This window comes from Passer domesticus, chromosome 9 (assembly GCF_036417665.1).
Source record: "Passer domesticus isolate bPasDom1 chromosome 9, bPasDom1.hap1, whole genome shotgun sequence".
In the NCBI taxonomy this organism is placed as follows: Eukaryota; Metazoa; Chordata; class Aves; order Passeriformes; family Passeridae; genus Passer; species Passer domesticus.
Window position 1 is genome coordinate 11,083,285 of NC_087482.1, and position 68,365 is coordinate 11,151,649.

Below are 68,365 nucleotides of genomic sequence, written 5' to 3' on the forward strand. Positions count from 1 at the left end.
GCTCCTAGTGCTGCTGTGCAACCACGGGGCTCTGGCGCCTCTGTGATCTCAGAGCCTTCTGTGACCTCAAGGCCAGGGTGGAATTGTTTTTGGAGCTGGATCTGCCTTCTTCGGAAGGGAGCTCATCCTGCCCAGCTGCTCTGCCCAAGGGCTGTGACACAGTCCCAGCTCAGCTGATCTCACTGGTTGGGGCATGAAGAGATGCAGAGCAGCCCTGCCGAGAAGGACTTGGTGTTGCAGCCAGATGAGAGGCTGGACATGAGCCAGCCATGTGCATCCAAAGGAGAGTGCCCAGCAGGTTGAAGGAGGTGATTCCCCACCTCTGCTCAGGTAAGACCCTACTGGGAGTACTCTGGAAGGGGTTTTATAGTGATTTCTGTGAGCCATCAAGAAGTTTGATAACAAGATCCATGTTTACCCCTGAAAGAATTTCCTACCAATGTTTTTGACATGAAAACCAAGAAAGAAAGATAAATAAGAGAAACCTGCAATGGCCTATTCCATTGAGCATTTTGCTTGTCTCTCGTGACCAATGAATAAAGTGTAAACATAAGAGCTTTTTAAGAATGCAGAAAAAGCATGCAGGCTAGAATAAAAACAGGGTTTGAAGCCTTTTGGAAATTGAGTGTGTTGCTTTGTAGTGTCTCGGTCTCTACCACGACAGAGTACTGCATCCTGCTCTGGGTCCCCAAGGCAGGAAGGACATGGACATGTTGGATCTAGTCCAGAGGAGGGACAAAATGCTCTGAGGGCTGGAGCCCTTCTGCTTTGGAGACAGGCTGGGAGAGCTGACAGTGTTCAGCCTGGAAGAGAGAAGACTCCAGGGACACCTGATTGCTGCCTTTCAGTGTCTTCTGGGGGCTTGTAAACAGATGGGACAGAATTTTTAGTAGAGTCTTTTGTGACCAAACCGAGGGGGAATGGTTTTAATCTAAAAGATGGTAAATTCAGACTAGATGAAAGAAACACATTTTTTACACTGTTTGTTATGAAAACCTGGCACAGGTTGCCCAGAGAGCTGGACATCCATCCCTGCAGACATTCAAGCTCCTGCTCTGAGCAACCTGACCTAGTTCAAGCTGTCCCTGCTCACTGCAGGCCATTGGGACTAGATGGCCTTTAAATGTCCCTTCCAACCCAAGCCATTCTGTGCTCCTGTGCACCATCAAAGCAGTGCTGCATTAGTGCTGGGCTGATTATGCTGGCACCTGTATTTTGGTACTTGTGCCATTTAGCAATTGGCCACGAGAGGATTGATGGGCTGGGCAGTGAAGTCTGCAAATAACACTCAGTGTGCTCAAGGAGAAACAGGAGAGCAACACGGCTTCCAGTTCAGATAAATGCCAGCATTTTGCTGCCCATTCCTGGTTAGAGAAATAAAGGAATGTCCTGAAGATCCCTTTATGTGGGTGCATTATTGGCCATATCAGTACTTGTGTTCTGTAAAACAGGTAAGTTGTTACAGCTTCTTGCCACATTTATCCCTGAATAAAACCCAAATACTGCATTGCTCCTTGTCTACTTTCTTCCAAGTCAGGGCAAATTTTGTTCATTACTGAGTGGGTCATATTCATCTGTTCACAAGCAAATTCCTCTTGCCACTCTCACAATGGCAAGACTGCTTTGTTGATTTGCTCTAATCGGACTGTAATTAAGGCCTACCTCTCACTAGAATTAAAGCTGATGCATTCAAAGGCAAAGTGTTGAGTCATTTCTCTTGGAATCTGGCACTGTAGAGAGTTGTTCTGTAAGTAAATGACATCTGAAGACAGGTGTAGTCTACCATACTTCTGGCATACTAGAAGTGAGAAAAAACCCTTTGAATCAGGATTTTATCCTTTCTTCCTCCACCTCCTCCTCCCAGGAATTTTAATCTCTGAGGTCTAAGCTCATCAGCTGCCTCACAAACATTCTTTTAATTCAGACAGTCATCCATGCAGTGAGCCACAAATCAGGACCGTGGTGTGAACCTTGAAGCAATGTAGGTTTATAGCACTGAAAATAATAATCCAATACCCAGGTTAAGCCAAGCCTATTGGTTATTTCCCAAATAACTCTATCTATACTCAGTGATGTTTCAAAAACGATCATTGTGAAAGCTAGGAGCGGGGAGAGAGAATGTTATCAAAATTAAAAATAGAGCTTTCTCAGATTTTTATATTCCTTTAAAAAGAGAGTCCAAACTGTTAATCTATGGAACATTAAGTAAGAAGTGAACAAAAGACTGTCAAAATAATTGCTTGGGGAACAAAAATAACCATAAATAAAAACAAGTTTAAATGTAGATAATAAGTAAACCATCATGCTGAGAAAAAAAAAAAAACCTGCCAAAACTAAAACCAATAAGGCTGTTTCATCTGTCTCAATTAAAAAAAAAAAAAAAATGAAAAGAAAACCTGAAAATAATTAGAGATTCTCAAGGGCATTACTATAGATAGAAACTTCCTGGTATTGGGAAAAACATGAAGGAAAGTGTAGCATGCAATTCACAGATGTAACCTAGAATTTGTTAGGGAGGGCCAGGGCTGGCAGTGGCTGCTCAGGGATGGCTTTGGCCCATGTCCCTGGCAGCAGCCACTTCCCAAGCAGCTGCGCTGCCCCCGGGCTCTCCTCCCGACCTGCTGGGCTTTGTTGGCTGGCACAGCCTGTGCCAAGGGCCGGCAAGGTGCCCTGCAGGCCCCAGCTCTGGGGGAAACAGAGAACGTCCTGCCCGTATCCACCATGCTGCCAGCTCAGCAGTGCAGCACAGCACGGGCTCACACTCCCCATCGCTCCCACAGATGCAGCCGACCCCACAACACGTGTTTCCCATTCCCAGAAGAGCCTCAGAATGGGTTGTTGTTGGGGAACCCTCTGTTTGCATGTGATAAGTGTGATGGACAATTCTATAAGTTAAGGCCATTGAAAGTGTTACTGTTAAACATGAAGTTTCAATAAGTTAAGTGTGTTAATTATGTTGTTGTTAAAATGTAAAACCTCTAATGTTACTGTTGATTTGAAGCTGTAATAAGCAAACTTGTTGTTACAAAGTTGAACCTGTTAGTTACCTTCACTGTTAATCCCCGCAGTTCACACCCGCCCTTGTTACCTCCGTCAAGTGCTGCCTCCACTGCTCTCTAAAATGACGCCAAGGAAACCTCCCTGGGAAGTATGCAAATCAAGAGGAAGTCAAGGGAATCTAACTAAAGACCCTGAAACCGACAAACTAAACCACAATTTAGGAAACTAAGTGAATGGTTCTGCTGGCAAAAGGTACTCCTATTCAATTAGTGAGGTTTCAGAACTCACTGTAATTTCAACAGAACAGAGTTGAAGTGAGGACCCTAGACTTCGAGCCAGACAGTCGACTTCCTAGGCACGCTCGTGAGGACGGAAGCCCCAGTTCTGCTGTGCAGCAAAACTGCGTCACCTCCTCCTCTGCGTCGCTACCGGGAGCAGTGGCGGTGTGCGCGACCCCTCGGGCCCCCACCCAGCGCTGATCCTTTAATAAAGGCATTAAAAGGAGAAAGATCTCCTGCCCGATTTATATCAGTTGGGGACTTGCCCGGGATAGCCACGCCTGAAGAGGACACCAGGAACGGGACGGCCGCCCGCCCTGGACCTCCAGGACAGCTGGCTACTCGGACTCAAGAGATCAGCCTGGGACCAGCGACGTCAAGGAGCGCCGGAGGAGTAAGTAATCCCGGCGGCAGGCGTAGGAGGCGTGCGATTGGTGTGTGAGTGAGACGAGGGCCAGCAGCCCGGACCCTCGAAGCGAGTGAGGACCCCCTAGTACCGCGGTTCCGGACTCCTGCGAGGGGGCCGGCCGGGAACGGGGGGAAGCGAGAGGTACTGTTGAGTGAGGCATCTCCTGGGGATAGTGTGGGCCCCCTCCTGGGCGTGCAGGAGATAGCCAGGTGTGAGTGGCATGCATCAGGGCCTGGTCTCCCTTGGTAAGACCATTGCAGTCTAGGTAGGTCCGGGCGTGTGGAGTGCCTAGATATTGAGTGAATCACACGCATCACAGGGTGCCCTCAGGCACTGCCATACCAGGTGCCCACAAGGGTCCTTGCTTCCCTGGACCGGGCCGGACGTACTGTAGGTGGTGCGATGCCGTGATTTCAGGGAGGAAATCGTGAACCCACGGCCCAAGAGCACTGGGGTGGGGAGACTTTAGGTTAAGGCAAGGACAGGCACCACACATTCTTGCACGCATCCCTTTCGCCTAGGCTATTCTGCTGGGGAGGGAGAGCCAAGCCAGATGGTGGACGGCAAAGGGGTCAGGCCCCGCTTGGGTTGATCCCAGATTCTGGGAAGGGATACCCCCGGGTAACCCCACGGAGTCTCCTGGAACCTTCCTACCTCCGTTCAAAAAAGTGAGGAAGGCAGATACGGTATTAGAACAGGACAGTCTAGTCCGGGGTTAGGACTTGAGGTCCAGCTTGGCAGGTGGCTAGACAAGGGAAGGTCCTGGGTCCCAGGGAGGGGATTCTAATACTAGGGACCCTGGCTGCGTCGAAAAGGGTGCTCAAGAGTCTCTAGGGTAGAGGCGAGGCGCGGGGGTACATTTAGGTGGTGTGAATGCAGTTAGTTTAGCCGGGTAAAAAGAGAGAGAGAGAGAGTGAGAGGGAGAGTGATTGAGAAAGGGTATAAGTTATAAAAAGGGGGGAAGAAAGGCTTAAGTTAAAGTTATTTATTCAGTTGAAAAAAAGACGAAAAATACATGATTTACTTGTAGATTTGTGTTGCCCGTCAGTAAATTTCCGTTTGGGTAGGGGCACATTTGGGATCTTAGTTTATTTATTTAAGGATGGGTCAGTGTGTTAGTAAAACAGGGATCCCTTTCAAAGGAAAAAAGAAGATAAAGAGTATTCCATTAGATAGTCCACTTGGACAGTTATTAGACCATTGGGATTCTTAAGAAGCCACTAAAACCCTTGACCAAGTTAGAATGATTTATTATTGTACAGAGATTTGGCCAAAGCTGAAATTACAAGGAAGGTGGCCATGGTATGGAACTCATGATCCATGGATGTGTTCCCAACTGAACCAGTTTTTGCGAACTCAGGAGAATCCCGATATAGAACAGCTAACATATGCTGCCTGTTGGCAGGGTGGGGTTGTGAGTGAAGGGAGCGTGAAGATCTGTAAATTAAAGAAAAAAGAAGAAGATAAGGAGGAAAGTGAAGGGGAACAAAGAGTCACTAAGACCTGGGATCCCCTAGATCACCTACCACCTCCTCCTCCAATTTACCCAGTCCTAAACCCCAATTCCATACCTGCTCCCCCAACAGTGATTCCACTGCCACCTTCTCCTAATGCCCCTATGCAGGACCCCCTACCTGCTCCTCCAACGGTAATTCCACTGCCACCTCCTCCTAACGCTTCTAGGCCAGACTCCAATCTGGTACCTACTCTTCCAGTAATTAACCCAATTCCTCCCTCAATCTCTCCCTCTGCTCTAACCTCTTTGTCGGGCACCTCAGCAGCAAACTTAGTCCCTCCTACAATCTATCCCTCATCCTCAAATGCTCCTTTAACTTCACCTCCTTCCAACATTCCTAACCCTAGACCTGAGCCTTGGTCTGTCCCTATGGTTACTCTTTCATCCTCCCCCAGTCGTGATACATGTATGCCACCCTCTGTACATCCTCCATTATTATCCCCAAATATTGCTCCTGACATTAATACCATGAATTTACCTCCTTCCCCCTCACCCATATCTATTCCTTCACCACCCGCCAATTGGAAACTGAGTTCATCCCCTTTGTCCAGTAACAAACAAGACTCCATTTCCCAGGCGACCACCCAAACTGACCATAGTATTGAAGGCCCTTGGTGTAACACTAGGTCAAAGACATCGAAACCTGAAAAAATGATGCCTCTCAGGGAAGTCCCAATGGGTGGGATGATAGGAGGGGTAGGATTTGTAAATGCACCACTCACAGCTTCGGAAGTCCGAGGTTTCAAGAAAGAGTTAGGAAATTTAGTAGAAGACCCAGTGGGCATTTCAAACCAAGTGGACCAGTTCCTTGGACCAAATATTTACACCTGGGGAGAACTCAATTCTATACTCAATATCTTGTTTTGTCCTGAGGAGGTCAGGATGATCAGAGCAGCGGGAATAAGGATTTGGGAGAAGGAGAATAGAGTTGGACTCTCTGGAGACCTTAAGATGCCATTAGTAGATCCAGGATGGGATCCAAATCGAGAGGAGGGCAGGAGGAATATGAGAGATTACAGGTCTCTGATAATTAAAGGTATAAAGGAGTCTGTCCCTCGTAGTAGTAACACCAAATTGCCTTTTGAGGGTACTCAAGAGAAAGATGAGACTCCAGCAAGTTGGCTTACTAGACTGAGGAGGAATTTTCAGCTATACTCTAATATAGATCCCGATAGTCCAGAAGGACAAGTACTTTTAAAAGTGCAGTTCGTTACCAAATCTTGGCCCCACATTAGAAGAAAGTTGGAAAAAATTGAGGATTGGCAAGACAAATGTATAAATGACTTACTAAAAGAGGCTCTGAAGGATTACTTAAGGAGGGAAGAGGAAAAGGCCAAGTCAAAAGCTAAAATAATGGTAGCTGTGGCTCGGGAAAGCGTCGGGGCGGATAGTAATCCACCGGTACGGTCCCCGGGAATAGACCAAAACAAGCCACTTCCCTCGGTGGGATGATATTGGGAAAAGCCAGGATTTAGAAAGGATGGGGAAAGACCAAGGAAGATAGAAGGAGTACCCAGTGATAGGACATGCTATTATTGCGGGGAGGTTGGACACTTTAGGAGATATTGCAAGAAATTGCGACTAGATGAAGCAATTGCGCAAGAACAGGAAGCATTAGAACGGGTTTTGAGGGGTGATGACTAGGGGTGTCAGGGGCTTTATCTATTAGGGGATCCAATAAGACACCAAGAAGAGCCCCTGGTCAATTTTAATGTGGGTCCCCAAGATGAAGACTTTGAATTCCTTGTGGATACAGGAGCTGATAGATCAAGTATTAATAAGCTGCCAATGGGGATGACTCCTGGAAATAAGATCTGTGAAATATTAGGAGCAGAAGGGAGACCGTTTTCAGCACCAGTTGTTGAAAATGTAGAAATAAAAGGAAATTTGAGACAATGTATAGTGGATATTATCTATTTGCCAAGACTAGAAACCAATTTGTTGGGAAGAGATTTACAACTCCTGTTGGGAATGGGGATTGTACCAGATAACGGAAAGATGGTCGTTAGACTCATGAGGTTAACTCAAAAGGACTTACAGGAGATTCACCCCAAGGTGTGGGCTGAAGAGGGAAAAAAAAATATGGATATTTAAACATTCCACCGATAAAGGCAGAAATGCAAAAAGACATTCCTCCCATACGGGTAAAGCAATACCCTATATCATCAGAAGAAGGAAGGGACTGGCACCCGTGGTTGAACACCTATTAAAGGAAGGCATCCTCGAACCCTGCATGTCCCCTCATAATACCCCCATACTAGCCATTAAAAAGACCGAAGGAAACTATAGGTTAGTCCAAGATCTGAGAGAGGTAAATAAGAAGACTATTGCAAGATACCCAGTAGTGCCTAATCCTTACACGTTGCTAAGTCAAATCCCGAGAGAACATGCTTGGTTTGCTATCATAGACCTAAAGGATGCTTTTTGGTCTTGTCCCTTGGCAGAGAATTGCCGGGATTGGTTTGCATTTAAGTGGGAACATCCAGATAGAAACTGGAAAATGCAGTTAAGGTGGACGCGCTTACCACAGGGATTTACTGAGTCCCCTAACCTGTTTGGGCAGGCACTAGAAGAACTATTAAATCAATTCCATCCTAACAGAGAAATAAAATTGTTGCAATATGTAGATGATCTATTAATCTCTGGGGAACAGAAAAGCGAAGTCAGAACTGCCAGTATACAACTATTAAATTTTCTAGGGGAAAAGGGGCTGAAGGTATCGAGAGATAAGTTGCAATTTGTAGAATCGGAAGTCACCTATTTAGGACATGTGATTGGAAGGGGGTATAAGAAATTAAGTTCTGAAATAATTACAGGAATTCTTTCTATCCCAGCTCCAAAAACTAAGAGGGATGTGAGAAAACTCCTGGGATGATTTGGGTATTGTAAATTGTGGATAGATAATTACAGGCAGAGAGTAAAATTTTTGTATAATAAATTGGTAGATCAAGAACCAATCAAATGGACAATAGATGATGACCGGCAATTACAAGACCTAAAGAATAAATTATCTTCAGCCCCTGTACTAAGTTTGCCCGATCTTAGTAAGGAATTTGATCTCTTGTAAGTGCAGAAGAAGGAATCGCCTATGGGGTACTTACCCAAGAATGGGGAGGATCACGAAAACCTGTAGCATTTCTGTCCAAATTACTAGATCCTGTAGCCCGGGGGTGGCCAACTTGCCTGCAAGCGATTGCAGCTGCAGCAGTCTTGATTGAAGAGGCCCAGAAATTAACATTACAAGGAAAAATTAAAGTGCATACACCGCATGATATCAGAACTGTTCTTAGCCAAAGGGCCCAACAGTGGCTCACGGATTCTAGGATTTGAAAATATGAGATCATCCTGACAGATACTAAGAATCTGGACCTTGCTACCTCTAAGTGCCTTAATCCTGCCCAATTTCTTTTGGGAGAACCCGTGGACAATTTAGAGCATGATTGCCTAGAGTTAATACACATGCAAACAAAGGTGAGAGAAGATCTTGGGGATGTACCCTTACCTCATGGGAGAGTCTTGTTCACAGATGGATCCTCTAGAGTAGTCTCTGGGAAAAGAGCTTCTGAGTATGCGATAATAGATGGTCAAAATATGGAAGCTGTAGAAAAGGGGAAGCTGTCTTCGAATTGGTCAGCACAGTGCTGCGAAGTATTTGCATTAAAAAGAGGACTAGATCTGTTAGAAAAAGATAGCGGCACTATATATAATGACTCGCAATATGCATTTGGCATCGTACACACATTGGGCAAAATCTAGGAAGAGCGTGGATATTTAAATTCTAAAGGGAAAAATCTAGTACGTACAGAACTAATAAAGTTAGTATTAAAATCTTTACAAAAGCCAACAGAAATAGCAATAGTGCACATCAAAGGACACCAGAAAGGAGATAATTTTGAAATCAAAGGAAACAAACTTGCTGACCAAAAGGCTAAGGAGGCAGCCTTAGAAATAGGAGAACCAATTAAGATCTTCAAGCTAGAAAGGAAAGCCAGACAACAAGAAGACGAAGTAAGGCCAATCTTTAGTGAGAAGGAACGAAAGGCGATAGAGGAATTGAAATTACACCAAGGGGAACGTGGTGAATGGTTAACTCAAGATGGGAGGAGGTTTCTAAACCAGGCATTAGCACGGAAGGCATTAACAGAAATCCATGAAGTAACACATTGGGGAACCCAGGGACTATGCGACCACTTCTTGAGAGAAAACATATGCATCGGAGTGTATGAATTAGCTAGGACAATAACCAAAGGGTGTGTAATCTGTCAAAAAGTTAATCAAAAAGTAATGAGAAGAATAGAACCTGGGGGAAGAGAATTGGCTTTAAGACCATTCCAAAACATACAGATAGATTTCACTGAAATGCCCTTAGCACAGGGATATAAGCATCTATTGGTAATAGTAGATCACCTCACCCATTGGGTGGAAGCTTTCCCCACCAAAAAGGAAACTGCAGAAGTGGTTGCAAAGATAATCCTGGAAGAAATCATTCCCCGGTATGGTTTAGTAAACACGATTGATTCTGATAGAGGGCCTCACTTTGCTGCTCAGGCCTTACAACGAATAATTGAAGCCTTGGGGATGAAATGGAGACTACATACTCCATGGCATCCCCAGAGCTCGGGCAGAGTTGAAAAGATGAATAAAACACTGAAAAATGTGTTGACGAAGTTAATATCTGAGACCAAATTAAATTGGCTAAAGTGCTTGCCCTTAGCCTTATTACGTATTAGAACAAGACCCCGAGCAGACATAGGGGTCTCCCCCTATGAGATGATGTTTGGGCTTCCCTTCTTATTGTCCCCCTACAGTACTGGAAATTATCTAGATGGAGAAGAAGCTACACGGAACTATTTAGGAGCAATTGGGAAAACGTTAGAAGCCCTCAGAATAAAGGGATATATACCTCAAACCTCTCCTCATGATACAAATGTTCATGATATTCATCCTGGGGATTGGGTACTAATTAAATCATGGAACAATACGCCTCTAATGCCTAAGTTTGAAGGTCCCTTTCAGGTGTTGCTGACCACTCACACGGCCATACTGACTCAAGAAAAGGGTTGGACACATATTACTAGAGAGAATATTATCAAAATTAGAAATACAGCTTTCTGAGATCTTTTTATTCCTATAAAAAGAGAGTCCAAACTATTCATCTATGGATCATTAACTAAGAAGTGAACAAAAGACTGTCAAAATAATTGCTTGGGGAACAAAAAACCCATAAATAAAAACAAGTTTAAATGTAGATAATAAGTAAACCATCATGCTGAGAAAAAAAACAGACCTGCCAAAACTAAAACCAATCAGGCTGTTTCATCTGTCTCAATTTAAAAAAAAAAAAAAAAGAAAATAAAACCTGAAAATAATCAGTGATTCTCAAGGGCATTACTATATATAGAAACTTCCTGGTATTGGGAAAAACATGAAGGAAAGTGTAGCATGCAATTCACAGATGTAACCTAGAATTTGTTAGGGAGGGCCAGGGGTAGCAGTGACTGCTCAGGGATGGCTTTGGCCCGTGTCCCTGGCAGCAGCCACTGCCCAAGCAGCTGCGCTGCCCCCGGGCTCTCCTCCCGACCTGCTGGGCTTTGTTGGCTGGCACAGCCTGTGCCAAGGGCCGGCAAGGTGCCTGCAGGCCCCAGCTCTGGGGGAAACAGAGAATGTCCTGCCCGTATTCACCGTGCTGCCAGCTCAGCAGTGCAGCACAGCACGGGCTCACACTCCCCATTGCTCCCACAGATGCGGCCGGCACCAAAACACGTGTTTCCCATTCCCAGAAGAGCCTCAGAATGGGTTGCTGTTGGGGAACCCTCTGTTTGCATGTGATAAGGGCAAGTCTGGCTATCTGTTTCTGCCAGGAAATTATTTGGAAGTGCTCAACTGAACCTCAACTCAGAGCTTCGGCACTGCAGTTCACGTCTTTGATTGTAATTCGGTCCTAGCAGTCAGTTTTATACCCCTCCCCTTATTTTCTATTGTTATAGCATATTTTATTACCAAGGGCTTGCTCCTTTACCCCATGTGTTGGTTTTGCCCCACTTGTCCATCTCTCCAAAGACCTGCCCTTTTGTTCACTGTTCCTCCTCCCATTGCATGTCAGTCCCTCTCCAAGCCTGCCCCTTGCTCTAGAAACTTCCCTATCAATTTTGTATCCTTCGGAACCCCATTGGTTTGTTTAAGTTCTTCCCCTCCCCTGTAATCCCCAATTGGTTTAAACCTTGTATTCCCCGCCTGGTGTTCCACCCTCAGTTTCTCCCAATTGGCTAAAGATTGGATCCTCCCCTGGGAGTCTCCCAAGTTTGTAAGTTGGTGTGTGCCTTTAAGGCAGTGTTGGCCTGCCCCTGATGGTCTGTAGAATAATCACCTTTGGAAAACATAGGGCAGACCTCACCCCGTTCCTTGTCCCTACCCTCAGGGCAGTCCTACCCCCAAGGCAGTCCACCTGTGCTGTAGAGCAGCTGTGCCCTGCAGCCACAGCCCAGATTCAACAGTTTTCTGGGGGTGGCCCAGTGCCACTGTGGGTGTGGGCAGCTAGTGGGGCTGAAGACATGGGGCAGCACAGCACTTCCCAAATCAGCTCTTCTGCTGCAATAAAGAGATGCAGTTGTCACGCGAGTGCCTGGGAGGTAGCACCAGCAAAGCCCACCTGGCAGCAGCACTGCCTGAGCTCCATGTCCAGGAACAGCCGTGGAGGCCAGGACTGGGCCCAGCTGTGCACGAGGGTCCCTGTGTGCCACTGGCAGCTGGGGCCTCAGCCACCTCTTCTCTTCACAGGTGCTCCTCTCCATCTCCAGAAGAGCAGCCTAACAACGCAGGCAGCGAGAATTTGAGCCATGACCTCAGCTCTCCACTTCTGCCCCTATCTGCCCTGCCATGGCTGCAGCAGTGTCACGAGGCCATCCCAAAACCCACCGCTCCTCAACGAGAACCTCTGCCCCTGAGCCCCCTGGTCCTGTTCCCCGGTCAGGACTGAAGGTGGGCAGCCCTTGCCTGGCAGGGCAGGGCTTGGCCCACATTTTATATTCAAATAAAGAGTTGGAGTTTTCACAGTTATGTCGGGTGGTAGCACCAGCAAAGCCCACCCGGCACCAGCAGTGGCTGAGCTCCGTGCCCAGGAGCAGCCGTGGATGGCCACGGTGTGGGCAGGCAGGAGCCAGGCAGGGGCTGCTGTGCCCAGCGGCGGGGCCCCGAGGGGATGGGGGAGCCCATGCTGAGCGTCCCTGGGCTGAGGGCACATTTCCTTCTGTGGCATCATCTGAGCCTGGACCTGAAGAGGCACACTGGGATATTTTGGGTTGCCTGATGAGGGTTCCAGGAGTCCCGCATGTTTTAAGTGAATTAGCTTTTTTTGATTAATAAGGAGAATTTATTCCATAATTAAAATTCAGTCGTAGAAAATCTAGAAGCAAATATCAGATTGGCCCTGAAGCAGGCTAACAGCGTCAGGTGAGACAGGTGGGGCATTTCTCTCCCCTGTGCATCACGAAGGGACAGCTCTCTCAAAGTCTTTTTTGTCCATTTCCAAGCTCCAAGCAGTGTGGAGGGCAGGAGTTTTTCTGCTTTCTTATGGTTGTTTTTATCCTTTTTGCATATTCATGTATTTTTTCCTTTCTTGCTGCAGCTCTTGCTGAGAGTTTCCCCAAAACTGGTAAAAAATGCACTTTGTTAGAGGAAAATCTCCTGCAATATGCATTCTAGGAGGCACACATTTATCTTATAGATGATGCAAATCGAATGCACATTGCTGAGGTTTGGTCAGACAAATAATCTTCTGGAATCAGCATTTCTGGGGACGAATATTCAGGCTAGGATTTTGGTGCATGTTGATTGCCCTGAACCCTCCTTTGTTATGCTAGGATTTTCATTAGGCGAGATTACTGTAGTCTCAGCATGAATTTGTGCATACAATCTATCAGAATCCTTCCCTTTCTCTATTAATTTGTTAAATTTGTATTTTTAGGGTACACTTTGACAAAGCTTACTTATTTTCTAATTTTATGTTTAGTATTTATAAAACTTAACAACTACACTTTCATACTACTAGTCCGGGTATAAAATTAACAGCTCTCCTCATAAAGTAGATTATTCCAAATCTTTAATTTCTTTTCTTTGGATTGTCAATTATATTTTTTTATATCAATGCATGTGCTTATTGTACTTTAGATATATTTTGACTCCATAGTCGTTTAAGGCTGGTAATATTTGTAAAATAAGTTTTTCATGTTTTCTTATGTTGCCTGCTAAAATGTGTCTTTATAACTGTCTCATGTTCTTGTTTTCTAATTCTTGAGCAATTTGCTTTATTCTACTCTCAGGATTTATTTCTTCTCTAGCTCTTCCAGAACAAAAAGTTTTAATATATTGCTTACAAATTTTGCCATTTTATTCTTTTTGCTATATTTCACATTTTCTTTATTCCAGTGTCTTTTACTACTCATAGTGCACCTTCTGAATTTGTTAACATTATAGCGTACTGCACTAACTTGGGAGTGTGCATATGCCTCATTCTTTTTGGGCTTGGATGACTAATACAGTGACAATAATCCTTTGCAGTTTTAACTCTCTAGCTCTCTCAAAGCCCCTTTGGGTTGCAGCCAAAGGGCCAAGATGTGTATCTTCTTGGTAGCAGAGCTTACACCTTGGGATCTAGTCACTGATGTCATTCGTCTCATTCTCAGTATTTACTTCATAAGATTTATAAGAGCCTTTTTAATTGTTTTTTAAAAGGATTTAGGATAGCAACTGCTTATTTCTAATTGTTATAGTTTAATTTCTTTGACATTTTAGCTGTAAAGTTGTAATTAGTCTGTACACTTCTCTTTCTTTCAGCTATACTTGGCAGTTTTCCTTTACTTTAATTTGATCCTTATTAAATATCTAATGGCTTTTGTTATATCCTATCTGATTTAATGTTACTTTTAGTGTTTGTTGGAACTTAAATCCGGTTTGTATCTTATATACTTATTTTTTTTCCGATTTTTCACGAATCATATTATTGTTCTAATATATTCTTTACAGTGTTTCATTAGCTTTTACTTCTATTTCTTTTGTCTGTTATAACAAAAGCACTAAAATACTTTATTTTTTGAAATAAATTTGCATATCACACCTTAAATATTCAGTTCACTTAAAACAACCTCATGAATAATACAGTTTAAAATAAATTATTTTACTTCTCATAACAATGGGTTTTACAGCTTACAAGCTTAGGTATTAACATACATCAGTCTATTTTACTTCAAGGAGTAGTGGTGACTTTTTAGTGAGGTTTGGCTGGTGTTTCTGTTGGTGGATTTACAGGTCTTCTGTCCTGTCTTTCTTTGCAGCTGAACCTGCTGGTGAAGGTGGTGCAGCTTCCCAAGCCACGTCCAGGACTGAGGCTCTGGGAGATGCTGAGGGTAGGTCAAGGCCTTTCCCCTGGGAGAGCTGCCAGCTCAGAGCCCAAAGCTGGGCCAGGGGGGCATCGCTGCAGGTGCCAGCACAGAACCATGCACGTGTGTGCCCTCGCCCTGTGTGATTCCCTCACCCCTCCTGTGGCTCAGTGGTGCCCGTGCAGATCAGCAAAGATGGCAGAAGCTTCTGTGGCTGTTGAGTTACAGGTGTGTCTACAGGGAGGACTTCTCCGGCTCCTTTGCTGATTCCTACACAGAAGCCTGGCAACCATCGCAGAGGTGAGTAGTGTGTCCCTGCTGACCCCACAGGCTGAGCCCTGCTTTTGTGGGATCCACTGCTGGGAAATGGAACTACTTTCTCTTAAGGTCCTCCACCAGAAGAGATCAAAGACATGGCAGACAAGAAATTCCAGAATCCATTAGAAATTATGTGGCAAATGCTGAAGGAAGTGCTGCAGGGAGGACAAGGTGGGTGCATTTGCCTCATGCTTCCCCTGGGACTCAGCAGCCGGGGCCTTTGGCTGCACATCTGGACACGCCGTGCCCGGCACTTCGGGAAGGGATCCATGGCAGCCTCGCTGCCCTGCTACTGCTTCCACGCCCTGCAGGGCTGTTTCCCAGCCTGGCCTGGCTGCAGCTTCTGCCCAGCCTCTGCAGGAAGGCATTTGGCATCAGCTGACAGGCAGGCCTAATTGCACCACAGTCCATGCCCACCCTCAGATCCCCTGCAAATTCCTTCTGTCCAGGCAGATCAGATGTTGGGGCTGTTTGGGGAAGGAAGCAGCCTTGGGTTGTCCCAAAATCCTGGTTGTTTTCTGATCCTCATCCATTCCTTTCACAAGTGATGCCTCCTGAAATTGTCACCTTCCCCATTCCCAGTGAGGAATGTTTCCATCTGATCCAGCTGTCTCTTTTCCATTCTCCAGAAATGAAAGGAGAGCCTGTGGAGAAAGAAGCATTTCCCGGAGGAAGCAGTGGTTGCATGCCAGCCTCTGCTGCAGGAAGGGAGGCCATGCCAGGCACAGGCACAGGAGGTAATTGCTGTGCCTCTGGGCCTGAGCCCTGCTGAGGCTTGAGCTGCCCTCTCTGCTGCTTGGCAGTGCGGGCACAGCCTGGACTAGAGCAGCACAGCCCAGGGGAATTATCCCGAGCAGGCTCAGGCCACTCGGGTAACTGAGCAGTCCTGCTGGGGTCGCTCTGTGGGAGACATGTCCTGAAACCTGGCAGTGACTCCACGGGGTGCCCACGGTGGGGAAAGGACAGAGGGGGAGAGCAAGGCTGCAGTGTGTCCTGAGAGGGCCTGGCTGTTTGCCCTTGGGATCTGGGGGGTGTCCCAGCAGAAGGAGAGCAGGAGGGACTATAGGAGGGAGGGATGGATAGCTGTGTCACTGCCTGCTGCAGTTTTCCCGAGGGCTTTAGGGAGGATTTTCTGTGAGTTTGAGGGAGAGAACCCCGGGGCCCTGGGCTACTCCAGCCACCCCTCCCAGGGATGTTGCTGAGGGCAGGGAAAGGGAGTGGAGAGTGATCAGGAGCCAGCCCAGAGCTCCCCAGGCCCCTGGGCAGCTTTGGCCATGTCCATTCCCATCTGGGTCCCATAGCCTTACCCGACCCCCTTGCAGTGCCCTTTTGCCTGTAGCATTAGGGGTTCCCAGCATGCCACAGATATGGTTCTGATCTCTGCTCCCTTTTAGACTGGAATCGTGACATGGGTTTTCAGGAAGTCCTGATGAAGGATGGTTTGAAGTTCCTGGAGGATGCTGGAGGCAAGTTTTCATTCTGCCTTTCCTGAGTGAATAATCAGGATCAATGCAACAAAAGCTCATTTATAAATCATTTCCCTTAACATTATGTAAGGGCTGAAGGATTCTGAGAATCTTTCCCTGCTCCCTTCTGCATCCCTGAGGGCTCCCACAGGATCGCTGTCAAGTGGGAGGAAGGAGCATTGATCTTTCAGTCCTCCTCCCGTGTGCTGTGCCAGTGTGTCCTTCCGTGTGCTCTGTGCAGTCAAAGAGAAGAGCAGAGAGGGAAGGGGCCGGGCCCAGGGCTGTGCCCCGGGGCTGAGCCTTGTAGGCAGCCTGAGGATCTCCTGCAGTGCCACAGCAGCTCTTCTGTCCTGCCTTTCTTTGCAGCTGAACCTGCCGGTGAAGGTCCCACATCCAGGACTGAGCCTCTGGGAGATGCTGAGGGTAGGTCAAGGCCTTTCCCCTGGGAGAGCTGCCAGCTCAGAGCCCAAAGCTGGCCCAGGGAGGCAGCGCTGGTCCTGTGGCTCAGTGGTGTCCGTGCAGATCAGCAGAGATGGCAGAAGCTTCTGTGGCTGTTGAGTTACAGGTGTGTCTGCAGGGAGGACTTCTCAAGCTCCAGGGCTGGATGCTTGGCCCCAACCCAGCTCCCATGGCAGGGGCGAGTAGTGTGTCCCTGCTGACACCACAGGCTGAGCCCCGCTTTTGTGGGATCCATTCCTGGGAAATGGAACTACTTTCTCTTAAGGTCCTCCAAAAGTAAAGACCCAAGATACTGCAGCCAAAACGTCTCATGACTCAGATGAATTCTGGAGACAAACACAGAAGGAAGCACCTGGAGGACAAGGTGGGTGCGTTTCCCTCATGCTTCCCCTGGGACTCAGCAGCCAGGGGCTTTGGCTGCACATCTGGACACGCCGTGCCCGGCACAGCAGGAAGGGATCCATGGCAGCCTCGCTGCCTCGCTGCTGCTTTCACGCCCTGCAGGGCTGTTTCCCAGCCTGGCCTGGCTGCAATTCCTCCCCAGCCTCTGCAGGATGGAATTTGGCATTAGCTGATAGGGTGCCCCAACTGTACTCTGGGCCTGAGATCCCCTGCCATTTGCCAGTCTCTGAGAAGATCAGGAGGTGCAGCTGTTTGCATAAGGGAGTGCACTGGCCCAGCCCCAATTACCTGGGCTTTTTCCTGATCTTTACCTGTGACTTAGACAAGCATTGCCTCCTGAAGGTGCCACCTCCCCAGTGGGGAATATTTCCATTTGATCCAGTTGTCCCTTTTTTCCTTTTTCAAGTGATGGACCAAAAGGCTGTTCAGGAGGAGGAACACTCAGGGAGAAGCAGTGGCTCATTGGCAGCCCTAGCTGCAGGAAGGAAGGCGATGGCAGACACGGGCACAGGCACAGCAGGTAATTGCTGTGCCGGGCTCAGCCCTGGCCGGGGCTGTGTGGCAGCAGCTCTTCCCCCAGGGCCTGCCCTTGCCCGGCCCGGCAGCAGCCAAAGCTGGAGGCGCCTCGGCTTCCAGGCCTCTGGAGCTGGTTCAGAGCCCCGGGGAAACGGGACTGCTGCAGCAACGTCCCTGGCGCTGCAGCTGCTGCGGAGCTGGCCCTGAGTGCCCAGAGGCCCAAGGCACAGGAGCAGCCCCGAGCGGGAGCCCTGCCGCCAGCCCAGGGCCAGAGCCAGCCCTGGCTCCCCGACTGGGCAGGGGCTGCGCTGGGTCCTGACAGGGCCTGAGCCTGTCCCCTGGGGCTGGGGGAGCTGTCACGGGGCAGGGAGGGCCAGGGGTGGCAGTGGCTGCTCAGGGATGGCTTTGGCCCGTGTCCCTGGCAGCAGCCACTGCCCAAGAAGCTGCGCTGGCCCCGGGCTCTCCTCCCAACCTGCTGGGCTTTGTTGGCTGGCGCAGCCTGTGCCAAGGGCCGGCAAGGTGCCTGCAGGCCCCAGCTCTGGGGGAAACAGAGAACGTCCTGCCCGTATCCACCGTGCTGCCAGCTCAGCAGTGCAGCACAGCATGGTCTCACGGTCCCCATTGCTCCCACAGATGCAGCCGGCACCACAAGACCTGTTCCCAATGCCCAGGATGGCCTCGGAAGGGGTTTCTGTCAGGGAACCGGCTGCTGGCTAGGGTGTCTGGCAGGCATGCTTTATTTGGAGCTTGTCTTCATGTTGTTCTGCATTGGAATCTGGTATTCCTGGAACAGAAAACAGTGAGTGTTTTATTGCCTGCCCCCTCCAACAGCTTCTTTTCAAAGTCCAGCGTGGACAGGGAACATTCCCATTGAGGCTGCAGTGGAGTTGTGGCCAGTCCATGATTGTCCAAATAACTCTGCTGAGGGTTCTGCTGCTGCCCAGTGCTTCCAGTGGCCTCTCAATTGCTGGGCCTTGTCCTGGGGGCCCCGCTGGGGCTGCAGCCAGTGCTGGCTCCCACTGAGGCTGCCTGGCCAAGAGCAGCCCCAGGGGCACAGGGCAGAGGCAGAGGGAGGTGGGGAGGAGAAAGAGCAGGGCCGAGGTTGCCCTTGAAAGGCAGAGGTGCTCTGGGGCCCGCTCCTGGCCAGGGACCCTGCCCAGAGCCGTGCCCTGCTGGCCGGGGCCTTGAGGGGCAGCTGTCCAGCTGGGCCCAGCTGTGCCAGCAGCTCCAGCTGTGCTGGGGAGCCTTGCCAGCTCTGGACCGTGCTGTGCAGGAGGGTCCCTGTGTGCCACTGGCAGCTGGGGCCTCAGCCACCTCCTCTCTGCACAGGAGCACCTCGGGACAGGAGTTGGAAGACGGTGGCTGCACCTCACACCCAGAGAGCGTGAGCAGCTCCTCCAGCAGCAGGAACGGCCTGGACAGCCCTCTCAAGTCTTCTGTGAAGAGGACCCCAGAACAACCGTCGACAAGGAAGCCTCTTATTGCCCCGTAGATCCCACTGCCACCTGCTCTCCGCATGGGCCTCCCCAAGCTTCCTTTATTCCTTTTTTTCTCTCCGTCTGTCCCATCCCAGCCAACCCGAGTTCCGCTAGGGACCCCAGGACCAGCCCAGCACCTTCCAGCACCTCCTGAGACCAACACATCCCTTCCTCTGCCCCTGAGCCCCCTGGCCTTGCCCTCTAGGCAACACTGAAGGTGACACCCCACCCCACCCTCCCCGCCCCTCCAACTCCCCCTTGCAGGGTAGGCAATGGCCCATTCCTGTGTTCAAATAAAGAGATGGATTTGTGTCCTAGTTTGAAAGCAAAACCAGTGTGAGGCTCTCTTGTTTAAACTGCGACCCTTTGGACGAGGACACGAGGCTTGACTCCATTTTCATCAGAAGGCTGATTTATTATGTTATATATTATACTAAAATACTACATTACAACTATACGAAAAGGACAGAGAGAAGAAGATCAGAAAGCTACCAAGACAAGAATAGAATAGGAATCAATAACAAAAACCTGTGACTGCTCACAGCCTTGGCACAGGTGGCTGTGATTGGTCACTGGTTGAAAACAATCTACACGAACTAATGGAAGATGCACCCGTGGCATTCCACAGCAGCAGATAGCCATTGTTTACATTTCTTTCCTGAGGCTCTCAGCTCCTCAGGACAGGAAAAATCCTAGCAGAGGCTTTTTCACTAAAATATCATGGCAACATCTCACCCTTTTAAATTTATTAAATTAAATAGAAAAAGAAATGTTTGCAATCTCTTCTACTGGGGCCTTGCAGAAGAGAGAACAACACCTCTTGAGGTTCATCTGTTGCCAATCAAAATCTCAATCATTTGCTGATGTGGAATGGTCAGGGAAATTCTTCACCTGTGGAACATTCAGGGAAATTCTTCACTTATCAAACATCTAATTATATCATATCACTAAAACAATCTTAAAAAATAAGAAAATGCAAAAACTCATGCAAGGAAGGTTCATTGTTTCAAGTCCAAGCAGCTGAATTTCAGGACAGAGTCCATGGACTGAAGATGTTCTTTTTTGACATCTCTGGAAGTCCCCTTTGGTCCTGAAACAGGCTTGCAGAATTCTGAAACAAAGAACTGCTAAAGAAAACAAGAATTAGCAAACAATTCATTGACAGTCATGAAACAATTCAGAGAAAATTTCTGGAATGCCCTGGCCACAGCCCTTCATTGAACCACTTGGGCTGAGGCTAATTTTTGGCTTTTCAATGCTTTTGAGCTGCTAGCTCTTTCCACTTTTCTTTATTATTATTATTTTTTTTTTTTCATTAGAAGAAGAGTAGCAGCAGCAGAGTGTCTCTAGGACCCTTGGGTGGCTCTGGTCCTGGTGGGCGGACCAGAGAACTCAGACTTGGCTCACAGAATGGTGGCCTAGGTTCTTGTGGGGAAAGCAAAGTTTTTGAACTCAGCACTGGACGGGGCGATGGCCCCGGCCCAGGGAAATGAGTTAAACGGCTTAGAACTAGCTTGTGAGGCGGGCTCTGCACGCTCAGAACTTGGTAGGACTATGCTGCTAGTGTTTTGAGAGTAGAAATGACGAAATGTTTTTTTTTTTAGAAGCACTGGTGCACACTGGCAGCTGGAGAAGAGAAGTTTTCTCAGGAATTGTTATTTTAGATTTGAGGGTTTCTTGTCTCCAGAGCAAGCGAGCAGTGCTTGCTTTGCTCTGTGTCTCTTGTTTTTGTAAGGTAAATGTTATTTTTTCTGCTTTTTGCTTTTTGGCACTACTTTTATCTCTACTGGGTTGGGAACTAGAGGTAGATGTTACAGGAGCCAACTCCCCCACGCCGCAGGGGCGCTCGGGGGAAGGCAGGCACTTTAACTTCTAGGGAGAAGCTCTCGACTATACGCGAAGTGATTTAAAAACTATATTGATTTTGAACACAGCCAGCCGAACTGCTCCTGCAGTCAGCTGGAGGGTTATGCTTTTTTTACGGAAGGACAGGCTTTTCGCAGGGTTTGATGTGAATGATGGAGTTTCGGAAACCTGCGGGACAACTGGGGTGGGTGGTGCAGGCAGCACGGGCGCTGGTGTCGACTTTTGAGGCGGTCTCGTGGGCTCAGCACCATTCTCAGCAAGCTCTTGCACTGCAATTGGATCGGCAGGGAGCGGCGGGACAGGCGGGGGCGGCGGGCTCGGAGCGGGGTCGGCCCGCGCAGGCGCCGCCTGCACCGTTGCGAATTCAGTTGCCGGCTGGGATGCAGAGAAAGAAGACACGGAGGCAGCTCCTGCAGCTCCCGGGAGCAGCAGCACAGCCGGGGAATCACTGTTGTTGATCGCGCTGCCTGGCAACACGGGCGGATCGGCGGGAGGCGGTTCCGGGTGCCGCGGCGCAGGCGCAGTCATCAGAGCCGGCGGAGCTGGCCCGGGCGGCTGCGGGGCCGCGGGCGGAGCCGGCTGAGGCGGAGCCGCGGGGTCCGGCGCCTCCCGCGGGGCTGGCTGAGGCGGAGCCGCGGGGTCCGGCGCCTCCCGCGGGGCTGGCTGAGGCGGAGCCGCGGGGTCCGGCGCCTCCCGCGGGGCTGGCTGAGGCGGAGCCGGATCCGCCCCCTCCCGGGGTGGGGAAGGCGGAAAGATCCGCGGCGAAGCGGGCGGGGCCGGCCCGGAAAGCGGCGGGCTCGGCTCCCCATCCCCCCCAAGAGAAGGAGAGGGGAGGGAAGGCAGCTCTGTCTGCTCCGAAGGAACAGAGAAAAACTTTTGCTCAGCTGTGGGCAGTGCGGGGGGGCTGGAAACCCGCGGTTCGTCTTTTTGGAGAGGCTTCTCTCGTGCCGAACCTGGCGGGTACGGAGCGCGGCCGCGCCACCGAGCCATGACGTCCCCCCCAGCCTTTTTTACTGTCAAAACCCAGGATAAGATGTCTTGGGATATTGAATATATCAACGGGCGTTTAACACCCTGGTGCTCTGTCCACTCAACAGCAGCCTTCATGAACTCCCAAACATCTAAATCGAGGGAGTATATCACATTTGTAAAAAAATCTATGAAATTTTGCCTATCTGAAAACGTCATAATAATCTTCCTTCCAAAAAATCAAATCGTGTCCCCATTTGCACCAGAGTTTAATAACTTTCTCCTCTGACGCAGTAAACGGAACCTGAGCTTCCGAAGGTACATTTTCCCAACTTTCCTCCCACCTTTTGCGAATGGCAGGATCTTCAGGAAGGGAAAAAATAACAGTACCTTTAGACAGTGTCCTTGTGGATCCAGCTGTGCAGCTCTGCTGCTCTGCAGTCTCTGGACACAATCTCCAGGAAAGTCCAACAGGTTCTCCTGTTTGCCTTGGCTGTGAACTCTGCCCATCTTCAGGGTCTCATTTCTTCAGCTCCAGGCTAGATTCCATGGTCACTCTTGGGGTGACCATCAGTTTCACACGTCCAGGGGTCACCAATTCTTGCTTTGACTGCAACCCCTGGTGCGAGGACACGAGGCTTGACTCCACTTTCATCAGAAGGCTGATTTATTATGATATATATTATACTAAAATGCTACATTACAACTATACTAAAAGAACAGAGAGAGAAAGATCAGAAGGCTACAAAGACAAGAATAGAACAGGAATCAATAACAAAAATCCTGTGACTGCTCACAGCCTTGGCACAGGTGGCTGTGATTGGTCACTGATTGAAAACAATCCACATGAACCAATGGAAGATTCACCTGTGGCACTCCACAGGAGCAGATAGTTATTGTTTACATTTCTTTCCTGAGGCCCTCAGCTCCTCAGGACAGGAAAAATCCTAGCAGAGGCTTTTTCACTAAAAATCCTGGCAACACCATATTTTGCCCATCTATGGTGATCCAGCAGAATGTCAAACCCAAGAGCAATGCCCCAAGAGCAGAGGTGGTGCTGGGGAAAGGGAGGCAGGGCTTCAAAGTGTCTCAGGATGGGTCCCCAGCTGGACTTGGCTGTTATTTCAGCCAGAGCTTGCCCAGTTCTGTGTGATTCCAGCAACTGAAAGCTTAAGGACAATGACTCATCTTTGAGATTATGTTTTGCAATTCCTCCTTCATCACAGGGACCATGCTTAGAAGGTTTGCCTGCTTGCATGGTACATCCATTCCCTCCCTTCTCTTTCTAGCTCCTCATATGTTCCTTTGTCCTCCATTTTCTCCAGGCCAAGACCCAGCACCAGAAGCCAAGAGAAGAGCCCGGAGTATGCAGGTAGGCACAGGGCTCCAGTGTACTGTTCACCTCACTCTTCGCATCTCCTGTGGTGATTTGGCACAGTCAGCTGTCCCACGTATTTAGGTGAACTTTTCTGTATTCCACATTTTGTCCGAAAGTGGCCTTTCTAGTCTTCACACTGAGTTGACATTTGGAAATCTTGGTTAACACCCATTCATTTAAAGGTATCTTTAAATGTATTTCAATTTCCTAATGGGCTCAGAGGACTCTCCCAGAGCCCAGTCCCTAGGAGTGTTCTCTGGTGGTGCAGTGAAAATTCCTCCAGTGTTAATTTTTGAGTGGAAGGAGCTGGAGGGGTACCTTGGGCTCTTGGATAAGCTGGGCAGGAAACGGATACATTCCTCTCCATCCTGCACATCCCTTTTACCTCCTTGCAGCCTTTCTAGTGCCAAATGGGGAATGGAAAAATAAGCCAATTAGCATGAAATGAGAAATGTTTCCACTCCTTCCGACTGCCCTTGAAGGAGAAAACCATTCCTTGGGGTAGTTTCTGATCTGAATCCCTTGAGAGTTGAAGGAGATTCCTGTATATTGCCTGGTTTTGCACTGGGAGGAATAGGGAAACCTCCTATGATGGAAAGTCCTTTTGAATTTTCCAGTGAAGGAGAAGGAGACTTCCAAATGGCTGCAGCCTAGGCAGGGTGTGAGTTTGTCATCCTCTGACAGCACAAGCCCAAAGCCACCTGTGGCAGGTTCCCAATGACAAATCTCTTCCCCAGCTGTCTCTGCCTGTGTCAGTGCTGCAGGCTGAGGCTGGGGAGGAGATGCCTCCTGCCTTGTCCCTGTCCCTGCCTTGCCTGATCCCTGACAAGTGGAATTGTGCCAGGCAAAATGCAGTCTCTGGCACCTCTGGGTCATCCACTGCTTTCAAGCTGTAAGCTTCAATGACACTGTTGTAGTTCCTTTGACATCTCTGGTTGTGTAATGATAGGAGAGATGAGACTTGGAGAAGTAATTCTGCTGATGCAGAAAAAGGGATCAGATCCCCTGGTCCCTTTGCTCAGGGTTAGTTCTGCCAAATGCTGGGTATGGCACCTTTGGAATGACTCCTTCATTGCTGGAATGCATCTGCAATGCTGAATGCAGCAAGGGAGTAGTATCACTCATCAATGTCGTTGCCAATTTTGCTGTATGAATTCTGGACTAGGAATGAACCATCTCATTAATCCATCACTGTCTCTCTTTTGTTACTGACCGGGATGTTTTATAGCAGGAAACAAATCCAGTTTTAAGAGAGCGGTATTCCTCACTAATGGCCTGTATACCACATGGTTTTATTCTTGGTGAAACTATGTAAAAACTTAGTTCTCTTACTTCCAACAGTTCAGTTGGAGAATATATCAGAATGACCTGCCCTGTACTATTTCCACTGAGAAAAATTTGAATTGATAGTATTAGCCAAGATCAGAAATGTTTTGAGGCAGATCATGTTTATGTAGGTTTTGGGTTTTATGATGGTAGTTTGTTGACTGCATGAAAGAAATCAGGAAGAAAAACCCATGGAGCAATGAAGCACAGCAAAAGTGGCAATTTCCAATTGAATGGCCAGTTTATGCCCTGCAAATGCAGACTCCTTGAGTACTGGGGACATGTAACCTGGATTGCAAAGCTTCTTCCAACATGAGGTGCCATTGTTCATGTGCCAGCACTTCCTCTGTTGTGAAGAGAAAGAAAAGTAATGAAGCAATAAAACCCAACCTAGAACTGAGTGGGAGTTACTGAAACAAAGGCCATGAACACTAACTTGGAAAGCAATTACTTCTGAGTTGTAATTGTCAAATTCTGTTGACCACTGTGGGTTGCCCACAGTTTAGAAGGAAAGGGATTTCAAAGTAGTGGATGGGTAATGAACAACACATAAGCAAAGTTGTAGAAGCTTTCTCTCCTGGTTTGCCAGCTCCATACATTTCAAAGGAATTCTAGTGATGGTAGTTGCATGAAAAGAAAAAGCAGAGGGATCTTCTGAATAATGAAAACACCCCTTGCATGCCTCACCCATTAGATGGATTGATTGTAAAGGTGGGAATTCACCGAACTCACTTCTTCCCTTGTGAGCGTGGCTCAGCCTCACACAGAGGTGAGGTGGGAGCTGGGCCGCTCTCTGTTGGGAGGAAGGGTCTTGTGGCAGCCCAGAGAGGCTGTGCACATTGGCAGGGAACAGCTGTGCCCTGCATGTGCCCCTGCAATGAGCTGTGCTGCTGGCAGTGCCCCGTGGAGCTGTAGGGCTGCTCAGCTGTGGGGCAGGGAGAGGAGCAGCAGGGTGCATGTGCAGCTGAGCCATGGCTGGAGAGCACAGGGCTCTGGGCTCCCTGCTGTCCCAGGGCAGCCCAGAGGCCAGGCTGTTCCTGTGGCAGCTCTGTGGAAGTGGGGCAGGGTTTTCCCCCTGGCCTGCTTCAAGCTGCTGGTGGCAGGAGCATGTTTCCCTGTGCAGCTATTTAGAAGCTTCCAAGGAATCTGTCCCATGAAATACGGAGCTTCAGATGATTTAGATTTACTTTGTGGACTCTCTTATATTTTATGTCTCCACTTTGCAGATCTGACTGGCTATCCTCTTGCCAAGAGGTTTTCCCTGGCAAGTCCCTCGATGCTCCTTCCCTCCAAGCCGTTGCCTCCCATCCAGAGGAGCTCTCCTTCTGCCACGCCAAGCAAGATGTGCAGCAGAGAGCAGGAGACTGGGAATGCTGGCAACGGCTGGGATGAGGAGAGTAGAAAAAGCCAGGAGCTCAGAGCAGAGGGAAAAGGAAGAGAGGTAAGGAGACCAAGCTAAGTCCTTTGTGCTAAATTTTCATATCATGTGCTGTCAGCAGAGCTCTGAGACCTCTTCCCTGACAGGAACTGACCCTTTCACTGAATTTTGAACAGGTCCTGGCTTGGCTCTCTAGCGGGGCCAGAAATGATGGGATACTAAGCATGGGTGTGCATCTGCCCCTGCTGCCTCCACCCCCATTCCTGGCCATGGCATGGGGGCTCTGGAGCAAGTTGGGCAGGCAGAGACCTTGCAGAGAGCAGCAGGGCAGGGAGCTCTGCTGAACTCCCTAAATGGCAGTGAGGCTGAGATGATGGATGTGTGGGAGCTGGAGAGCAGCGAGCATCCCGAGAGCTCAGCAGCAGCATCTGGGCTCCAAGGCTGCTGGGGAAGTGTAGGAGGGAAGGGCAGCAGCAGAAGGAATGAGGGACTTGAGACAAGCAGGTTTGGACATGCTGCAGAATGGCTTTGTGGGGATTTGGCTGGAGATCAGCACTGGCTGTGAGACACGTTAGGGGCAGGGAGAGAACAGTGATCTAAACCCACTGCCATGGCATCCAAAAGGCCAGGGGAGGCAGTGGCACCCCAGAACACCTTGATGTCAAACATGTGGATGCCAGCTGGGAATGTAGTCACATTTCCAGGGAAGTGAGAAGGTGGAGAGAGCTCAGAAATGTGGGACATGGTCTCTCCCAGTTCCCTTTGCATTCTCAATCCACAGCCAAGCTGCTGCATCAGTTTGACTTTTCCTACCAGGTCCCAGTTAAGAGCATTGATAAAATTCTTGAGGCATCAAAGGGGGCAAGTGTGGATGATTGATCTGAGCACTGTGTTCTACTCTTTCCAGACCTCCTTGCTGTGCTCCACTGGCGGGGAAATGAAGAAGAGACAATTGGGAAAATCTTTAATCCCCCGTCTACGCAAGGCAGGAATTCCCCCTGTGGGCAGTGCTGCTGGGTCTGTGCACAGCTCTCCAAAGATGGAATTGCAGGAGTCCCAGGAGATGAGGTAAGCCAAGGTGTCTGCTGCTCCACTGTGCTCTTCACCTCACTCTTCCCATCTCCTGTGGTGATTTGGCACAGTCTCCCATGTATTTAGGCAAATCTCTGAATATTCCGCATTTTGCCTATCCAATGTCAAACCCAAGAGCAACGCCCCAAGAGCAGAGGTGGTGCTGGGGAAGAGGAGGCAGGGCTTCAAAGTGTCTCAGGATGGGTCCCCAGCTGGACTTGGCTGTTATTTCAGCCAGAGCTTGGCCAGTTCTGTGTGATTCCAGCAACTGAAAGCTTAAGGACAATAAATCATATTTGGGTTTATGTGTTACAATTCCTCCTTCATCACAGTGACCATGCTAAGAAGGTTTGCCTCCTTGCATGGTACACCCATTCTCTCCCTTCTCCTTCTAGCTCCTCATATGTTCTTTTGTCCTCCATTTTCTCCAGCGCAAGACCCAGCAGCAGAAGCCAAGAGAAGACCCCAGAGTATGCAGGTATGTACAGGGATGTCTGTCCGAAAGTGGCCTTTCTAGTCTTGACATGGAAGTGACATTTGGAAAGCTTGGTTAAGCCCATTTATGTAAAGATATCTTTACATTTATTTCAATTTCCTAATGGGCTCAGTGGACTCTCCCAGAGCCCAGTCCCTAGGAGTGTTCTCTGGTGGTGCAGTGAAAATTCCTCCAGTGTTAATTTTTGAGTGGAAGGAGCTGAAGGGGTACCTTGGGCTCCTGGATGTGCTGTGCAGGAAGAGGAAACATTCCTCTCCTTCTTGGTCATGCCTTTTATCTCCCTGCAGCCTTTCTAGTTCCAAACTCAGAATGGAAAAATAAGCCAATTAGCATGAAATGAGAAATGTTCCCACTCCTTCCGACTGCCCTTGAAGGAGAAAATCATTCCTTGGGGTAATTTCTGATCTGAACCGTGTGAGATTTGCTGGAGATTCATGGATATTGCCTAATTTTGCACTGGGAGGAATAGGGAAACCTCCTATGATGGAAAGTCCTTTTGAATTTTCCAGTGAAGGAGAAGGAGACTTCCAAATGGCTGCAGCCTAGGCAGGGTGTGAGTTTGTCATCCTCTGATAGCACAAGCCCAAAGCCACCTGTGGCAGGTTCCCAATGACAAATCTCTTCCCCGGCTGTCTCTGCCTGTGTCAGTGCTGCAGGCTGAGGCTGGGGAGGAGGTGCCTCCTGCCTTGTCCCTGTCCCTGCCTTGCCTGATCCCTGACAAGTGGAATTGTGCCAGGCAAAATGCAGTCTCTGGCACCTCTGGGTCATCCACTGCTTTCAAGCTGTAAGCTTCAATGACACTGTTGTAGTTCCTTTGACATCTCTGGTTGTGTAATGATAGGAGAGATGAGACTTGGAGAAGTAATTCTGCTGATGCAGAAAAAGGGATCAGATCCCCTGGTCCCTTTGCTCAGGGTTTGTTCTGCCACATCCTGAGTATGGCACCTTTGAAATAACTCCTTAATTGTGTATATGCAACTGCAATGCTTACTGCAGCTAGGCAGCGGTCGTCCTCAGTAAGTAAATGACATTTTTTCTGGATTAATTCTGGACTATAAATCACTTCTGTCATTCATCCTTTCCGGTCTTTCTTTTGTTACTGACCCAATCATTTAGCAGGGTGATAGAATCCAGTTTTAAGACAGGTATACCTCTCATAGTGCTTGACTGCTACATGATTTTATCCTCTGTGAAACCATGTGAAGAATTAGTTCTCCTAGTTCTACCAGCTCTGTTGGGAAGTGTTTCAGAATGACCGGCCATCAGCTATTTCTATTAAGGACATTTTGAATTGTCAATATCAGCCAAGATCAAAATTATTTTGAGATAGGTCATGTTTATTTGGGTTTGGATGTCTCTGCTGAAGAGAAAGCAGAGAAGAAACCCCTGGAACAAGGAAGGAGAGCAAAAGTGGAACTTTTGGATGAACACTTTGTTCCCTGCAAATACAGGATTGCAGAATGCTGGGCACATCTAATGAGGAAAGCAAAGCTTCTTTTGCTTCCAACACGTGGTGCCAGAGATTTACAGGAACCTTTGCTTCCATTCCCAGGCCTCTCACTGAGTCAGGCCAAGGAGACAGATCATCCCAGCAGTCCTGGTCTTAGGAGTGACAAGGAGCGGAGGGACATCTTTGGAAAGGTAAGGGATAAGAACAGGGATGAGCAGACTTCCTTTCCAGTGGCTGTTTAGTGCTTGGCCCAAAATGCCACTGAAAATCATAATCTTCCACTCCTTGGGGGATGGGGATTCTCTTGGGAATGTATTTGACAGCTACAGAGCAATTGCTTGGCTATTTCCAGTAGTGCCAAGGTGACTGGTTTGGAGATGGTGCTAAGGTCACGCCAGAAGCATTCTGTATGTGCAAAGGCTGGTTTAGAGAAGTTCTGAATGGCAGATCATGCTAGACATCAGTGAATGTGGGAGAAGTGCATCCTTGGATGCAGAGAAGCAAAGACTCTAATGTTGAGTGTAAGCAAGGCTGCAAACTAAAATGGGAGAGTTTGCTTTTTCCTGGTTACCTTTGTGGCTGTATCTCACAGCCCTCTCATTCTCAAGTTTTCTGCTCATTAACATCAGCATTTGTGCAACTTGTTTTCACAAGACTCCTCCTTTTGGTCTGCTGGCCTCAGAGACCAAGTCCTTCAGAGCTGAGTCCTTCAGAAGCCAGGAAGTGAGAAACAGCTGCAATTCCTGGCCATGAGTGTTAAGCAACAGTCATTCCCCCTCCTTGCTGGGTATTGCACACGGTTTTCGTTCTTCTGCCATGGCCTGTAGGAACTGCACTGCCTGCTCACTGTCATGTGAGCTCTTCATCTGTCTTGGAGCACTCCTATGACTTTCATGCTTCAAGCAGGGCTTCCTGACATAGGTTGCAGTTGCAGCAGTGTGAGGTTGTGGCAGTGAAGTGTTCCACCTCACTGTGTGTAATTGCCAAGGCGAGCATGGGAGACATTCCTCTGAAACTATTGGAATGGATATGGAGCTGCATGGAAGACTGTGGCACTCTGTGCACTCTGTGCTCCTGATGAGGTGTTGTGTCTGCTTGGTGTGTCTCTGCTTACAGTCTGTGATGTGTTTCCATTGCACCTAGACCCGCGCTGAATTGTGCAGGTTGGCTAAAGAGAACTTAGAGCAGAAGAAAATGGAGATTTTGATGGAAGAGATGAAGAGGAGACAAAATGAGAAATCATTGCAGCTTCCTCCAGAGACATTTGAGCCTGGAGATGCAGCTGAAGCAAGTAAGTGGTGGCAACACTTGTAGTGGTCCTTTTTGACCACTTGCTTGCCCTTTGCACAATGTTGCAATCAGACTGGGGGGGCTGTTCTGCTTGCATCTGAGTAAGAAGCTTGCATTAGGATTTAATTCTGTTTCCCAAAGAAAAATAGAGAGACATGAAGTGTCTTGCCCATGGCCTCATTGAGTCAGTAACAGAATATTAGCTTCCCACCTCCACTTGTAAAGTCTTTCAGAGTAGAAAATTCTGTCTTGCAAAGTACACTGGGGCTTCAGACTCTCTCCTGGAGAGCAGCCTCCAGGGAAGGTGAGGCCAAAAGGATGCTTTTCAACCAGGCTGCAACCTGGAAGGAACTAAATTCCATTCCTTCTGATGAAAACACCAGAGATCCTTCTCCTGCCGCTCCCTGCTGAGGAGCTGGCGCTGTAGAGCTGTGCTGAAGCCCCAGGCAGTGCTTGTGTTTTCGTCCCAGGAGCAAGCAGCGTTCCCAACTGAATCCTGGCTGAGGGGCTCAGCCTGCAGGGCTGTGAGTGCTGCCCGAGGGCGGCAGCGGGGCCCTCAGGGGCAGCACTCAGCCCGAGGGCATCACACCAGGCTATCTGCACTTTGGTAACTTCCCTGCCTGCCTCTGGAACAGAAGAACAAAAGCAAAGCAATACTCTGGGTTTTCTTTGTTTCTTAGGAGAAGCGTCACTGCAGTTTGCTTTTAAACTAGAAGAGGGAAGATTTACATTAGATATTAAGGAGATTTTTTTTTTTAAATGAAGGGGATGAAAAGCTGGCAGGATTTGCCAAGGGAAGCTGTTGTTGGTCTATCCTTGAAGGTGTTCAAGGCCAGTTTACGTAGGGCTCTGAGAAACCTGATCTAGACAACGTCCCTGCTCACAGGGGTTGGACTAGATGGTGGTTAAAGGTGCCTTCCAGCCCAAACTCCTCTGGGATTCTGTGATCACTGTCCCATGTTAGTGTGCCATTGTTATACTTGTAGTTCTTTGGGACAACAAAGAATGTTACCCAGCTCTAGCAACTTCTCTGGCCTTTTCCATCATCACCCCGTCCAGCACTCTCCACTTACAGGCTCCTCTTTGGTGCCTGCAGGCTTCAGCCTACCACCTATCAATGGCACAGCTCCCAGTGTACAGAGAAAAGACCCTGGTAGCGCCATGAAGAAAACGGTCGTGAGAAAGCAGGACACGGTGCCCTTACAGCCCAGTACGCCCACCCTCCATGGAGATGGCAGCTTCCCACGCAGCTCCTCGGGTAAGCCTGCTCCATGGCAGCATTTTCCTGCAGGGGTTTGTCCTTGCAAAAGGAGCACAAACTGCCTCCTGCCTCAGCCAGCACAGCCGGGATCTTGGGTTCATAGTGTGTCCTGAGAATGAACAGCAAATCTACTTTGGAGTTACTCCAGCTTGGTAGTCTAGAATATTTGCAGTCAATGGAAACAGAGGCACTGTCAGGTGTGAAGGGTCAGGTGTGGCTGTTCCCTGGTTGTTGCTCCCTGGGGACTGAGCTGGGCCCAGCAGGGCTGGGTTCTTCAGGCTTGGCTTGGTGCTGTCACGAGGCAGCTGCAGGTCTCTCCTCAGGGACTTGCCGAGAGCCCCTGTCCTCAGGGCTGTGGGAAATCAGGGTGCTGAGACAAGAGGGGCACCTGAGGGGTTCCCTCCTGGGCTGGCCAGTCCTGCTGTTGGCACTGCCTGGCAGGGAGCGGGAGCTCTGCGGCCTCAGGAACCTGCCGCTGGCTGTGGCACCTGTGGCACTTGGAGCTGGGGCTGTGGGGCAATTGTCAGGTTTAGCCTGGAGCTGTGCTCAGCTGGGGAGGCTGAGAGAAAGCAGGGAGCCCCAGGATCCAGAGAGCAGGGAAGTCCTTGCAGTGACCTCGCAGACAGCCACTGGTGCCCTGCGCCGAGAGGAGCCGCTCCGTGGGCTCAGGCAGAAGGACAGAGCCTTTTCGGACCCACAGCAGGCCTTGCAGGAGGCACTGTCCTTGCTGGGCAGTGATGACTGGTAAGAAAGGCCCCATCACTCTGTGTCCCTCTTGGCGTTAAGGTTGGTCAGAAGCGAGTCTTGCTGGTGCCTCTGAGCCCCGAGAGCCCAGAGGGCCAAAGGGCACTGCTGAAACCACTGTGGAGCTGTGAGAGGATAAAGAGTGGAGAGCAGCCTTTTCTTGGCCTTGCTCTGCAGCACTGCTCCAACTGCAGCAGGTCCATGCTGTTTCCTGGCTTTGGCTGCTGCTCCATGGAGCTGCAAAGGAAATGCTGAGGGAAGAGAGAAAACTGTGGGACGAGATGCTTTGCTGGCTGAAGGCAGAAGCAGGATGGCAGCAGTTTTGAGTGTAGAGATTTGGGTGCCTTGGGCCACTGGCCCAGTGGGACTGAGTAAGATTCCTCTCTGCTCCCACTGCTGACAGCAATGGCAGGGACTCCTGCATGTGAGTCCCAGAAGCTGCTCCAGGCAGCTCCTCTTTTTGAGAAATGGACTGAGTTGTGCCTTCAAGTCCTTTTGCCTACCATTACTCCTGAAGGGCTCATGGCAGAAGAGAAGGAAAGAGAAATAAAATCCTCTGGGAATCTTGCACTTTTGCAATTCAACTTTTCCTTCTCAAGGAATCATACGGGCTTGAGATGTTTTGTCAATACTCACAATGTGTCCCAAAACTCTACACAGACAGAAGGAGGCCCAGAGGTGATACCCTTCCAAATGTTAGGTGATATTGGTTGTCTTTTTGATGTCTGGGTTAGCATCCACTCACTGGTGGATGCTTCATTCTCACAGGGAATGAAAAATTTCACAGCATGAAAAATTAGCCACGTTGCATCTCCTTGTGCAGTCTTCTTTGCTTTGCCCTTTCTCTTCTGCTTTCTCTTCCCCATTTCTCTTTGATGCCCTGGGAGGTGCAGAGAGCTTCTGCAGGTGTGGGGGTCCTGATGACACTCAGGGGTGCCCATGGGATCAGTTGCCAGCCCTGGCTGCAGCCCTGATGCCTCACACACCTTCCTGTAGCTGAGGGCCTGCACAAAGCAAGTGCTGAGAGATGGAGTTGTTTGCACCTTTTCAATAACACTTTGCTGTTGTGGGCATTGTTTTAGGTCGGAGTGTTCTGGGAAAAGCCAGAGTTTTAACAGTTCTTGCCCAGCGGTGGAATCTTAATCTTCTGGGACATCCTGCTGCTTTTTTGGGGAACGTGTGAGGTGGAGTGGGTGACACACAGTCCTCGATTGTAGAGTGGAAACTCAGCTCCAGAGTGCCAGTGCAGACTCTCAGTGCTGAACTGCCTGCTGGGGCTGCCAAAGAAGGAAAATGTCCCAGTAACAGCCCAATGGGACTGTGTCTCAGGGACAGGTACAGGGAGGTGACAAGAACCAGCAGCATGGCCTGGCCTCACAGCTTCTAGGAAGCAGTGATGACAGAGGGACTTAATAGCAGAGATTTTCAGAAAGGTCACAAACGAAGACTCTGAAAGCCCTCTCTTTGCCTCTTGGATTTGTGTATGCTTTTGACAGCCACAGCATCCTGTGGCAATGTGTTCCACGATTTCATTAAGTACTCCTTGAAAAGCACCTGCCATGCTTTGACTGAGCTGCCAGCCTGGTGATTTGAAAGGGTGCTGCCAAGTGCTTGGGTAGAGAGAAAAATCAATCTTTTTTGTACTTGCCTTTCAGGGAACGGAAGAAGAAGGGACTCTTGAACATCACACTGCTGGCTGAGTCCCATTCAGAAGTCCTGCTCTGTCGGCTTCGTGAGATTTGCTTGGCAGTTACCAGAGAGGTGAGAACATTGCTCTGAATTGTCCCCCATACTCGATACACGGCTTGTAGAGTAGAATATGTGCTTGTTCATCTCCATGTGTGCTCAGGGACTGCCTTCATTCTGGTTTTAGACCTTCTATTTCTAGTGTCTGTCAGCTATCTGTAGGATCTGTGTGTACATGTAGCTGTATTTACTGTCAGGTCGGGTATCTGACACTTGTCTGTGAGTGAGGTACCATTATAATGCAAGGCAGAAAAGAGACACTAATAACATGATATGCCAGATTCCCAATCTCTGCCCAAGCTGTAATTGAACACTGCAAATGAGTCTGTAGACCTGAGCCTGTGTTTTCTGTTTTCTGCCTGGGTGCTTCAACTACAGGTGTTGCTTTTTTGAACAGGAGCATCTGACTGTTTTATCTTTATGCCTTGTGCCTTTATGGTTTGAAAGCAGCCCTTTCTTTATTTTGCTTCTATGTTTTTCAAATAAAAGGGCCTAAAATCAAAGCAGTAGACATTATAGAAGGTTTAAGTGGAACACTTTAGTGAAGCCTATTTTTCATGCCTGCAGTAAGAAGGTGTGTGGGCAGAAACTGGTGCCAGAGTAAGTGTCTTTCATGCTTGGGCTCTTCTGCTCCTACTGTGCTTTTATACACAGTGGGACGTGTTGTGATTTCCTGGGAGTCTTGTCTAAGGAAACTGGTTTTCTTTGCAAGGTGATGCTTATGTTTCCCCTCATGACTTCCCCAGGTGACCAACCTCCGGTCCAATGTGTCCTGCTCTGCAGTTGTCACTCTGGGAGAGCTCTTTGCGATCTTGGGGAAGGACATGGACTCCGAGGTGGATCAGATTGCTACAGTCCTTCTCCACATGTTGCGGAACTCCCCAGAGTTTATTCAGAAGGCAGCCTGTCAGAGCCTGGGCATGATGGTAGAGAACGTGATTCCTACACGAGCAATGACTGCTCTCATGGACAATGGAGTCAAGTAGGTTCTTCTTCTTTCTGTGATATTCTTGACCTTCTAGTGTGTGGGTGAGGGAAGGGATGACAGAGAGAACAGGAATGGTGGAAGGGAAGGGCCCTGTATCCTGCATCTCCTGTGGACTCAGTGACTTGATTCTCTGATCAACCTCATTTCTCCTTTCTGAGAAATAAGGAGGGTACTTGCTGGGGCATGGAGCACATCAGGGAGAATGTGCTGGGTGTGGCACAGCCTGCACAGCAGATGCAGCTCCTGCCAAAAGGAGTCTTGTGTGACTGTCCTGGCCTTAGAGCTGTGTTTTCTATTCAAACTGATGTTTCATGTTAGCCCTGAGATGATGAAGCACTTTCCAGGCACCCTCACTGGCTGAGTGCCATGTGACAGCTGAAGCAAATGCTGCCTGAAGTGTTGGTGCTGGGCCTGATAGTTCCCAAGAGACAGTCTCTAGAATAGGACAAGCTGTCTGAACTGACTGCCACCCTTTCCTCAGCTTTGGAATATGGTAAAGCACTCAGACGTATCCCTTGCCAAGCTTTACAAAAGAAACAGGCTGCATTGCTGGGTGTTCCTCAACTTCACGGCCCACGGCGTGTTTTCTCTGCATTTGTGTTTTCCCAGGGGTCTGCAGATTTGGGGATGAATGGGTGGAAAGAGCCTCATCCTGCTGCAGCTCTGGGTAGTGGGTGCCCTCTGATGGGTCAGCACGAATTGTCCTTAATTTCTAAATAATTCATATGTAACCTATTACTTTAATCTTTCTCCGAGTAAACTTTGGGAAAGAAATTGAGCATCCAATAGTGCAGGGAGACTGAATGCTTCCCTTTTCCATGCAGACAGCCCATCTGTACAATGCTAACTTTGTGTTTATCTGAGGACAGAACCTTCTACATGTGTCTGCAGCTGCAGGGAGAAGCCAGGCTCCTTCCCCCAGCAAGGACAGGGAGCAGGCTGTGGCCAAGGCCTGTGCTGCTGCTGCTCCTTCTCCCTGTGTCCCAGGGTTTGCTCTCTCCTTCCCAGGAGCCGCTACGTCCCGGCACGGAAGTGTACGGCCGAACTCCTCCTGTCCTTGATGGAGAAAATGGGAGTCACGAAGCTGGCAGGCACACCCAGGGCTGAGAGGCTGGCACAGGTGGCAGGGACACTCGCTCAGGACAGTCACAAGGACACGAGGTAATGATCTTCTTTCACCTCCTAAAACAGGAAAACCATTTTGTGTTTGGCTTTAAACTAAAACCAGAAAGAGTGGAAACTCAAGGCAATAATAAGTGACCTCACAGTGTGGCTAAGGGGCATAGAATCATGGAATATGCAGAGTTGGAGGGGAGCCATGTAGATCATCCAGTCCAGCTCCCGGCCATGTGCAGGACAGCCCAAGAGTCACTCCACGTGCCTGAGAGCATTGTCCAAACGCTTCTTGAGCTCTGTCAGGCTTGGTGCTGTGACCACTGCTCTGGGTTGTCTGGGGAAATGACTGTACTGGGTAACCTGAGGTTGGCAGCAAGGAGCATTGCCAGCTCCCTGTGACTTGCGAGATTCTTTACTGAGATTACAAGAGCTCTGATTAGCCAGTCCAACAGTTTTGTTTAGCCTTAGGCGCACAAGAGAAAGCCAAGTGTAGGCTAATGTTCATCACTGAAGGATCCCAAACATCTGTTTCTCATTAACTTAAGACTTCCCTAGAAATATTTTAGAGGTCTTTAGCCAATGTATTCAGTCTTTCTAAACCTCTTCTGCAGATTTCTAGAGTGCTATTATCTGTGGCTCAGTGACCTCCAAATTTCTTCTTGAAGAAAATTGTGGTTTCCTAGTGGCAAAATCACCCCAAGCCACCAAAATCCCCTTCCTTTGATGATGAAATTCCCATTAATAGCTGCCAAGAACACCAGAGCAACTGGCTGCCCATGTGTATACAGATAGTATAGAATAATCAAAAGCAAGGATGAGGTGTTTTGTCCTGGCTTCCCTGCCAGTTAAAGGAAGGAAAATGTATGTGCAAGGGCAGCAGAACACTGCTAATAGGCTCTGACAACAAAGCAGATGTGTTTCCCTTGTTGCCTGGGGTCCTTTGATCCCACAGAAGCACACCCTCAGTTTCAGAGAGAAATGATATTTTTCTGTTGGCCCACATTCTCCTCTTGCCTCTTGTGTTCAGCTGACAGCACTGTGCAGTGTCAAGTGAGGTAAATCTCCCTCTTTGCTGAGTCTAGGTAACGCCTTCTCATGCAAACATTGCACCAGATGAGTTTAAGGCATCAGCCTCTTCTGTTAACACTCTTCCTTTGTTCACTTTTCTTTTGTTTCCTTCCTTCCTTCCTTAGGCATTATGGACAGGAGATGGTGAAGATGTTGCTTAGTAATCAAAAATTTAAAAAGCTTTTGGAACAATCTCTTTCCACGCATGACCTGGAAGATATCCTGAAGAGAATTAAGAAGAAAGTAAGTGCTTGGCAGTACAAATGTCTCCTTTGTGCAAGTATTGCCACTGCTAATAGGAGATCAAATATACCCAATGTGTCTGTATCTCATTCCTCTTTTGCTGAATCATTTTATTCCTGAAAATGAGCTGTTAATCCTCAGCCTGTTCTTCTGCAGACCACACAGGAACTGTATTCTTAGGGGAAAAGTAGGGTTTTGAATACTTTGAATATGGGTCACAAAGAGGAAAGGGAGAGAGGAGAAAATGGGTTTACATTCATGTTTAAGCCCCCACAGCACTCTCCCTACCCTGCCCTCAGTAAAGCAATTAAGTGACAATAGTGCTTCTGAACATAACAGAGTCTTTGCAAAAGAGACTCTAAGTCTCTTAGTACTACCAAGAAAATTTCCAAATATACAAAAGATGTCCAAGTCAATCCTAAATACTACAATTATTTTAGGACTACTGCCCTGCTGTCAAGCCCTGTGGAGCTGGAAGAAGCTTGGTAAATTCAGCAGCATCCAGTGGAAAATCATTTTTTTGATTGGGAGGGATTTTATTCTTTTTATCTACATTACAGAAGGGAGTTTTTCTTTGTGCAGGGGCAGGGAGAGTAAGTGTTGAACCAAATCAACTTCCAACACAATGGGCCAACCCCCAAAGAGTCCAATTTTTTCTGCTGCTTCCTTTAAGACCACTCATTGCCTACCAGTTTGCATAATTCCCATTTATGGTCAAAACTCATAAATTTGGGATTTTAGACAGCAGCTCAGTCTGGTAGCACCCATAACCTGCCTTGGGCTACCAAAAACAAAGAGCTGGCATCACTGAATCTCTGGTCTGTTTATTTCTGTAAGTTAGGAAATGTTTCCCTAGGCCTTGGTAGCAGTGATCCTGGTTCTAACTGGTGTTTTAAAGAGGGAATTTCCTAGTTCTATTCTAAAGATTGATGGGGTTTCTCTGTGTCTCTGTAGGGGATGGAAAACCAGAAGGCTGAACGCCCACCTGTGCAGGAGCCGGTGAAGAAGAGGAATGAAGGCTCCAAGGAGCCCCAGGCCACATCACCTCCTAGCAAACGGTACTGAGCACTTTTGCCAGATGTGACAAAGCCCATGACATGCTTCACATGCCTCTTCCTCAGGCACATCTTTCTGATGGAGATGACCAGTGTCAAAGATTGTTTCCTTTCCCTACAAATGCTCTAGGATAAAAAATATCTATTTCTGCATTGTGTTGAACACAGCTTCTCTGGAGGGCTTTCCACAAATACTGGGCGACAAAAAGTCACCCATTGCTTGCAGTTCAGATGATCCAGTGCAGTGGCAAGGGCAGGGCTGTGGAGGCTAGGAGAGGGCCAAGTCTGTGCTGCCTGACTTGAGACAAGTAAATTCAACCAGGGTTTTTTTCATCCAAGTGGAGTCCTTTTTAGATGGGTGTTTTAATGAGAAGTCCCAGTCTAGAGGCAGGATGCCATTCCTCAAACAAGCAGTTCCCTTCCATGAGGTTTGGTCTAGCTGATTGTTGGTTTTGTTACCCTCAAACAGCAGTACCAAGTTTGAGTAGTAAGGAGCAAGACAATTCCTAAGCCATTTTGGTCAACAGGTATCTCAAGGTGGACTTTTTGTCTTGTGATTCCTGCCCTTCCTACAGTTTGCTTGATGGACAGCGTGTTTGGTTTATTTCCCCCTGTGCTGCAATCAGCATTTAAGACAGGAATTTGGTCCTTGCTGTCTCGTCATGCCAGTGGCAGAGCTACTTGTACTGTTTTCCTCTGACAACAGAGGGGGATTTATTTAGCTCTGTCATGCTCAGCAGTGGCAAGAAAGTGACCACATGCCTCAGTAGCATAGCTAGCATCTTCCCATTCTCATGGAAGAGGCAGGTTGATCCAAGAGGATTATTCCCAGTGGGTTTGTTACGCTGTGCATCTAGTTTCTAGGGAAGCAAATGAAATGTGAGCGTAGTTCTGGGATGTCTGATTTCTGTTTTTCTCTCTGTTACTGATTTTCTGGATCATTTAGCTATGCCCCTGTTCATCTGTTCAGATGCATCTGAGCTACTTTTGCAGATTGTCATGCCTGGTTGTAGAGACACTTCTCCAGAGTGATGAGTTTCCTTATTGTAAGACACACACATCCCGTATGAGGAGTCATTTAAACTTGGAAGCAGTGTCTCTCTTTCCCCACAAAGTAACGTGGCCTGTGTGTCTTAGAAGCCATCTGAAGATAGAGCAGATGCATCTCATCCTTGGTTTTCCTGCGTGAGCACTGGAAGAATGTGACTTGCAGATTGTTTCCCATAATGATTGTCATGAGATCCATGTTGTTCTTCACTTCAGAGCCTCATGATTTTCTAGCTTGAAATCACATCATTAGGAAAGCTCCCCAAGATGTTTGGCTCACAATTAACTGAAGGGATTATCAGAAACAGATCCTAATTTGACTTTGTTTTCCAGGGCAAAGTCTGCCACTGGTGGACGCCGCCTACACCGTGCAAGAGCCCAGGTCACATTACCTGCATCTGTGGAAGAAAGGGAGCTGCTCCAGAAGCTTTACCATCTCCTGGAAGCCAAGGCGTTCCAGACACGGATGGAAGGAGTGGCACTCCTCCTAGACCTGTCCAAAACCAGACCCCAGCTGATCTCCACTAACATTGTCAAAGTATCTTCATTGCTCCTTTCATTTAGCTCCTTTCCCAAGCCTGCAGAAGTAAAGTTAATTCAGTGTGTCTTGGCACTATATCCTGGCTGTTTGGGACAGACTGGCCCTTCTTATCCAGACAAATTAATTGAGCTCCAGGCTTCAGGACAAGTTATTTCAGTCCAGCTGTATTTTTCTGGCAGGTGCCTATTGCTGCTGTTCATCAGATGATGGCAGAATTTTCTGCTGGTGTAACCTCTGCTGTCTCCTACTCCCAGTTGGGTTAAGTGGAGGGAATTGAGCCATTGAAGACATGGCAATTATTTTCTAGAGAAAAAATGGGTTTGCATGGGGAAGAGAAGTATCAGGCTGGGTTGGTTTAAACAAAATGTTTTTAAAATGATACTTCTGTGAACTCCATCTTGTCTTGCACAGGTAAAACTCATTTCCATCCTCGTCCCTATTCCTCTTGGTAAAGATGGTGCTCACCCTTCTTGGGGGGCCTTCTTTTCTCTTTGGAAAGGAAGAAAACAAATAAGGACAGATCCATCCCTTCTCCTCCCTGTAGCTGCTTTTCCCCTTTTTCCAGAAAAGTGTGCCTGATAATGTGGCTGTCAAGGGACTGAACCTGCTGGAATGAGAGCTGTACAGCACATTATATTTCACAAGTCCACCTGTTAGTCAGAGCAATGGTCTGGATCCTGGAAGAGTTCATCTGAGCCCTGCCCTTCTCCAGACACAGGTTCTGAGACAGAGAAAATAAAACTTAGATCTCCTCCAGCCATAGTTTAGGCAATATCATAGCTGCCCTCAATACTTGAGGCAACTGTATAAAAAACTGGGCATTGTAAACATCTGCTTCCATACTTGTAAAGCAAAGGTAGTCTTTTGAATTAATAAATGGAATTGATTCAATGATTTATAGGATGAGAGAAACACCATAGGAATTTTTCTGTCCCCACCCAAACCTCTTAAAAACAGATGAAAATCTTTCAAGCAGCATGAGGTTGTGCAACCATTCCAGTGAGTGGCCCACAGGAAAACAGTGAAATTGTGCAAGCAAGGGCTGACCTGAGAGAAAGGATCACTTTCATCTTTTAGATTCCTGAGTGCTCATTTCTACATCGCTTCTTCAAAAAAGGTCATTTTAATCAAGCTTTCATGTTGTTTGTTCTCTTCACAGATTTTTGATTATTTTGGCCTGAGAATCTGTGACACACATAAGAAAGTGAAGCAGAAGGCGCTGGAGGCGCTGGCAGAAATCATAGGACTCCTGCAGGATGCCATGAACCCATTGATGATCCGTTTGGTTGAAGGCATAACAAAGAACCTAAACTCAAAGGATCCCGGGGTTCATGCTGCAGCTATGACGGCTCTGGACCAATCTGTTGTGCATTTAGGTAAGGCTGAGCCCTGGCATGGACTCTCCTCACCTGTGTCTCTGTCTCTCCGACACAAGAGAACGCTGAGTGCCTTGGTAGCTGTTGCTGTCTGTGGAATGCTCCAGCTGACACCCACCAGAAGCTGTGCAGGTGCAGTCCTTATGCACCGTCCCCAGCTGGCTGGAATGTGCAGCAGCATTTCCCAAGAGTCCCAGGAGCCCTTGGCTCTGTGCTGCTGGTCTGAAGAGCAAGTCCTGGACTAGAGCTTTGCTGCAATTCAGAGGCAAAGGGGTTTTGGAGTTTGCTTGGGCCCCGTCTGACTTGCCAAATGAACAGCTTTGCTGTAGGCATGAAGGGACACCGGCCCATCAGAGCTTCTGCACAGCAGCCACCTGGAAGGCTCTACATTATAGGCAGTAGCTGCCTGTTTTCCACCTTTCTTCTTTGTCTTCTTTTTTCAAAGGGGAGCATAGAATTCATCAAGTTAATTTCTTTATAACACATGGGTCAAAATCCATCTGTCAATGATGCCTTGTTCCACACGTTGTTTTGCATGGGACAAGAAGGAAATGGCAAATACCTATAGAGGCAAGGGCAGCTGTAAATTTTTCTGCCACACAGATTGATGTCAGGTCTGAAAATGTCACACTGGGGGAATATGGCTGAACAATGGAGTGTTGAAGAGGCAGGTCTTCAAGGGGAGTTTCCACTTTCTCCACCTCAGCTGCTCTGCGAAGTCATGGACTGCCTGACTCAGTGCCTTTCTGTGTCCCAAGTATGGGCTTCTTCCTTTTGGCTCTGGGATGCAGAACCTTTTCATTGCTTCCATGTGACTGAACTCTCAAGGACCCTGATGTGAAATGTTTTAACATAGCTCCTGATAGAGCAGACAACTTTGGATTTACAAATGTGAAAGGAGAGCTTTTCTTTTGGCATTTTAAACACTGACAAGTAGGCTGGAAGGAAAGAAGAAAAGGATTCAAAAATCAGCAGAAATGGACTTTATTGTATAAAATGGGGTTGCCCCTGCCCTTTCCCTCACCACTGTTCTCTCTCCTATGCCCTCAGAAGAGTGAACAGAAACGTGTGTTTCACTTGTAGATGAAGTATCACTGATGAAAGAGCTCTGCCACCAATGGAGACAACTGAGTGGCCAAGCTCTGCTGGATGTCACGGAGCGTATCACAGGTACGGCCTCCCCTTCTAAGCCAAGAGGTCTCCGAGGGAGTATTTACAGGGAATGCCAGTGAACAGACAGTAGAGTAGCTCCTCCACATCAGGAGGTGCTGAGCTCTCACTGGGGCCCTTCTCAAGTCCCATAGTGGCCAGTGTCTTTAATTGCATTTAAACTCAAATGAAGTCCCATTTTTGAATGGGTACCATAACCCTTTTCCTGCTTAGCCAAATTGGTTTTGGGTACTTTCAGGAGCTCTTTCAATGTTGATGACTGCTGGTGGATTAACAGCATAGAGGAAATGAAGTTTCTTCCACCACAGAATAGTAAATGGCTACTACATAACAGTTTGCCTGATCAGGAAACAAGACTGGTCTCCTGAGCATTTCAGGTTTTGATCTTTCAGCCAAATCTGCCATGCAAGGAGCCTGTTGGTAGTCACTTTTTGTCTGTGTTTGATATAGTTCAGTTCAGAAAATGAGCAGAGAGCAGATTCCAGAGGCAATCTGAGAAAATCCTTGTGTTTTGGCTAAATTTCAGTCCCCTATGTAGCCTTTTTCTCTCTCTATGCCCCTATTTCAGTGCACATTTTAAGAAGAAATGCTATTAAAATAGCATTTTAATATTGGAATTGGAAGGAGGGGAAATGTCATTAAAATGTGGAGATGCTCAAGTGACAGGGCAAATGCCAGGGCAATGGGTCTGGGTAATTCTCCAAGACACCCTGAGGTTTGAAACAGCTCTTTGTTGGAAGCCACAAAAGCATTCTGCCAAAGACACCAGCTAGTCTCTGGTGGTTCTCATCCAGCTGTCAAGTAGCAGCCATCTCTGGTGGGCTGGAGTTTTGGAGTGTGTTCTAATACTGCCCTTTGCTGTGGGCCATGGAGCAAAGGGGAGAGCCAGATTAGACTTTTGGCCCTTGACATCAAAGTTACAAAAATGGAATAATTGCTTTTATTAGAAATCTCTCAATTGTCTCTCTAGGGTGCATTTCCAAATCTTCTACGTGGGTTTAGACAACTTGTAAATGGAAATAGTAGGCAATTTGACGTTTCATTCATTGTTCATGCAGAAAGAAATTGTGCAATAATTGAGTAAAGGTACAAAGTCTGCCACAGGTACAAGGCTCTGGTTGGAGATATTAGTCCCGAGGGGTTGGTGGTTGTGTTTCAAGGATGATCAGCGGCTTTGCCCATTTCTGGGTTGTGGGGCTGTGTGTGCTGTTTCACTGATCTTGGCCCGAGAGGCTTCCAAGAGGCAAGAGCAGAGGTAGATCCCTGTTTGCATGGAGGCTGGTGGGTAAGCAGCTGTGTCGCTCTCCCGGCAGTGCTTGTGGAATGGGCTCATGCCAGGAGCCCTGAAGCGGTCGAGCGCTACGCCCTGCCCGTGCTCTGGTCCTGCCTGGAGAACAAGGCGCTGCCTGTGCGAAGCGCCAACGTCTGCGCTGTGGTCACCAAGCTGGCCTGTGCCCTCTGCGAGGCACTGGGCAGCCAGATCATTAAGTTTGCTGACAGCACACCTCCACACGTGCAGGAAAACCTCAACAGCCTTCTGGGCTGGTGAAGGTTTGATGTTCTCCAGAAAGCGGACAAATTTCTGAGCTGGACACCACCGGACGTGACTTTTCAGCTGTGCCAGAAATGACAAAATACTAAGGAAGGGTGTGCATCTGCCCCCGCTCTGTTATCAGCATTGCCCTTCCTAGTCATGACATGGGGGGCCTGAAGCAACAGCAGACTGATGACGAGGTAAAGATGAAGTATGGATCAGCCTCAAGTGAACCCAGACTGAGGAAAAGGTGAAGACTAAGCATGGATCAGCCTGAAGCAACTGCAGACTGAGGACAAGGTGAAGACCAAGCATGGATCAGTCTCACACAGAGGTGTGGTGGGAGCTGGGCCGCTCTCTGTTGGGAGGAAGGGTCTTGTGGCAGCCCAGAGAGGCTGTGCACATTGGCAGGGAACATTGGCTTGAATTACACAATGGCTGTACACATTGTGCCCTGCATGTGCCCTGCAATGAGCTGTGCTGCTGGCAGTGCCCCGTGGAGCTGTAGGGCTGCTCAGCTGTGGGGCAGGGAGAGCAGCAGCAGGGTGCATGTGCAGCTGAGCCATGGCTGGAGAGCACAGGGCTCTGGGCTCCCTGCTGTCCCAGGGCAGCCCAGAGGCCAGGCTGTTCCTGTGGCAGCTCTGTGGAAGTGGGGCAGGGTTTTCCTCTGGTCTGCTTCAAGTTGCAGCCAGCAGGAGCATGTTTCCCTGTGCAGCTCTTTAGAAATTTCCAAGGAATCTGTCCCATTAAATACGGAGCTTCAGATGCTTTAGGTTTGCATTCCAGGCTCTGTTAAACTTTGTGTCTCCACAGATACGACTGGCTACAGTCTTTCCAAGAAGTTTTCTCTGGACATTTCTGATACTCCCTTACCAAGAAAGTCCTTGCCTCCAGTCCAGAAATGCTCTTTCCTCCAAGATCAGGAAGAAGCTGCCAACTGTCCAAAGAATGTTTCAAGAATAGGATTTAGGCTTTAGGATTATCAAGAATAGGATTCATTAAGAATAGGATTCATCAAGAAAAGTATTCATCAACAATAGGATTCATCAAGAATAGGATTCATCAACTATAGGATTCATCAACAATAGGATTTAGGATTTTGGAATAGGTTTAAGCTTCATAGTTGCAGATGTATCTATGTTCTGATAGTTTTGAATAAATGTGTTTGATTGTATATTTAAATTTTGATGACATATTTTAATTGTATATATTTTATTTTGATGATTTAAAAAAACTTAAATGAATCAATTAAATTTAAATAAACCAAAAGAAGAATGTGACACCAGGATCTCCTGGAGATTATGGGAGTGCAGTGTCTCACCACATCCTTTCTTCACGGGGCCTCTCTTCTTCCTCTTTTGCCATGTTTTCTTTGTGTCACTTGTGCTGCTGTTTTCAACTTGTCATGACAACAGGGCCACACATTGACATGTTTGGGGGACAATGGATCCAAAAGATCCTGTATGGTCAAAAGTTTTCTACCTAGATGAGTTCTGTGCTCACCAAAGGCCTGAGCAAAGAAACAAAGAGAAGTGTGCCCAAATGCCAAAGCTTTGCTCCTTTGCCATCTCACACAGAGCTGGCTCACAGGTGTCTTCAATCACAATTTCATAGGTAAGAAGAGGTCGTGTATTTCACTGGGAAACGATGCACTGCTTTGGAAAAGTCATCTGTATATAGATTTACCCAGGCCAGCAGTCCAACTTTGTTGTTTGCAACTTGTTTGCAGAAGGATGAGTGGACTGGGAGGCCAATAACGGGTGACAAGGTTTCCTCAAACCTAAAGTGCAGCCTGTGTGCCATTCAGCCCAGAGCTGAGGGATCATTTGTTCCCATGGACCACTGCCTGCCAGGGTAATGAATTCCTGCATAGCTGGAACAAGCAATTCAGGATTCTGCTCCAGAATTGCTTGGTGGGCTGCATAATCATTGACAATACTCCCTATCCAGAAATTCTTTTGCAGTTTCCTTTCATAGTCTTTTGAAGCTTTTAAAGTTCACATTTCAATTTGCTTTGCCTTAAGGGAAAACACTTCCTGGGCCCAATGCATACTGCAAGCTCTTGACAGCAAAGTCCTCATGGTTGCCAGCTTGTGATGTTACAGAAGAAACTGCGTGTGAATGTGTTAATTAGGTTTTCTGATGGAAAAACTCTATGTCACGTGGCTGCATGTGTTTGCTTAGCTATGAGTCTAGTCCTGGCCTAGTAAAGCCCAGGCAGGGTGGCATGTTGCAGGGAAAACAAGTCCGTGTGCTTATGGGGTTGCCATCAGCAGCAGAGTGAACGTGTGCTTTGGGGCTTTCTCTGGAGACACAATTAGGGACCTGCTCCATGCCACAATATTCTCTTAGATCTTTCTAAAATATTCTAAAAAGGGCAGTGAAACTTCACATCTCCTTGCAAAGCCACTGTTTGAATAGGGGCATTCTTGTCCCTCCTCAAAGCCATTGCTGTTGCAGACCAGAAACATGAACATCCACAAACAGGAACAATGCGAGGACCTCCAGCTGCTGCTTCAGAGCACTGGGAATGCAGACCTGGGTATTACTAATGTGAACACTTAATTAGCATTTCATTCTCCTTCACAATATCCAGATCTCTGGGTTTTTAGTTTCAGCAGCTGCTGGACTGGCTCTAGGGAAGAACAGTAAATGGGAAACAGCGACTGCCAGCCTTGCAGGGGTGGGGGAAAACCTGGAGTGTCTGCGTCAAAAGATGAATGGGAAGAGTGTAAATGCCAAAGCCAAAGCTTTGTTAGGATAGCAGGATCAGTTCTTTACTGCATGCTTGCATGAAGGTCATGTGGGACCTCCTTTTTGTATCTCATGTAAAAAAGGAGGTCTTAATAATACCATGCTACTTAAACCCACATTGTGATGTAGCTCTGTAGTGGTTCACAATGAAGCAGATTGCATGCTTTGTCACTGCCAGCCCTGGTGACCCTGTGAGGGACTGTAGTGTATGCCATGCCTGTTTTACATCCAAGCAAAGCTTGATTTTGCTTATTAGTATAGAATAAATACAAGAATAGTAAAATGGACAACTAAACTGGCCACTTTGGAGGATATGCTCATGGTTTCACACATCACTCCTATACCGCATGCTCTCAAGGCTTGCACTCATCATGAAATATTTTAATAGAAAAACTCAGATCCCCTCTTACATCTGAATAAAATTGCATCAGATCATCAAGAATTCTGCAGGCAGGAACAAGACAAAAGCCTTCTGACTCTCGCTTTAAGCTGTCCTGGATTTCTGCAGCTCTTTCTGAAAGCTGCTATAGGCAGAGTGTTTGTAGTTGTTTTTATGGGCTTTATGAAAGATATGTGGAACAGTCTGCAGGGCTCTCTGAGCAGAAAACTGCTTGTCCAAGCCCAGGGACATCGTGCTGGCAGAAGTGGAACGGCCCCGCTCCCAGCCCAAGAGTGTGAGCTGTGCCACGCTGGGCAGAAAAGACACGAGGGTCTCCAGCCCAGCTGATTCCCCTGCCGTGACCACTCCACAGAGCTCTGCCATTGGGAGAAAGTCCCAGATGCCAGACGAGCCACCGAACTTTCATCTCCTGCTGGAATTGCTCCGTGACAGCTCCTGTTCTTCCTGAGGGAGAACCCGGAGCCATCTTGTGACGCGTGTCCTGGGGGGATTGTCCTCCGGCATTTTGGGCCTTTGTTCCAGAGGGGGGACAGTGAGGTCTGACAGTTTGATATCTAGAAGTCACTGGCCTTTTTTCTTTAGTTTTCATTTCCTGTTGCTGGAAGGGGATTGTTGGAACAGTTTAGAGGACACAACTTATTGTTTTAAGTTGTCTCAAACTGCATGGGATAGATGGCTTCACACAGGAACATCCGCAATGCTGCTGAGGGGAAGGCACAGAGAGAGACAAACCCAGTATTTCTGAGGGAAATTCCTTGGCACCAAACCAACCTGAGTCATCAAACAGTGCACCTGATGTTTCGAGACATGGGCCAAAGGGGAACCCTTGCAGTGTGTTTGGTCCAGGCCGGGCTATGCTCAAGGCAAAGGTGTGTCAGTGCACTTGGCTCCTCGTCTCCTCCTTGTGTCCAGCACAAACAGGAGCCCAGAGCTCCTGCAGAAACCATCACACCAGCCAGTGGGAGCAAACTTTTGTCCAGTGCTCACACAGAGCTGTGGGGTCCAGCACTGCACCTCACTGGGATGAGGAACTGTTCCAGCCCTCTTGGGAGGAGCTAAAAGGGGGTTTGGCTTTCAGATCAGCTCCTTCCCTGCTCTGGATTTGCTGCCCTGGTTGAGCTGCTGCTTGTGGCAACACTTGTTTCCCAGCTGCCAGCCCTGCTCTGCTGGCCAGCAGCCATTGCAGGAGCTTGTGCTAGTGACACTGAACCTTTCTGATCTTCCTCAGGAAAGCTCAGGGCAGAACTGGTCAAAAGAGCATTGCCTGGGTGATGCCTTTGACATTAAATCTTTCTTCTGTTCTCTGTGCCACAGACAGTAATGATTTGAGGAAGCAAGTTTGCTGCTCCAGAAATTCCTTAAATCAGTCAGTTAAACGGTAAGAGAACACGATTTGGGATGTGTAATCTCACTTTAATTCATTGTGCAGAAAGCTACAGTGATCTGTGTGTCTAACCTAAATGACCTTGCCACCAAGAACTTAGAAAAGTGGGAGAGATGGAATCAGGTGCACAGGATCTGCATTGTGATTCTCCCACAGGCCTGAGGACACAGCCCACTTCCACTGGGCCATGGCTTTTTATCCTACATCAAAACTTTGTGCTTCAGGTTGTGGTGGTGAATGCCCCCGGCCTTGTCCGGCCACACGGTGGCCTGAGAAAGGCTTGTGAGGCCTGGGCCTTGCTGAACAGCCCCTGGGCCCAGCTCCTCCTGAGCTTGTCAGAGACACTGAGCACTCCCAGGAGCTTGTGCTGTCTGACGAGCTCCTGGGGTGTCCTGTGAACAGCCTTGGAAACCACTTTTCTTGCCTCAGTGGCACAACATCCTTCTTCTCCCCCTTTCAAAGACAGGCTGCTGACCCACAGTGTGGCCATGATGAAGCATTAACAAAACACCCAATATATAGAGACCTATCTTGCAAAGTTGCCTTAGCCAAGGTGCAAAGCTCCATTCTTGGAACAGATCATCCAACCAGAATTCACCATCCTCTTTAATTTGGGCTGTCAAATCTTTCAGTTTTTGTACGCTTTTGTGAATGGATTCCGAATGATCAGACAGGTTCATACAACACAGTCCTTCAAATTCCTCACAACCATGTCCATGTGCCAGTAAAAGAAAGTCAATTGCTGCTCTGTTTGGAAGGGTAGCATGTCCAACACTATCAACATCGGTCAACATATCACTAATGGCAGAGGATGTGGCATTAGTTTGCTTGCTCAGCCAACACCCAACTCGATCTAATTGTTTCAAAGCCACTGCTGAAGTCAATTGGGGTAAAAATATACTTGCTGAAACCCTTCTTGCAGCTTTCCAAGGCATGAAATCACTCTGACAGTTCTCATCGTAATGATGAGCAGATCTTGTTTTCCTTTGTTTCCTTTTCATGACCGCTTTAGCTGAGGGTGCGATTACAGTGAGCATCCCAATGCCACAAGGGTCACCTTCAAGGTGTGCTGGAATGCCTTGCCAAGCCCTGTCTCCACAAATGAACCAATATCCCTTAGGCAATTGCCGGGGATGTAGGTCAGCCTCAGGAAGCACATCCCAACTGAAGAATTACACCAAAACCTCAAATTTCTATATGCAAAGTAATGGGGAGTAACATTGAAATTTGGAGGATCACCTTTTCGCCAAGCACTAGCTATGAAGGTAAAGCAAAAATCTATTGTTAAAGAACCAAGGATTTCCAATTCTTGGGGTTTAGAAGCTGACCTCGGAAGTTTTTTGGCCCAAAGGTTCCAATTCAGTGTGGGATTGTTTCCATTGTCAGTTTCACCTGGCTTACCATTGGATTGTTTTTTGACTAAAGGCAACTCTTTTACTGGCACACCAACCAGACAGGTTGAGAAAGGTTTTTCTGGTTCCGAATTAGACAACCATATGGTATCTGAGCCGGCTGCCTTGGCTAAGGTCACCCAAACATTTGGTTTTGGTTGTTCCACAGGCAATTCTGCACGACAAAAAAGAATTAAAACCCACCAATACCAACATACAACTTGCATTTGCTTCATCTTATCCATGAGCTAAATTTTGGCAGAATCCTTACATATATATCCATTTCTAAAATTTTGCTTTCAACAAAAACAAAAACCCAAACTTTTGCCAAAAGTCAGCTCTACAAAACAAACATTTGACATACAATTGACACACTTATAAATAACATTAACACAAAGCCAGAATTTGCAGGTTCCACCGATGAACAAGGAACGTCAGGCGTGACCAGGGATCTCTGTGCTCGGCTCACATCTGCGTACTTGCTTCCTCGGTTCTGGACTTGTCAACACGTTCTGGGGTGCGATATGGTTTGACATTTTTGGCTGGGACCCACCTAATTCCAGCACCTGTAGAGACAGAAGCATACCCTTTGCCCCAGGTTATTAATTGGAAAAGACCTTCAATTTGTCCAGATTCAGGGTTTCTAATTAAAACAGGTGGATTTTCTTTCAGTTTTGCCTGAGTGTTATTTGAAAAATGCCTAAAAATAGATGGATCAGGTTCTGCAAAACGAACTGTTTAGGAAATTAAAAACATACAAAGCTTTGTTCAGTCTCATCTGCAGTGTGACCTCTGCTCCCCCTCTCTGTTGATCTAAAATGCGTTTTAATGTTTGATGTGCTCTTTCAATAATTGCTTGGATTGTGGGAGAGTGAGGAATACCACAAACGTTGATGTGATCTTTTGCTTGAGCGAGTGTGGCAGATGCAGGCTCATTTATTCCTGTTTTTGGACTTGACTTAACTTTTAGTTCAGGGAGATTAAGACTCAGGCAATATAGATGGGGGTATTTCCTGCTGGATTTCTCAAGTGATGGAATGTAGGAAGGCCTTCCAGGTGGAAAGAAGTGACGGAGTGCCTGTCTCAGATGAAGAAAGCGAGGCACTGCAAGAAACCAGCATGCCAGGGAACTGCTGTCCTGGGCTCACGAGTCCGACTGACGGTGGTCCTGCAGGCCTTTGCCCGTGCCTGCTCCAGCTGGGCCATCTGCAGCCAAAGCTGGAGGTGTGAGTGCAGCAAAGCTGCTGTCCAAGGAACGCAGCACAGCTGCTGTTGAGGCTGACTGTTGCCTGCAGTGTGTGGGGAGGATATTGCCGGCAGCAATTGCCAGAGAGATGCTTGAAGGCATCTCTGGACAGTGGGCTTTTGGGGGGGTCCTTCTACTTCATGCTCGGGCGGTAAAGACTGTCCCAAGACAATGCTCTTCCCTTTGGAGTGATGAAGAGGAACCACTGAGCTCCTCACCCTTGTTCCTCTCCTCTGCTCTCCACAGCAGCTCCAGCTGCGCCTCTGCGCTGTCTCTCATGGGCCTCTCTGAGATAGCAGCAGCTCTGAGATAGCCACCTCCTGAGAGGGCAGCCCAAGGCTCTGTTCAGAAGAGAGCTGTGCCTCAAGCCTTGAAGCGAGCCTCACAAACTCTTCTCATATAGACACCCACACTTGCAGCCTTCCAGAGCACAACTGAGAGCTGTGGGACATATGCACGCTCATGCCCTGCAGTGCCCTTTCTGAAATGCCTCGGCTGCTTCTGAGGGAGCTGACATGCCACTGCAGCAGCAAAAGAGCTCTGGATTCAATGGGGTCCGGCAAAAAGCGTGCCTGGCATTTGCCTTGTGTGTTGCTCTGTCCAGTGGCCAGTGCCTTGGTTTGCCACCTCATCCCTGCTCTCTGCCACTGGGGCCGGGAGGGGCGGGCCCGGGGCTGTGGGGCTGTGCCGGCCCCGCTTCCCGGGCCGCAGCTCCAGCTGCCGCCGCTGCCTCGGAGCGGCCCCGCTCCGGCGTGAGGGCCGAGGCGCCGGTGCCGGGCCCCATTGGCCGCTGTCATGCCGCCGCAGGAGAGCTCCCCGCCGTGTCCCGGCTGCAGAGAGCGGCTGCCGGGGCGGTTCGCCTGGGAGTCTGAAGCAAGCATGGCCCTGTTGTAGCGACCTGGTTCTAAGGAAACGCAGCACGACGGCCCAATGCTCTTGGCCGCTCGGGCTAAGGACACGCAGACATCAATGTGATAGACGGTCCAAAAGGCCCTTTATTGGTTTTCTCCTCGGTATATATACCCTTGGTCCTTCCCCTACCTTCGGGGTCTGACTTTTACCTTATATGGTTAGTAAGGGGACTGGAGGCCGTGTTAGTTACAACATTCTTGGGGGGATTACAACATTCTTGGCCTCTTGTCCTGCGGCTATCCTTATCTCTGGGAGTCAGGTGAGGGAGGCCCTATCAGGTTTCCGTGACAGCCCGAAATCTTCCGACCGCCTGTCCCTATTCTCTCTGCCACATCTCCCCCCCCTTCTCCCACAAATGGATGAGGTAGTTGTCTACATGCTGATATGAGGTATCTAAGGTTGTCGCTTGACAAGGAAAGGGGATTTGGGGTTCCTGAGTTAGTTTTTCTGCCTGGCAAGTTCTTTCTCGGGTTCTTGCGTCTGGCAGCGTTCCCTGTTGAACTCCCTGTTGAATTCACAGCATCGGATGTCTGCCTAAAAGCAGGATGTTGGTCCGTTCCAAGCGGGTCCGGACGAATGAGACTAGCTTGTTCAGTAGGCACGGTCCGAACGTGACGGCTAGAAGCAGGATTGCTAACGGACCTATTAGGGAAGAAATTAGAGTGGTTAGCCATGGTGATTGATTGAACCAGGATTCGAACCAGCTTTGTTGGTCGTCTCTGTCTCTCTGTCTCTGAGCCAGTCTGTTTCGGTGTTCTGCCATGGAGTCTCGACGACTCCTGTGTGGTCTGCGTAGAAACAGCATTCCTCCTTCAAGGCGGCGCACAGGCCTCCTTGTTGCATGAGTAGGAGGTCCAGTCCTCGCCTGTTCTGCAGGACCACCTCTGAAAGTGAGGAAACTGATTTCTCTAGAAAGGATATGGATTTCTCTATTCTCTGCAGATCCTCGTCGACGGTCCTCTGCAGCTGGGACAAACCTTGGTGATGGGTCGCCAAGGCCGTGACTCCCGTTGCCGTTCCTGCTGCTCCTAGGCCGAGCAACATTGCGATTGTTATGCCTGTTATTATTTCTCTCTTGTGGAGTCGGCTGGGTTCTCCGAGGAGTTGGTACACCTCCTCGTCTGAGTGATACAGGATCCTGGGAACGATCAAGATTTGGACACAGAAGTCTGTTGAGTCATTGAATTTGTCTAGGAACACACAGGGACTCACTCCGGATCTTTGGCAAACCCACATGCCCGATGCGGATGGGACTACCCACTTTTTTCTCCTGTCAGGTTTGACTACTTTGGTGCACACGTTGCCTTCCCGCCTAGCTAGGGCTGCATTTCCAAAGCATCTCCCCCTCCCCGTGACCTGACTCAGGGTGATTCCTTTGCGGGGAGTGTCCCATCTGCATTGGTGAGGGGCGTCTGCTGAGGAATATGTGAAAGGGGTATCTAAGGCGACTCCTTCGTAAAAGGGTGGTTTGACATCGTAACATAGCCAACAGGAATTGGTTAGGTTAGGGTTGGATTCGTTTAGGGATAGGAAGGTAGCTTCTAACATGCGAAGGATTGGGTCCGAATCCGACTTAGCTAAGCGATGTGTCTGAATGGTTCTCGCTAGGCTTGTCTGGGTATTCGCGACCCTTGTAGGTAAGGTTTTGGGGTAGGTCGTGTTTTTCCCTTTCTGCACGCTTTTGATTGCCTTGTTTGGTCCGACCGCTCGGGGTACCGACGGTATGAGCCTGATAATCTGCACGTTTACCCACTCGTTTGTCCCGTGAAGGACTACTGTCCACATTTTTCCGAAGGCCCAACTGGGGTCTCTGGGCTGCAAGATTGTCATGTTGTACCTAATACATTTCTGGATTTTTGGGAGTTTGTGGCTGTTTCGATGGGTGCTTTCGTGATGGAAGAGTGGTGTTTTGCAGCCTTTTGGCGCCCAAGTGAACTGTAAGAACCTGTCGGGTTCCTGTGGGTCCCACCCCGGCCCTGTCGGTCTGGTGTCTGTGACTATTGTTTCACAACCGTAGTGTCCGCAATATCCCCACCCCGGGCGATTACAGTAACTTTTTCCGGGGTTTGAGGCTGGGCACCAATAGGATAGGTATGTGTTTTTGGCGTATGGGGAATGAGGGTCTGGCTTTGGTCGTCCCGGGAACAGGTCTGTAATGCGAAGTATGAAGGATGGGGCGTCTGGTGTAATGACGTGTCTGAGCACCTTGTCATTGGTGAGGTGCCGTATGACCCACTGGAATGGCTGATGGGGATAGTACTGTGAGCTGGCTTGCCCCCTGGCAACTAGCCCCAGCAGCAACATTACCCAGAGATACCCTTGATGACTGGATCTCGCCCGTGCCGGTCCTTCGGGTGCTGTCTGGCGGCTCGGTGGTCTGTCTCTCTCCTCTAGAACGCGAGTGTGCACGTCTCGCGGACGTCCCTTGATCATGTCCTGTAAACAGAGACTCGCCATTCTCATTAGCGTCACCCTGCTCCTTTTGGAGATCTGGTTTGATCGATTTAAGTGGACACCACCTGATTTCTCCGTCTTTTTTGACTGCTGCGTACCCTCGTCCCGTGAGCATTAACCTCCAACCCCGTTCCCATTCGCCTAGCTCGTTCCTTATTATTACTCGTGGACCCTCCTCCTGCATTCGAGTGGTCCAATGTTTTTGGATGGGACTGTTTGTCTCGTCCCCCCTGGGAAATTGATTGAGCGCTAACAAAGCTGTTGCTAGTATGCGTGCCTGCTCTCCTGGGGGAATGGAGTTGGCAAAGCCGTCTGCTTTTGCCAACACCTCTATTCTGGTTTTTAGGGTCTGATTTGCCCGCTCTACTATTGCCTGCCCGGTACTGTTGTAAGGGATACCTTGTACCAGGGTGATACCCCATTTTTTGGCGAATTCTTGCGCCTGTTTGGAAGTGAAATTCGACCCGTTATCTGTTTTGATTTGTCTGGGGACACCGAGCCATGCCATGGCTGTCAGTCAGTGCTGAATCGTGGCCTTTGAGTCCGTTTTGAGGTGCTGCGTGGCTACTATCGTTCCGCTGAAGGTGTCTACTGTCACTGCTAGCCACGCTCTTGGCTTCATCAGTTGGCACACGGTGAAGTCCGATTGCCAGATTTCTGAGGGCTTGAGGCCTCTTGGATTGACTCCGCTGGTCCACAGTGGTGACTTCTGGCAATGAGGACAGGTCGCCACTACGTGTTTCGCGTCTGCTGTCGAGATTCCGCATCTCTTTGCCAGTGCTTTTGCCCCGATGTGAAGCGATTCGTGCAGCTGACGCGCTTCTTGCAACGTCCAAACTCCTTTTGCTGCGGCGTCCGCTTTGTCGTTGCCGATCTGGAAGTAACCCTTGACTGGGTTGTGGCTGTTGATGTGTATGACGGATATGGTGCCCCGTCGTGAGGAGAGCGCTTCTTCTAGCATTTGGGCTGCTGCTGATGTTGACACCCCCGGTTCTGCCATGGCTAGGCAGAGTTTTGCCACGAATATGGAGTCTGTCACGATGTTGAGGTGTTCCTCTCGGAAGAGTCCGCACGCCAAGGCTACTGCCGCTGCCTCCAGTTGCTGCACTGACAGTGTTGGGTCACACGCTTTGATGCAATGCCATTGCTCTCCTGCCTGCCACACTGCCGTTGCGGTCGAGGTCGTGGAGGAAGCGTCCGTGAAGACTGTCGGTCCTGGCTGCGGTCTGTCTCTGACCTTCGGTGGCATGTCTGTGTCGACGATGGTCAGCAGCTGAGTCCAAGGCGGCTTGGCGGAGTAGGAGATTTCTCCTCTGAAGCCGGTGAGTGCAAGGGCTAGGTGCTCCGATATTGTTGTCGATTCCGTTGCCGGTTGCTTGCGAAGCGGAAGGTGGATCCTTGTTGGCTCCGTTCCTAGGTGTTTCAGGGCGAGTTTTCTGCCTTTTATGATGAGGTTCGCGATGCATTCCGTTCCTGGGGAGAACGCTCGAGCTGGTCTTCCGAGGACCACCCATTGGATCGGTCGGGACTTCTCGGTAGGTCCTTGGGCCAATGCTCCCACTCCTCCTTTCGGCGTGAAGTGGACGTACAAGTCCAGGGGCATAGCTGGGTTCCACCTGGCAAGCGTGCCAGTGGACGTCTGGTGTTCGATGAAGTCAAGGGAGCTCTTTGCTTGCGGTGTCAGCTCCTTTGGTTCCCAGGGCTGCTTCCCTTTCAGGAGGTCGTGCAAAGGGTCCATGACCTCCGGAGGAACCAGGATGATGTTGCGAAGCCACTGCAGTGATCCTACCAGGCGCTGGATGTCGTGTAGCGTCTTGACATCTCGGTTCACTCTCACCCTTGGAGGGGTCACGTAGGAGCTTGTGATCCCTACTCCCAGGAATGTCACGCAAGGTCCTTTCTTGATCTTTGCGGTCGCGACCTCGAAACCGTTGGCTCGCAGGGTTTCTGTGACTGTGGACACCAGGTGATCCACCTGGCTCGTTGATGGAGCTGCGATCAGGATGTCGTCCATGTATTGGATGATGGTTGCGGTGGGATAGGAGTGTCGAACTGGCGTCAGCGCTTTGTCCACGGAGATCTGGCATATAGTCGGACTGTCCACCAAACCTTGTGGTAGCACTCTCCACTGGAAGCGCAGATTTGGCCGCTTACCGTTCGGAAACACAACGGAAAAGGCGAATCGTTCTCTGTCCTCAGGGTGCAAGGGTATGGAAAAGAAACAGTCTTTGATGTCCAGCACTGCGCATGGCTGTCCCTCGGGTATGGCTGAGTTTGCGGGTATCAGGGTCTGAACTGGACCCTTGGGTTGAATTGTCTTATTCACTTCTCTTAGGTCGTGGATGAGGCGATAGCCTTCCCCTGACCTTTTGGGGATCACGAATACAGGGGTATTCCATGGGCTAGTGGTCGGTTCTATGTGACCCTTTTGTAACTCGCGATCGACCAATTCTAATAAGGCTGCCACTCGAGGCTCAGATAGGGGCCACTGCTCGACCCATATGGGGTTTGATGATTTCCAAGTTATTTTGATTGGCAGCGCTGGGTGTATGGCAGTGGCCCTCATTATAAATTTGTGATCCTGACTCCTAACATAGCAAGGACGTCCCTTCCCAACAGGGGTGGAGAATTCTGCAGGATGTATGGATAGACTGCTACTGTTTTTTCTGGCCCTCCTTTTGTGTGAAGCGTTATAGCTACCAGCTGGGTGCTCTTCCACGCTCGGGATTGTCCCCCCACTCCGTTCACTGGTGGGACTTCTTTAATTTGCCAATGTCTGGGCCAACTTGCTAGGGGAAAAACCGTGCAGTCTGACCCCGTGTCCGCCCAAAACTGAAGCCCTATGACGTGGGGGTTTAGGCTGTTATAAAGGCGACATGCCGCCCACACCTTTGAAGGCTCCTTCCCTATTTTCATGGCCAAGGCCACCCAGGGGCCCCGCTCTGGGGCACTCCCTGCTGGCCCTGCGGCATCGGCGTGGTTTGTGGCTGTGGCGGATGCGAAAGTACCGCTGGTGGTGCTGGGCAGCTCTGCCATTGTATTGCTGGCAGGGGTGTGGTACTGACTGCTCCCTGTGATGGCATAGGGTAAGAGGGTCCCCTGCCCCCCCGAGGATTGGCATAGGTGGACCGTCTCATATTCATTGCGGGAGGAGGCCGAATATGGCCCGTGTGGCTCCTCCCTCTCCCGTTTCCCCGGGGCCTAGACCTGCAATCCCTGGCCATATGACCCTTCCTCCCACAGCTCCAGCAAATCCCCCCTGTACGTGTCTGGGGCGATGGTGCTGCTAGAGGAGGTTGTGTCGGGTGAGGACAGCTTGCTGCAACATGGCCTGCCTGGCCACATTTAAAGCAAGCCATGACACTGGTTAGGGTATTGACGGCTGCCTGAATAGGTGTCAGCTGTTCCTCCCTTACCACGTGTTTTATCATTCCAGCTAGGTTGGTTCCGGCTGGCAGGGAACGCAGGATCTCTTTGGTGACTGAGTTACACTGCTGGCGAAGGCAGTCGGTCACCACTGATTCTATGGCTGCTACGGGTATTGTGGAGGAATCCAGGGCTGTTTTCAGCCGGTCTACGAAATGTGTGAAGCTTTCACTCTCTCCCTGTTGGATGGTAGACCAAGGTGCTGGTCTGGTTACCACCCCCGAGGCTGCCTTTATAGCCTGTCTGGCTGCCCTAGTTGTTGCTCTGACCTCCTCAGCTCGTAGCTGCGCTGCTTGCTGTTGTGGTGTAGCTACGTCGTCATGCCTCCCCAGCAACCTGGCTAAACTCGAGCCATGAAGTTGTTGCCCCTTGCCCGATGCCTGGGCTAAAGCTGTTGTGCAATTGTCTGTCCATTCTTGTTTAAATACAATCATACCCGCCGCGTCAAAGATCATACGAGCGATTTGTCTAATATCGAAGGGAAGTAAATCGTCATTGCAAAAAAGCCCGTCTATTAAAGTAGTAACCACTGCTGAGTTGATCCCTTTTTCTGAAATTGCTTTCGCTATTGTCTGAACCTCTTTTACATTTACTGGTGTATATGTTCGCTGCTGATTTCCCTGGGCTCCTGTAACTCTGACTGGGTAAGCATGAACGCTGGTCATATCCACCCAGTCTGCACATGCTATCTTTATTTTGCCCCAGTCTGTAAGCTTATGTTGTGTTTGCTTCCCGGTTTTATTGAAAGCTTTATTCGGTTTCGCTTGAAACCGCGTTAATTCTGTCCTCTCGGCTTCCGAGTCACAGTCAGACTCGGTAAGCTCGGTTGAGCTGACTGAGGAGCCCTCACTTGTCTCCGAGCCGGAAGTTGAATGCCAGTACGCTTCCGGTCTGCTCCGCATTTTCTCGCGGCTCCGCCCCCGCTCCTCCCCTCGGGGGTGGAGTGGCGCCTCCCCTCTGGAGCGGTGTCGCTCTCGTTCCTCCCCTCTGGAGCGGCCCCGCTCCTCCCCGCGCGGGCGGTGTCGCTCCGCCTCTCGGGGGGGGCGCCGCTCTCGCCCCCCGTGAGTTTCCTGCCCCCTGCGGGGCGGGGTCTCCCCTTTAGACGGTGGCGCCGCTGGGCGCGGCTCCCGTTCGGGTGTCCGCCCCCCCGCACCGCCCCGCGCATGCGCGGTGGCGCTCCTTCTCGGCTCCGTGCCGTTCTCGCCGCTGGGCGGCTGGCCCCGCCCCTCTCCCGCGTGGCCCGCGCCATTTTCAAACCCGTATGGCGGCGGTGCGGCTCTGGCGCCGGGTCCGCCGGCCGCCGCCGGGACGGCGTTGCCGGACTCCGCGGCCGCGATACTCTCCGCGCGGCGCGCGTCCGCCATTAAACCTTCCCAGAACGAACGCGAGTCCTGTTCCGCCGTCAGCGTCCCCGAATCGGCGGTTCGCGGTGGGGGGAGGGGAGGGGGGCAGCGGCTCTGCGACCCCGGCGGGCTCCTCGGGCGGGCCGGGGCCGGGCGCGCTCCGCGGGGGGTTCAAGGGGTCCCGCAAGGTGGGCTGTGGGGTCGGGGAGTCCCGCGGGCACTGCGGAGGGGTCGGGGGGTACCCCCGGGGCGCCGGGTGGTCGCGACCCGGGCTCGCGTCCGCGCGCGGGTTCGGGCGGGGAACGCCCGCCTCCCGCGTGTTGCCCCCCCCCTCCGGACTGTTTCCCGGGGCCGTTTGGGTCGCAGCCGCGCTCCCGATTTTTGGGGTTGCTAACAGCATGGTCTTCGCTGCTTCCCATGTCTCCTGCTGTTCTGAGGCCTTTTTTAAAGCTTCCTCTGCTTTAGCCCACGCCTTAAGACATTTCCCACTGCCTGTAACCTTTAAATCCTCGGCTAAAGCGAGTGTACATCTCTCCCACACTTCTGAATTCAATATGTCTATGGGACGATTTATCGTCCTTAGCTCTTGGAGCTTATTAATAGCAAGCTGAAAATGCTTGAAGTCACATCTAATACCCCATTGTAAATTAAAATAACTCACGACTCGGGCTACAGCTTCCATGAGGCTGAGGCGGTCCCCACGCGACTCGGGCCACGACTTCCACGAGACTGGCGGTCCTACACGACTCTGGTCACAACTTCTACAAGGTTGCGGCGGTCCTCGTAAAACTCAGGCCACAGCTTGTATGGGGCTATGGCGGTTCCAATTCAAACTCAGGCCACAGCTTGTATGAGGCTGTGGCGGTTTCCGGAGGCGTCCCTCCTCGCTGTGGTGGAGTCCAGGACCCCCCGCAGCCGCTGGCCTTGTCCAGGAGACTCCCGATCCCGGGTTCTGTTCCTTTTGTGTTCCCGGGTTTCGGCACCACTTGTTGTAGCGACCTGGTTCTAAGGAAACGCAGCACGACGGCCCAATGCTCTTGGCCGCTCGGGCTAAGGACACGCAGACATCAATGTGATAGACGGTCCAAAAGGCCCTTTATTGGTTTTCTCCTCGGTATATATACCCTTGGTCCTTCCCCTACCTTCGGGGTCTGACTTTTACCTTATATGGTTAGTAAGGGGACTGGAGGCCGTGTTAGTTACAACATTCTTGGGGGGATTACAACATTCTTGGCCTCTTGTCCTGCGGCTATCCTTATCTCTGGGAGTCAGGTGAGGGAGGCCCTATCAGGTTTCCGTGACAGCCCGAAATCTTCCGACCGCCTGTCCCTATTCTCTCTGCCACATGGCCCAGGGAGCGGAGCCGAGAAATAGAGACCAAAGAGACAGGGGCAGGAAGCAGAACGGAGAGACAACGGGAGCAAAAGAGGGCCAGGGAACGGGGCTGGAGCTGCGGGAAGGGGCAGCAGGGACAGAGGAAGAGACGCAGAATGAGCAGGAGGGAGCAGGAGAGAGCGAACGCTGGGCTGGGGCGGGATGGAGACTGTTGAAGAAGCTTTGCAGGGACAACAAAATAGAGAGCGAGTGGCAAAGAACAGGGCTATAGCGGGCAAGCAAGGGACTGGCAAGTGGCTAGAGCAACACACAAGGAGAAGCCCAGGGGCAGTTTTTGTATGCACTCCAGTAAACCCCGAGGTGTTTTCCTGCTGCAGTGGTCGCTGCCAGCCAGCGGCAGCAGCTGGGGCTGAGGCCCGGCAAGCGGGGCCGGCACAGCCTCGCAGCCCCGTGCCCGCCCCTCAGGGCCCCGTGCGCAATGGCGGCAGCAGGGGACGAGGAGGCCGCGGGCTGCGGGCAGCGCTGCCGCCCCGCCGGGCCACACGCCGCGGGCGGCTTCAGCAGCAGCACAGGAGCTCTGGGGACACTGGTGCTGTTATGAATAGAAAATTGTATTTTTTTTTAAGTTTCAGAGTTAAAAAAACCAAGCCAGACCGAGTCAGACTCCTTTGGTTTCGCTGCCGAAGAAAAGCCTTTTATCACCCGTTGATGGCAGGTGATTAACTGATCGTTTCCCTGATGCTGGCCGTATGCCAAGAAGATACCAAGGGAAACCCTCCAGGGTAAAGAGAATGGGCAGTGACACCAGAGACAACATGCAAATAAGAAATGCAGTGCACCCTGGGTTTTTACAGTTTTACAGTTTTTACAGGAAAAAAACCCCTAAAATCACGAGCCAGCAAGTGACTTAAGTGGTCTAAGAATGGGAGCATAGTCCCGTACCTGTTTGGACCTTTTTATTTTCTCACCCTAACCTCAAAAGAAACTGATTAAAGAGACCCCCCGGGTTTGTAAACAAAACAAACCAAGGACTCCACGACTCTCCCGTGAGGACAGAGTCCCCAGCTCTGTCTGCAGACCAGCGGACAAAACTGCATCATCCTCCTCCTTCGTGCCACGCCTGGGAGCAGCGGCGGCGAGGGCGCAACCCGTCGATTTCTCCCCACCTGAGCTGATTCTTCTTAATAAAGGCATTAAAAAGGAGAAAGATCACCTGCCCATTTATTTCAGGTGCCACAGCTGGTGACGGGCCGCCGAGCAGCACAGTGGCGCCGAGCGCGGTAACGGAGTGCCTGGGCGTGTGGCCCCTTAAGGAAAAAAGGAGGGCCGTGTTCATCGGTGCCTCCCCTGGGGCAGGAATGGAGGGCCCGAGATGGCGCTCAGAGCCAAGGCCGAGGCAGCTGGGCAGCCTGCCTGGGTCCTACGTAGGAAGGAGATGTCACCAAGACACCCTCCAGCCTGCTCTGGCCCTCTGCTCATTACAGGCTGCGGCCTTCACGGTGGGCAGTGATGTGTGCTTGATTCCAGAGGATGCCATGGGCCGAGTTTCTGCAGCTTGTCAGCTGCATAGGACTCTTACGAGCCTTGGAGAGAGACCCGAGGGGTGGAAATCTGTCAGTGCCTCTTTGCTTGCAGCTGGAAACACCTGGGGCTTAAGTGGTACTTCAGGGACAACTGTACCAAAGGTGCTCTAGAAGGCTGTCCAAGAGCTTCTGAGCGTAGGTTGCCTGGCACACATAAGTCATGCATATTTATTTGCCAGAAGAGCTGCTCGGCTAAAAGGCCAGCAGTGTTACCTGATATCTGCAGCAACCAAGGCATTTGTGTGTGTCCCGTGGCGGTGCCTGATGGTGTCCGAGGACAAGGCAGAGGGAGCTCAGGGGCTCTGGATGACTGCTTGAGGGATCTGGGGCGCATGTGGTATTTACTTCCGCCACGTGCAGTGAGCCAGACCCAGGAAGGCTCTAGAGGTGAATAGGCGGCAGCCCGGTGTTCCCAGCAACAGTGTGGGAGTTTGACCGTGGGTTACTCTACAGGACAGCAGGCCTGATGGTGGCACATGGGCTACATCTGCCTGAAAGGGAAAAAGGCTCTTGGCTCCAGAGTTAGCAGGGCTCCTTGAGAGAGCTTTAAGTAGCATTGGAAGTGGAAAAGGGAGTAAACCAGGCTGACGGGGGAGATGCGTCAGCACTGCACAGCCATGTTTGGGTGACAGTGGAGGATGGAAGCAGTGCTGCCATCAAAGGTCATGAAAGTGTAGCAGAAGTCATGGGAAAAGCAGGTTTTTGCCACAATTCTTTCAGACAAAAATACTACCAAAGAAACACTCTTGAATTTGGGCTTTTTACAGCAGCCTTCATCCAGGTCTTCTTCTAGGGAATTTCTGAGGAATAAGACATGAGTGCCTCTGCATTCCCATGCACAATGCTGCCTCCAAAATACTCCAGCCCTTCTCCATTTGGCTCCTTCCATTCCTGTGCAGAAGAAGGAAATTCAGTAGAGGGGAGGTGCAGGAATTCACAGGCAACGTGGGCGTACATTGGGGCCTTCACAGCCATCACTTTGTTCTGAGGTCACAGAGCTCTGTTTGATGTCAGGTTCCAGAGCCCCACTGTGCTCTTCAGTGCTCGCTCTGGGCAACACTGCAGCAGCAGCAGCAGCAGCAGCAGCAGCAGCAGCAGAGTGTTGCTAGCAGGGGGGATCATGGTCCTGAGCCGCTACCTCCTGCTGCTCTTTCTCGTGGCCCTGCCAGCCCAGAATGCCCAGAGTGCTCCAGCAGCTGGGCAGGGAGCAGGTAGGCAGGCAGGGGCCAGCACACAGCCCTGGCTGGCAGCAGCGGGGCCGGGAGCAGGGATGGCTGAGCCAGGAAGGCAGCACGGGGCAGGCAGAGGGGCAGAGGCTCCAGGGGAGGTGTGAGGGGCTGCAGCTGCTTTAGGGTGCAGCATGGAGAGAGCTTCCTAAGGAGCAAGGATGTGGGGAGGGTCGGGCCAGGCCCGGAAGCTCAGCACCAGTTCTCCATCACTCAGCAGTGGCTGTCCGTCCCTCCGCTCTGGGTGTCCAGCCTTCTGGCCCGGCTCCAGGGCTGACCCGCACACAGATCGTGTGGGCACGCCACGGCTTTTCCCTTCATGTGGGAGCTGCCAGCTCAGTGTCCCAAGGGCAGCCAGACCCCCCTGCAGCTGTGAGGATGCAGACCTGCTTGAGCGTGCCCTATCAGTGCCTTCCACATCCAGGCCTTGAGGTGTGCCCATGAGGGCAGTGCACGTGATGGTAACTTCTTGTGGGTGTTTGGTTGTAGTTGTGGACACAGAGAGTGCTCTTTCAGGCCCTGAGCGAGGGGCAGATACCGTGCTGACTCCGAGCTGGTACCTCAAGCGTGAGTAGTCAGTCTGTCCTGCCTTCACAAAAAGGAGCGCCCCTTTTCCCTGTTTTATTCACGAGAAAAATACCGTCATAGGTTAACGTGCTTTTGTAAATCTAACAATAGGGATGAAGGATGACAAGGTTCCTGAAGAGTTCCCTGAAGGATTGCCGGATGTTCCAGAGGAGCTCCTGGCAGCCTTGCATGAAGCCCCATCTGGTTAGTATATCCCACTCTGTTAACCCTGGCAGCCGGGAAGCTGAGCTTTTGCTTCCTGTAGGCATGTGCTGTATCCTGGACAGGCAGAAGCACTCAGTCAGAGTCCTGCTGCAGGCCCGCTCCATTTCACAGCTCCTGCAGGGAGCCCTAGAGATGGTCCAGCACAGCCTCCGCTCGCAGCTGTTCTTCCAGATGACTGCCAGGGGCTTCTCCAGCTGCTGCTGCAGTTGCAGCATTCCTGGCCAGGGCTGCTCTGTGCAGACATTGGCATCCAGATGTTGGGCAAAGGCCAGTGCTGAATTTGGGTTCGCCACACGCTCAGCACAGCATGGAGGCAGCAATGACATCAGAGCAAGCCTTGGCTGCCCCTTGCAAAGCTCAGGCTCAGGGACGGGTTGAAGCTGGAGTCCAAGGGTGAGGGGGAACCTGAAGGTACTCCTTCTGTGGGTCATTTGGTTAAGTCTCGGCTGGTTTGGGTCTGCACTTCTTGTTGCACTGCAGAAAATCCAGCTGTCCATTCCTCCTGTCTTGGGGGGGACAGCGGCCTCGTCAGCGCCGCTTGCCGGAATGCCCAGGCCATGGTACCGTGCTTGTGCTGAGGGGCAGTGGCTTCTGGTTAATGTGTGCAATGTTTTGTTTTTCTGAAGAGACAGATTCTGAGACTGTGCCGGAGACCTTAGCTGTGGAAGAAAGTGACAGTGTGCCAGGCTCACATGAAAAAAGAGAACCAACAGAGGACACCAGGACACTTGCTGAGCCTGAGGAATATTCAGGTGAGTGCTTGCTAGATGCTGTCTTGGGCAAAGAGCAGCATTTCTGCTGTATCCCTGCAGTGCTCTCCATGGGTGAATTGCAGGTGCCCAGCACGCAGCCCGGGCCTGCAGCCCGGAGGAGTAGATGGGGCAGTGCTGCTCCCTGGCACACACTGGGCTCTTGTGCATGAGAGCTTGATGGGATCCCTCTTGGTCCCTGATGCTAAGACACCAGAGCCAGAGGAAGCCATCTCTGAAGACAACATCAGATGTCAGTTCTGATCCACTAGCAGTGCCAGTCCTTGGGCAGCTGAAGCACACTGTGGGGTTATGCCTAGTGCAGAGCACAAACGCTGACTCTTGCATTGTCTCTTCTCCTGCCAGGGTCATCCGGTGGGCAAAAAGCCCAGACTGCTGGACACTGTGACCCGAGCAAGTACTACATCCTAGTAGGGACAGTAGCAGCCTCAGCTTTGCTTCTGCTTGGGGCAGTGTCTGGCTATCTAGTCATGCATCAGCTGCTGAGGAGAGACAGGTGAGTTATTAATTGCTGCCATTGGCAAGGAAGTCTTTGCAGCATGCAGGAGCGCCCAGGCGGCTCCTAGCAGGGCTCTGAGGAAACTGTGCTCCAAATTCCTATCTGTGAGGAGTCTTCTTGGAAATCTGTTTCTACAGGAGGAGCCAGGAGGACAAAGAGGCAACAGGACAGGACTGGGACTCTTCCTGGGAAAGCTGTGGTCAGCCTAGAGGTGAAGCAGAGTCAGGAGAAGGAGCGGGAAGCAGCGAGAGAGCCCAAGGCAACGGGTTCAGGGACAGCTGCCGCCTGTTTCCTGAGCTCTTTGCAGCAGAGCTCGCCCAGCTGCACAAGAACATGAGCGCAGACCCGTCACCTCTGCCCACCTGCTCCTTCTGTGCTCTGGCTGACAACACCTCTTCACGGGACCACTGGATTTCCCTGGAGTCACCTCAGCCCACAGCATCCTCTTGGCCCTCCTACCAATACCTGCAGGACTACTATCTGTTAGAGGATGAAGATTAGTGATAGTGATAGATGGTTAGTGATAGTGATAGCCATAAATAGTGATAGCGGTAGTGATTCTTTTAGTGATAGTGATAGGGACACTTGATATTAGGGGGTGGTGGTTGTTTTAATGATAGTGATAGTTAATATTAGAGGATAGTGATGGTTTTAATGATAGCGTTAGTTAATATTAGGGGATAGTGATTGTTTCAATGATAGCGTTACTTGATATTAGAGGAGGGTGATTGTATTAGCGATAGTGATAGTCATAAATAGTGATAGTGGTAGTGATTCTTTTAGTGATAGTGATAGGGATACTTGATATTAGAGGGTGGTGGTTGTTTTAATGATAGTGATAGTTAATATTAGAGGATAGTGATTGTTTTAATGATAGCGTTATTTGATATTAGAGGACAATGACTGTATTAGCGATAGTGATAGTTAATATTGGAGGATGGTGATTGTTTTTGTGATAGTGGTACATTTAGTGATAGTGATACTTGGTATTAGCAGACAATTATTGTTTTCTTGATCTTGATAAATAAATATTTTTCCAAAAGCAGTAAGTTCTTGCCTGGTGTGGCTGTTTCTGTTGGGGTAGAATGCACAGAGCTGGGAGCAGGGCTGGGGCTGTGACAGGAGCTCTGAGAAACTTGCACTGCAGTGCAGGAGCTGCTTGTGCCACCTCAGCCTGCTTTCCCAGCAGTGGCCGTTCACAAAGCTTTCCTGCACCAGCACGGGGACACGCTGGCTAGCAGTGACATGCAGAAACTTCTCTGGGAGCTCATTTGGGATGCTGCCCTGAATCAGGAAGGTCTGGGCAGAGAGGGAAAGATGTTCTGCGAGGGATGGCTGTCCAGCAGTGAGCACATCAAGAGACCCGAGGTGGTGACTTAGGTCGTGGCAGTCCCTCCCCGAAGAGCTTCAAGAGAGGAGCATCAAGGAGCAGAAAGCTGGAGCCGGGCTGTGTGAGAGGGGAAGGAATGTCCTATCAATCACAGGAGCCTTCTTAAAAATTAGATGGATAACAGCGACTATAATTATAATAAAAATTACAGTCTTGTCGCACGCAGTATGGGAAAAAAGCCCAGAGCTGGGATAGAACAGAGAACTTTTGTGGAGGATTTTGTGAACAGCTAGCTAGTTGACAAAGGTCACACTGATATAATACCGTTAGTTAAGCAAGAAGGAGATGAGGATAGGAGTCAGCGGACAGTGTCCAAACCTGGCAAGGGCACTGAGCCCTTGGTGCAACATCAGGATGGGGGAGAGGATGGTTAGTTAGAAATATGAAGAAAAGATGTGGACAGCTGCAACATAGTAGCCACAAGCATGCTAAGGTAGGCGTAGTTAGCTGATAAGTAACTAACCAATAATGAGCTCACCTTTTGCAATATGTATTGGCCTCATTAACACCAATATAAATGTATGTGCCTACCAATAAAGTTTTGAGATTTGCTGATCACTCCTATTGAGTGCCGCATTTTTTCCGCTGATTACCACAGGCCTCAACCCACTACTTTTATCCCAGCAAGTACAGTGAGACAAGAGCACTCCTTTAGATCCAGTGCATTGAATTCAGCAAAGCCTCCCCAGCCACTCCCAGCTGAGATGTTCAGGAATCAAAGGAGGAAGCTCCACCATGATTTCATTGGCAGTAATGGGGACACGCCTCTGGAAGTGCTGCCAGCTGAGCCAGGGGCTGGGCCTGGGGGGGACTCATGTGCCCCCATTGCTCTCTCAGGGCAAATGCCGTGTGTGCAACACCAAGGAAATGTAATGAACACTGCCTCGGGGATTTCATACAGACAGAAAGGCCAAATGGAGCAAACTTTGGTTTAATGATAAAAACAGATTGTGTCTCAACAAAGACAAAATGTAAAAAGTTGAAGCATAGAAACACCAAACACCAAACATTTATTGCTAAATCTAACACTACTAATACATCTTTAATAATAGTTATATATCTTATATATATCTTAGCTAATAAACAGAGGGATTCCTATCATGTAAACTAATAGAAGAATAAACAATCCTA

The 68,365-nt window shown here is 49.6% G+C and overlaps 4 protein-coding genes and 1 long non-coding RNA gene across 9 annotated transcripts in view; 3 read left to right on the plus strand and 2 right to left on the minus strand.

The window, feature by feature from the left end:
• Positions 1-4,323: 4,323 nt before the first annotated feature.
• LOC135307140 (uncharacterized) lies at positions 4,324-11,312 on the minus strand. The gene is made up of 4 exons (XR_010367869.1): positions 11,204-11,312; positions 8,706-8,878; positions 8,305-8,412; positions 4,324-5,124 (listed from the first exon to the last, which is right to left on the minus strand). It is a non-coding gene; the product is annotated as an uncharacterized LOC135307140 (long non-coding RNA).
• A 14,685-nt stretch (positions 11,313-25,997) lies between these two features.
• LOC135307141 (uncharacterized) lies at positions 25,998-36,053 on the plus strand. 5 transcript variants are annotated; one of them, XR_010367870.1, is made up of 8 exons: positions 25,998-26,196; positions 27,041-27,201; positions 27,636-27,682; positions 29,253-29,341; positions 30,294-30,441; positions 31,516-31,698; positions 34,101-34,206; positions 34,938-36,053. XR_010367870.1 is itself a non-coding variant. In XM_064431782.1 (7 exons), the coding sequence occupies exons 1-7, from the start codon at positions 26,032-26,034 to the stop codon at positions 34,124-34,126; spliced, it is 819 nt and encodes a 272-aa protein (XP_064287852.1). In that variant the 5' UTR covers positions 25,998-26,031; the 3' UTR covers positions 34,127-34,290. The 5 variants fall into 5 exon arrangements, 3 of the variants coding, with proteins under 3 accessions (XP_064287852.1, XP_064287850.1, XP_064287851.1); XR_010367871.1 differs by lacking the exon at positions 31,516-31,698; XM_064431782.1 differs by lacking the exon at positions 34,938-36,053 and having other exon boundaries at positions 34,101-34,290.
• A 142-nt stretch (positions 36,054-36,195) lies between these two features.
• LOC135307627 (TOG array regulator of axonemal microtubules protein 2-like) lies at positions 36,196-45,636 on the plus strand. The gene is made up of 8 exons (XM_064432032.1): positions 36,196-36,340; positions 37,489-37,606; positions 38,561-38,664; positions 40,042-40,246; positions 41,409-41,625; positions 42,709-42,795; positions 44,109-44,663; positions 45,143-45,636. Exons 1-7 carry the CDS (start codon positions 36,240-36,242, stop codon positions 44,342-44,344), a joined length of 1,068 nt encoding a protein of 355 aa, XP_064288102.1. The 5' UTR covers positions 36,196-36,239; the 3' UTR covers positions 44,345-44,663; positions 45,143-45,636.
• An 18,502-nt stretch (positions 45,637-64,138) lies between these two features.
• Positions 64,139-66,893, plus strand: LOC135307142 (uncharacterized). The gene is made up of 5 exons (XM_064431783.1): positions 64,139-64,350; positions 64,462-64,554; positions 65,202-65,327; positions 65,691-65,841; positions 65,982-66,893. The coding sequence occupies exons 1-5, from the start codon at positions 64,224-64,226 to the stop codon at positions 66,343-66,345; spliced, it is 861 nt and encodes a 286-aa protein (XP_064287853.1). The 5' UTR covers positions 64,139-64,223; the 3' UTR covers positions 66,346-66,893.
• A 1,256-nt stretch (positions 66,894-68,149) lies between these two features.
• The window catches only part of LOC135307143 (zinc finger protein 541-like), a 3,439-nt gene continuing 3,223 nt past the window's right edge, over positions 68,150-68,365 (minus strand). The window contains exon 4 of the mRNA XM_064431784.1: positions 68,150-68,365. This exon is cut by the window's right edge and continues 173 nt beyond it. The gene's annotated coding sequence lies outside the window, so the exon portion shown is untranslated.

Coding starts and splice junctions, on each gene's coding strand:
- LOC135307142 (XM_064431783.1), top strand. CDS start 64,224: ATGAGGGCAGTGCACGTGATGGTAACTTCTTGTGGGTGTTTGGTTGTA. Junction 65,328..65,690: donor TGAGCCTGAGGAATATTCAG/GTGAGTGCTTGC, acceptor TTCTCCTGCCAG/GGTCATCCGGTGGGCAAAAA. Junction 65,842..65,981: donor CAGCTGCTGAGGAGAGACAG/GTGAGTTATTAA, acceptor CTGTTTCTACAG/GAGGAGCCAGGAGGACAAAG.
- LOC135307141 (XM_064431780.1), top strand. CDS start 26,032: ATGCTCCTTCCCTCCAAGCCGTTGCCTCCCATCCAGAGGAGCTCTCCT. Junction 27,683..29,252: donor GAAGACCCCAGAGTATGCAG/GTATGTACAGGG, acceptor TTCCATTCCCAG/GCCTCTCACTGAGTCAGGCC. Junction 30,442..31,515: donor TGGAGATGCAGCTGAAGCAA/GTAAGTGGTGGC, acceptor CTCCACTTACAG/GCTCCTCTTTGGTGCCTGCA.
- LOC135307627 (XM_064432032.1), top strand. CDS start 36,240: ATGGAGAAAATGGGAGTCACGAAGCTGGCAGGCACACCCAGGGCTGAG. Junction 38,665..40,041: donor ACATCACCTCCTAGCAAACG/GTACTGAGCACT, acceptor TTTGTTTTCCAG/GGCAAAGTCTGCCACTGGTG. Junction 41,626..42,708: donor CCAATCTGTTGTGCATTTAG/GTAAGGCTGAGC, acceptor TTTCACTTGTAG/ATGAAGTATCACTGATGAAA.